General features: G+C 52.2%; 5 protein-coding genes and 1 non-coding gene across 6 annotated transcripts; 2 read left to right on the top strand and 4 right to left on the bottom strand.

Moving 5' to 3' along the window:
• Window positions 1-6317: 6317 nt before the first annotated feature.
• Window positions 6318-17648, bottom strand: SLC5A5 (solute carrier family 5 member 5). Its single transcript, XM_007195477.2, has 15 exons — window positions 17292-17648; window positions 16351-16416; window positions 15922-15973; window positions 15672-15739; window positions 14600-14754; window positions 14025-14165; window positions 13815-13944; window positions 12878-12966; window positions 12045-12157; window positions 11900-11970; window positions 11380-11466; window positions 11121-11314; window positions 8473-8597; window positions 7605-7720; window positions 6318-6482 (listed from the first exon to the last, which is right to left on the bottom strand). Exons 1-15 carry the CDS (start codon window positions 17646-17648, stop codon window positions 6318-6320), a joined length of 1929 nt encoding a protein of 642 aa, XP_007195539.2.
• Window positions 17649-23583: 5935 nt separating this feature from the next.
• RPL18A (ribosomal protein L18a) lies at window positions 23584-27093 on the bottom strand. Its single transcript, XM_007195478.2, has 5 exons — window positions 26998-27093; window positions 25468-25647; window positions 24738-24867; window positions 23947-24056; window positions 23584-23733 (listed from the first exon to the last, which is right to left on the bottom strand). The coding sequence occupies exons 1-5, from the start codon at window positions 27013-27015 to the stop codon at window positions 23641-23643; spliced, it is 531 nt and encodes a 176-aa protein (XP_007195540.1). The 5' UTR covers window positions 27016-27093; the 3' UTR covers window positions 23584-23640.
• Window positions 24134-24266, bottom strand: LOC114235690 (small nucleolar RNA SNORA68). The gene has a single exon (XR_003621806.1). It is a non-coding gene; the product is annotated as a small nucleolar RNA SNORA68 (small nucleolar RNA).
• Window positions 27094-44531: 17438 nt separating the features above from the next.
• Window positions 44532-58063, top strand: JAK3 (Janus kinase 3). The gene is made up of 23 exons (XM_057540665.1): window positions 44532-44715; window positions 45178-45301; window positions 45624-45735; window positions 45913-46058; window positions 46466-46760; window positions 47299-47421; window positions 47521-47678; window positions 48129-48240; window positions 48427-48613; window positions 49313-49440; window positions 49670-49801; window positions 50387-50471; window positions 51260-51387; window positions 52089-52221; window positions 52304-52455; window positions 52595-52745; window positions 53393-53532; window positions 53604-53793; window positions 54291-54415; window positions 54702-54874; window positions 55198-55315; window positions 55680-55790; window positions 56740-58063. The coding sequence occupies exons 1-23, from the start codon at window positions 44532-44534 to the stop codon at window positions 56845-56847; spliced, it is 3315 nt and encodes a 1104-aa protein (XP_057396648.1). The 3' UTR covers window positions 56848-58063.
• A 2353-nt stretch (window positions 58064-60416) lies between these two features.
• On the top strand, window positions 60417-61639 carry INSL3 (insulin like 3). The gene is made up of 2 exons (XM_007195480.1): window positions 60417-60606; window positions 61428-61639. The coding sequence occupies exons 1-2, from the start codon at window positions 60417-60419 to the stop codon at window positions 61637-61639; spliced, it is 402 nt and encodes a 133-aa protein (XP_007195542.1).
• Window positions 61640-65378: 3739 nt separating this feature from the next.
• On the bottom strand, window positions 65379-68106 carry B3GNT3 (UDP-GlcNAc:betaGal beta-1,3-N-acetylglucosaminyltransferase 3). The gene is given in 6 exon segments (XM_007195481.2): window positions 65379-65748; window positions 65750-65810; window positions 65813-66030; window positions 66032-66066; window positions 67539-68019; window positions 68021-68106. Coding segments are annotated over 6 exon segments (1065 nt in total). The 3' UTR covers window positions 65379-65564.
• Between the last annotated feature and the right edge of the window lie 367 nt (window positions 68107-68473).

Consider the following 68473-nt stretch of genomic DNA (forward strand, 5'->3'; position numbering starts at 1 on the left):
ATGGTAAATAGGATTGTTTTCTTAATTTCTCTTTTGGATAGTTTGTTATTAGTGTATAGAAATGCAACAGGTTTCTGTATATTAATTTTATATCCTGCAACTTTACCTAATTCATTGATTAGCTCCAGCAACTTTTTGGTTTGCATCTTTAGGATTTTCTATGTAGAGTATTATGTCATCTGCAAACAGTGACAGTTTTTGTTTCTTCCTTTCCAACTTGGATTTCTTTTATTTTTTTTCTTGTCTGATTGCTGTGGCTAGGACTTCCAATACTATGTAGAATAAAAGTAGCGAGAATGGACATACTTGTCTTGCTCTTGATCTTAGAAGAAATGCTTTCAACTTTTTACCATTGAGTATGTTGTTAGCTGTGGGCTTATCATATATGGCTTTTATTATGTTGAGGTATATTCTCTCTATACTCACTTCATGGAGAATTTTTATTATAAGTGGATGTTGAATTTTGTCAAAAGCTTTTTCTTCATCTATTGAGATGATCATATGATTTTTATTCTTCAGTTTGTTAATATGGTGTATTACATTGATTGATTTGTGGACGTTGAACCAAACTTGCATCCCTGGGATAAATCCCACTTGATCATTGTGTATGATCCTTTTAACATATCGTTGAATTTGGTTTACTAGTTTTTTGTTGAGGATTTTTGCATCTATGTTCATCAGTGATATTGGCCTGTAATTTTCTTTTTTGTGTGATATCTTAATCTGGTTGGGGTATTAGGATGATGCCAACTTCATAGAATGAGTTCAGAAGCATTCTTTCCTCTGAAATTTTTCGGAATACTTTGAGAAGGATAGGTGTTAACTCTTCTCTAAATGTTTGGTAGAATTCACCTGTGAAGGCATCTGGTCCTACACTTTTGTTTGTTGGAGTTTTTATTATTATTATTATTATTACTGATTCAATTTCATTATTGGTAATTGATCTGTTGATGTTTTCTGTTTCTTCCTTGTTCAGTCTTGGGAGATTTTACATTTCTAGGAGTTTACCCATGTCTTCCAGGTTGTCCATTTTACTGAGGTATAATTGTTTGTAGTAATCTTATGATCCTTTGTATTTCTGTGGTGTCAGTTATAACTTCTTTTTCATCTCTGATTTTATTGATTTGGGCCCTCTCCTTTTCTTCATGAGTCTGGCTAAAGTTTTATTGATTTTGCTTATATTTTCAAAACCAAGCTCTTAATTTCATTGATCTTTTCTATTGCTTTTTTGGTCTCTGTTTCATTTATTTCTGCTCTGATCTTTACAATTTCTTTCCTTCTTCTAACTTTGGTTTTGTTTGTTCTTCTTTTTCTAGTTCCTTTACATGTAAAGTTAGGTTGTTTATTTGACTTTTTCTTGTTTCCTGAGATAGGCTTTTATCTCTATAAACTCCCCTCTTAGAACTGCTTTTCCTGCATCCCATAGATTTTGGATCATTGTGTTTTCATTTTTATTTGTCAGGTATTTTTAAATTTCTTCTTTGATTTCCTCAGTGACCCATTGGTTGTTTAGTAACATATTGTTTAGCCTCCATGTGTTTGTGGTTTTTTGCAGTTCTTTTTTTTTCTTGTAGTTGCTTTCTAGTCTCACAGTGTTGTGGTCAGAAAAGATGCTTGACATGATTTCAGTTTTCTTAAATTTACTGGGACTTGTTTTGTGGCCTAACATGTAATCTATCCTGGAGAATTTTCCATGCACACTTGAAAAAAATGTGTATTCTGCTGCTTTTGGATTGAATGTTCCATATATATATATATATATATATATATATATATATATATATATATGGAGTCCTAGTGTGTGACACACATTTGATCTAATGTGTCATTTAAGGCCAGTGTTTCCTTATTAATTTTCTATCTGGATAACCTGTCCAGTGATGTAAGTGGGGTGTTAAAATCCCCTACTATTATTATGTTACTGCCAGTTTCTCTCTTTATGTCTGTTAATATTTGGTGGGAATGTAAAACAGTATTTTAAAAATTAAATAGTATTTAAAACAGGAATGTAAAACAATATTTAAAAATTTAAACCAAATTACCATATGATCCAGTTTTCCACTTCTGGGTATAATCCCAAAAGAATTGAAAGCAAATATAGAACAGATATTTTGACATCAATAGTCACAGCAGTATCATTCACAATAGCAAAAAGGTGGAAACAATCCAAAAGTCTATTGATGGATGAATGGATAAACAAATGTGGTATATACATACAGTGGAATATTAATCAGCCTCTAAATGGAAGGAAATTCTGACAGCTGCTTCAGCATGAATGAACTTTGAAGACATTGTGCTAAATGAAATAAGCCAGACACAAAAAGACAAATAATGTATGATTCACTTATATGAGCTCCATAGAATAGTCAAATTCATAGACAAAGAAAATAGAATGGTGAGGAAATTCCCTGACGGTCCAGTGGTTAGAACTCCAAGCTTCCACTGCAGGGGGCCCGGGATTGATCCCTGGTTGGGGAACTAAGGTCCTGCAAGCTTCACGGCACAGCCAAAAAATAAAATAGAATGATGGCTACCAGGGGCTGGTGGGAGAGGAGAATTGGGAATTAGTATTTATGGGTATAGAATTTCAGTGTCAGATGAGTAAAAAGTTCTGGAGATGGATGGTGGTGATTGTACAACAATGTGAATGTACTTAATGCCACTGAACTATACATTTAAAAATGGGGGCTTCCCTGGTGGCGCAGTGGTCGAGAATCTGCCTGCCAATGCAGGGGACATGGGTTCGAGCCCTGGTCTGGGAAGATCCCACATGCCGCGGAGCAACTAGGCCCGTGAGCCACAACTTCTGAGCCTGCGCGTCTGGAGCCTGTGCTCCGCAACAAGAGAGGCCGCGATAGTGAGAGGCCCGCGCACCGCGATGAAGAGTGGTCCCTGCTTGCCGCAACTAGAGAAAGCCCTCGCACAGAAACAAAGACCCAACACAGCCAAAAATAAATATAAAAATAAATTAATTAATTTAAAAGATGGTTAAAATCATGACTTTTATTTTATGTAATTTTTGCCACAAAGAGGAAAAGAAAAAATTATAACTTTTCGGAAATCAAAACTATAATTCTGATCTTTCAAAGGCAGTATTAAGCAACTAAAGAAGCAAGACACAATTTGGGAGAAAATATTGGCAATGCTTATAACCAATGAAGAACTTGTATCCAGAATACAAAAATAATTCTTGCAACAATAAGAAAATAAAGAACCCAATTAAGAACTGGGCAAAAGGTTTGAATGACACTTGGTCAAAACTATATGGATAGATAACAAGCATGTGAAAAGATGTTCAAAATCTTCAGTCATCAGAGAAATATAAATCAATACCACATTGAGATACTACCCCACACACACTAGAATGGCCAAAATTAAAAGGATGGACCATTTAAGTTCTGTCAAGGATGTTGAGCAGTTGGAACTCATATATTGTTTGTGACAATGTAAAATGAGTCAACTACTTTGGAAAACAGTTTGACAATTTCTAAAATAAACATACACCTACCATTGGATCCAGCCATTTCATTCCTAAGAATTGACCCAAGAGAAATGAAAGTTCACACAAAAACATGTACACTAATGTTTTTAGCAACTTTATTTGTAATAACCCAAAGCTGGAAATAACATGACTGTTAGTGAATGGATGAACAGACGGTGGTCCATCCATATAGTGGAGTACTACTCAGCAATAGTAAGTGATGAACTACCGATATACACGACAACATGGCTGGATCTCTAAAACAGCAGCCAGACCAGCTTGTTCTGCCTGCACTGGGGAGCCTCAGCCCTGCTCCCTGCCCCACCCCCAACTGTGCTTTGAGGAAGGACCATCAACCAGCTGAAAGTCTGGTTCCCACCTTACTCAGTCATTGATTTAAAATTTGTGATGGTAATTTTTTTTTTTTTTTGTGGCTGTGTTGGGTCTTCGTTGCTGTGAGAGGGCTTTCTCTAGTTGCGGCGAGCGGGGGCCACTCTTCGTCGCGGTGTGCGGGCCTCTCACTGTCACGGCCTCTCTTGTTGCGGAGCACAAGCTCCAGATGCGCAGGCTCAGTAGTTGTGGCTCACGGACCTAGTTGCTCCGCGGTATGTGGGATCTTCCCAGACCAGGGCTCGAACCCGTGTCCCCTGCATTGGCAGGCAGATTGTCAACCACTGTGCCACCAGGGAAGTCCTGTGATGGTCATTTTTATGTCCAAATCTAAAGGTCTCCATAAAACAGCCTGCACAGAGGGCCAGGTCTCTGAGTGGTCAAGAGAGGCCAGATCAGGAGGGGTATATTCATTTCCTGAGGCTGCCACAGCTTAACACAATAGAAATTAATTTTCTCACAGTACTGGAGGCCCGAAGTTAGAAATCAAGATGTTGGCAGGGCCGTGTTTCCTCTGAAGGCCCTAGGATAGAATCCCTCCCCTGCCTCACTTCCAGCTTCTGGTGACTCCAGCAATCCTTGGCATCCCTTGGCTTGTAGGTACATTACTCATCTCTGCCTCTTTGTTCACATGGTTTTCTCCCTGTGTGTCTGTGTCTTTTCTCCTCTTGTAATAAGGACACAGTCATTAGATTCAGGGCGCATTCTAATCAGTATGACCTAATTTTTATTTTTAATTAATTTGTTTATTTTTGGCTGCATTGGGTCTTCATTGCTGCATGCAGGCTTTCTCTAGTTGTGGCAAGCGGGGGCTACTCTTCGTTGCAGTGCGTGGGCTTCTCATTGCGGTGGCTTCTCTTTGTTATGGAGCACAGGCTCTAGGCGTGCAGGCTTCAGTAGTTGTGGCACGTGGGCTCAGTAGTTGCGGCTCATGGGCTCTAGAACGCAGGCTCAGTAGTTGTGGTGCACAGGCTTAGTTGCTCCGCGGCATGTGGGATCTTCCTGGACCAGGGATCGAACCTGTGTCCCCTGCACTGGCAGGCGGATTCTCAACCACTGTGCCACCAGGGAAGTCCCAGTATGACCTAATCTTAACTTGACCAAGCACACCTGCCAAGACCCTATTTTCAAAGAAGCTTACATTCTGAGTTTCCAGGTAGATGTGAATTTTGGGGCTACCCTATTGAACCTAGTATAAGGGCCCCAACTGCTAAGTGAGCAGGGGACGCTTCCCTGGAGGCCATGGGAGCCATGGCAGTTGTGGGCAGAGGTGGGTACAGCCAGCTCTCAGGGTCACAGAAACCCCAAGGGCTGGTGCAGGGACAGTGTACAAAGGGCAGTGAGGAGGGGATGCTTTGGGAGGGACTCAGGAGGGGAGAGAAGCTGTGTCTCTGGGAAGGCAGTGTAATGCACCCTAGCGTGGGAGTGATCACCTTGCTCTGATGCTTTAAATACTCAGGTTTATTCATCATAGGCTCGGGGATAGTGATAAAGAGATTTGCACTCAGATCTGACTGAGGAGATCTAGGGTGACAGCCAGAATGATTTTTCAGAGAAGACAGAACATCAAGAGTCCATTTACTTGATGTGCATGGATGAAGTCTCCAACCAAGGGTCAGACGCGTCTCTGGTACGTGAGCTCGCCTGTTACCAGCAACACGTCGTCAACGGAGCCTCAGCGTCACGCAGCACCCAGGTCTGTCCCTGCCCTGACCCGACTCACTGTGCGACCTCAGGCAACCTCGCTGAGCCTCAGTTTCTTCCTCTGTAAAGTGGGCTCATGGTCCTTAGTGGATGAGATGGGTAAAGTGTCCAGGCACAGAAGGAAGGCTGAAAACATTATTCCTCCTTTCTCCTCCCCTCCTCCTCACAAGATCAGAGGCCATGTGACGTCTGTCCCTCCAAAGGGAGGAAAACAGGGAAGGGATGAAGGAGGGAGAGCTGGTGTCCAACTCTCGATGAGTCTCTGGTTTGTTCTGTGACCTTGGCCAAGTCAATGCCCATTTCCAGGCCTTGGTTTCCCTACTTGTGAAGTGGGCACAAGGGGTTGGGCCTGAGGACCTCCAAAATCATTGCTAAGGTTCAGATACTTCCCAGGGAAGAACTGGGGTCTTTCTCAGACCCCAGTGTTGGGCCTGGGGATTTCCCATGTTGTCCAGAGGGGACTCCAACATCTTTCTCTTGTAGGTAGAGAAATATCTGGCCTTGTTTTGGGGGAGTGGGCAGGGGTGCAGCATCTAAGACTTGGGTCCAGCTGGAAGGAGGAGGCAAGATAAAATGACTTTCTGGAGGTGGGGCTTCACCTCTTCCCATAGGGCAGGGACGTGCAGTCCCAAGCTTATTTCCATATGATGTGGCCTAGCCAACAGGAGCCCAAGACCATCGGCTCATGGCCTGGGATTGGCTCCCCTGGGGTTCCATCCCAGGCGGTCGGTCCCTGACTGTCTCAGAGGTCTGTCTCTCGCAGGTCAAGACCTTTGTCATGTTCACTGCCTGGGGTCCTGGAGCCAGCTCCATTCATCTCCTTCTGACCCAGGAAGAGCTGATGGTCCTCGTCAGGGGGCAGGAAGTCAGGAGGCCTCTTGGCTCCGGGGGGCAATTCTTCAGCACCCTGGGGGGAAGAGAGAAGAAAGACCCTGTCATAAAGACCACTTCTGCTGTGTCAGCTCAGATATCCTCCAGTTGGGGACAGAGGGCCTGGGAGGACAGAACCTGGGCAGAGTTGCACAATATCCCCTTGTCCAGTGCATAGGTCAGTCCTGTCCCTTCTGCCTCCAAAACCTCCATCCACTTCTCTCCCCCATGCCCGTGTCACCTACAGTCCAGGCCATCAATGCTTCCATGGATGCCTGCCCACCTCCTCTCTCTGACTCTGCCTTATTGTTCTTCAAGAAAATAAATATTTTCCCACAGCAGCTGGAGGGAGCTTTAAAACACTTAAGCCAAATCCCCTCCCTCCCCAGCCCTCACCGTTGAGTCTCCTCTGGCCTCAGACCCTTTGCACCTGCTGTGCCCTCCACCAAGAATGTCCTTCCCTCAGATTTCCCTGTGGCTGTCTCCTTCTCATTCTGGACTCTATTAATGTCACCTCTTCCAAGAGGCCATCCCCATCATAGTATTCTGCTTTATTTTCTTCCTACTCTTCACCACCTGCTTAGATCCTATTCCTTTCTTGGTTTAGCTTTCTTCTGCTCCTGCCAGTACGGGTCTGGGTACATAGCAAGTGCTTAATAAACAAGGGAATGAAACAGGGAATCCAAAGCAAGAGCAGGCCTGGATCAGACCCCCCAGGGACAATGTTTCTCAAACTCAGGACATTCCAATAGCAACCACACGGCTTTGGCCAAGGTTGGTCTACTCCCTGTGGTGTTTCTTATGTAAGATTTTTCCTAAGTTGACTCACTTTTGAATTAAGCAATTATTTTATTTTCAGGAGACACTTTATATCAACACCAAAAGACAAACCAGTTTCACTTGCCATAGATTGGAAGTAATTGTAAAAACAGATACAATGAAAATGAATTCTGCTCAGTGCTTGTTAAAGGGGGTAATAGAAAGTGTTGAAGACACATTAGCTCCCAACTGAGCCTTTCCACTGGAGGTAAGGAGAAGTTGAGAAAGACAAAGATGGTGACTCACCCTGTCACTTCCCTGAGTTATGGCCACACACAGAGCACCCGAAGCCACTTCACTGCCCCTCCCCCAACTCCGGGAGCACAGCCCTGAGACTGACCTTCATCAAGCTGTCATCCAGGGTGGCCACTTCTTCCTTAGGGGCCACAGATGCCGTCTGCCGTGTGAGGTCCCACCACAGCAGACCAGGACCCAGGGCACTGCGCTTGGTGGGGCCTGAGGGGGCAGAGAGAAAATGGAATTATTTAGCGAGGGGTGGGGGGCGGGGACTGGAGACCAGGCGCTGGGGAGGGGAAGGGAGAGCTCTGATGGTTTCCAATCCGAGATCCGATAGTGACCCACTGGGGACACTGGCAAGTCTCTACCCCTCTCTGGGCTTCAGTTTTCTCATCTATACAGTGAGGGGTTGTAATAGAACAACAGTGGATGGCCAGGAGGGTCCGGCCCATGGTTCCATTCACTCCTATGTCCCTATCGTCTAGAATATTGCCCAACAGAGAAAGACTCAATAAAGGCCTGGTGAATGTAAAGTCTGAGACTCAGGAAGCGAGAACAGGTCCTATTATCACTATTGATTTCTTTTGATCTCTTTCCACTTCTCCATGGGCTTCAGAATTCCTGGAGGAGCACAGAGTTGCTAAGGCCTTGATGAGAAGATATATCAGCACCAGGGACAGCGTCTCGTGGCCCTACCCGACTTCCTCTAGCAAAGACTTAATTTTGGGGGGCGAAGAGGGAATAGAGAGGTGGATAGGGGATGCCTCTGTTTCTGCCTTTGCAAAATAGGACAAGTCCCACGAGGTGGAGGGTTGTCCTGAAGGTGACGCAGCACAAAGGGTGTAGATGCGGCTAGCACGCAGTGGCCACTTGGCTGGCAGAAGGATCCTTCCTTCCCTCCCTGTCTGGTGGGTCCTAGAGGCAGAGGGATGGTCAGGATGACCTCTAAGGATGCCACACGCCCTCCTTACCCGTCAGGCAGCTGACGAGGGCTCCACATAGCACGGTGCTCAGTGTGCCCAGGGCACCATAATAGAGATAGGAAATGGCGTAGAAGCTGTCAGCCAAGGTGTGTTGATCAGGGTCCATTTCGAGGCTGGGGGAGGGAGAGATGAGCTTGAGTCTAAAATCCACTCCCAGTCCATTTGCTTCTTCCTGTCTCCACTCCCACGACCCAGCCCAGTCCTCCGTTATCGCTCATCTGGACATGTGCCAGTTCTCCTTCCCTGCTGCTATCCCACCAGCACCCTCAGGCATTCTGTACACACAAGCAGAGGAAGCGTTACTAAAATGTAACTCAGGGCTTCCCTGGTGGCGCAGTGGTTGAGAATCTGCCTGCCAATGCAGGGGACACGGGTTTGAGCCCTGGTCTGGGAAGATCCCACATGCCGCAGAGGAACTGGGCCCGTGAGCCACAACTACTGAGCCTGCGCGTCTGGAGCCTGTGCTCCGCAACAAGAGAGGCCGCGACAGTGAGAGGCCTGCGCACCGCGATGAAGAGTGGCCCCCGCTCGCCGCAACTAGAGAAAGCCCTTGCACAGAAACGAAGACCCAACGCAGCCATAAATAAACAAAACAAAACAAAACAAAAAGAAACAGTAACTTAAGCCTCATTAAAAAAGAAAAATGTAACTCAGATTACCTCCTGCTACTGCTCATCACCCTGCATGGACCCCTATTGCCCTCAGAATCAAACCAAATTAAGCTCTAAGAAGAAAACAGCTGTGAATCTTTAGGACCTTGGATTTGGCAATAGTTTCTTAGATATGACACCAAAAGCACAAGCAACCAAAGAAAACAGAGAGGGAATTCCCTGGCGGTCCAGTGGTTAGGACTCCTTGCTTTCACTGCTGAGGGTGGGGCGGGGGGTTCAATCCCTGGTCAGGGAACTAAGATCCTAAAAACCACATAGCACAGCCAAACAAAACAAAACAAAGAAAACATAGATGAACTGGACTTCATCAAAATGGAAAACTTTTGTGTATCAAAGGATACTGTCAATAGAATGAAAGACAACACACAGAATGAGAGAAAATATTTGCACATCATACATCTGATAAGGATCTAATATCCAGAATTATAAAGATATAAAGAATATATAAATTACAACTCAACAATGAAGAGACAAATGACCCAGTTTAAAAGTGAGCAAGGGATCTGAGTAGACATTTCTCCAAAGAAGATATAAATATGGCCAGTAAGCACATGAAAAGATGGTCAACATCATTAGTCATTAGGGAAACACAAATCAAAACCACAATGACATATCACTTCATACCCAGTAGGATGGCTAGAATTTTTAAAAGGGGAAAATAACAAGTCTTGGAGAGGATGTGGAGAAATTGGAACACTCATACATTGCTGGTGGGAATGTAAAATGATGTAGTCACTGTGGAAAACAGTCTGGTGGTTCCTCAAAAAGTTAAACATAGAATTACCATATGATCCAGCAATTCCACTCCTAGGTATATATCAAGAGAAATGAAAACATATGTCTACACCAATACTTGTACACAAATGTTCATAGCAGCACTGTTCACAATCACTAAATGTCCGTCAACTGATGTATAACTGATTCACTTTGTTATAAAGCAGAAATTAACACACCATTGTAAAGCAATTATACTCCAATAAAGATGTTAAAAAAAAAGGATAAATAAAATTGATCCACCCATACAGTGAAATATTACTCAGCCATAAAAGGAATGAAGCACTGATACACACTGCAGTGTGGATGAACCTTAAGAACACGCTGAGTGAAGGAAGCCAGAGACAACAGGCCATATAGTGTACAATTTCATTCATATGAAATGTCCAGAATAGGCAAATCCATAGCGACAGAAACTGGATTAGTGGTTGCCAGGGGCTAGAGGGAGGTGGAAATGGGGAGTGACTGCTAAAGTGTACAGAGTTTTATTTTGTGGTCTATTTTTGTTTTGCTTGTTTTTGTTTTTGAGGTAATGAAAATGTTCTTCAGTTAGTGGTGATGATTGTATAACCAGGGGAATATACTAAAAACCACTTTTAAACGGCTAATTTTATGGTCTGTAAATGATATCTCAATTTAGAAAGAAAAGAATCAGATTCCTCTGGCTGGACCTCATCTCCTATCCTTACTCCTCCCATTAAATCCACCCCAACCTCACCATAGTTGGAATGCACTAAACTGAACCCTGGGGGAATTCCCTGGTGGCGCAGTGGTTAAGAATCCACCTGCCAATGCAGGAGACACGGGTTCAAGCCCTGGTCCGGGAAGATCCCACATGCCGGGGAGCAACTAAGCCCGCGTGCCACAACTGCTGAAGCCCTCGCGCCTAGAGCCCATGCTCTGCAGCAAGAGAAGCCACCGCGACGAGAAGCCCGCGCACCGCAACGAAGAGTAGCCCCCACTCGCCACAACTAGAGAAAGCTGCCCGCAGCAACGAAGACCCAAGGCAGCCAAAAAAAAAAAAAAAAAAGATTAAACTGAACCCTGGTCTCAGAGCCTTTGCACTTTCTTTCCCCTCTGCTGGGAATGCCCTTCCCTCACTTCTTCCTGCTCCCCGCTCCTCCTCTCAATCGGGACTCAGCTGAAGGATCCCTCCCTGGCCACGCCTCCCGCTCAGACCTGCTCGCTCACCTGGAGGCCCTGCTGGAGGCGTTGGCGACGAGAAGCGGGTCTAGGAGGCCAGAGGCGTTGGCCGAGGGCACAGCACAGCCGGCGGCCGATGAAGGCAGGACCCCCATGGACTGTGCGCTAGGCGGGTACAGAGTGGCACCCACGGCCACCCACAGCGACAGCGCCAAGCCCACCGCCAGCCCGGACAGGACGCCCTGATGGGGGACCCAGTGTCAGTGGAGGGTACTCCCAGCCCCTCACCTCGCTCACCCCCACTCACCAGCGTATTGCAGGCGGGGAGGAACATTCCCAGGATGAAGGCTCCTAGGAGGGGGCCGCTGATGACTCCCATGATGGTGAAGGAGCCCTGGGAGAGTGGGTTGGGGTGAGACTGAGAGCAGAGTTCTCCCACCTTTCCTGTCCTCAGTTTACCCGCTGGGAAAGGAAGACCTGGGGAATTCTACTGTGGACCTTGAGACTCCTCTGTGCCCTAAAGGGGAGGGGACTCCTTGTGCCTGCCTCTCTCCCAAAGATGCTGATTCTCTCTCTTGACAAACTTGGTTCCACCTCCAGGCCAGGAGGAGGCCCTTCTTGCCCCCAGGCCACCACTCCCCCTCCTAGCTGTCCCCCCTCCACCAGCCCCGCTTCTGGCCAGGTGGCTGCAGGAAGTATCCCGCCTGTGGCATCAGTCAGAACTCAGTTCTGCCGCTGACATGTATAACCTTCTCGGAGCCTCATTTCAACGTGGATGTTGCCTCACCTCTTGGGGAGATTAGGGCAGGGTGGGGAGCGGGGCTCACCTCGAGAACGCCGCCCCCCAGCAGGGAGGACAGAGCTGCCACAGTGAGACAGGCCGAGCCGTAGATGAGCGCTGTAGTGGATGGGGACGGCACTGTCAGCGGGGAGAGGCTGCCCTGGCCCCCCACCCAGGTCCCCCCAACTCACACAGCCCCTTGGAGATGATAACAAGTCTCCGGGGGGTCAGACTCGGCAGCCGAGGTTTGATGAGGTCCTCCACAGTGACGGCAGCCATGGCATTGATGCTGGTGGATGCAGTGCTGGCGGGTACAAGGGAGGGGGGAGGGGTGTCCTCAGGCCACATCAAGGGATTGGCCACACCCCCCCTGGGGCCTACCTGCTAGGGGAGGCCCCCAGCTGCCCACATTATCTGGCCTGCCAGGACCCCCAGCCAGCCCAGGGGCAGAGGCAGGGGCAACAGAATTCCTCAGGGGTGGAGATGCCCACATCCCCACACTACCCCATAGACCTGAGACACCCTCGCAGGAGCAAGGACACCCATGACCAAGGACACAAATGACACAGGTTCTCATTACAGAGCAATAATGGGGTGCAGAGAACAGTCACATGGAACTCTGGTCACAGCAGGAGCAGGCCAGAAGCTGCGGAAGATTTGAAACCACCAGAGTGTAAGGCCCCGGAGGGCAAGAATGGGGGACCGCTTGGCCACGGCTGCGCCCCAGCATTTAGAACAGCAGTACCTGCCACATAGGTGCTTAACAAACATTTGTTTGGGGGATGGAGGACAGAAAGAAGGGAAAGGAGTCTCGTGTGGCCCTGCCGGGCAATAAGAAGGTAACGACTCCGGAGCTGGGGTCCTTATGCCCAGGGTGTGCCCTCTGACAGAGCCCACCTGATGGGGGCTGAGCAGTAGATGACGGACATGCCCAGAACATTCCATCCCACAGGGGAGTGGCTGGTACAGACAAGGAGGACCCACGGGCTCAGATGTGGCCAAGTGAGCAAGCTGAGCCACTCACCTGAGGGTGCCACTGTAGGCACAGGCCAGAAAGAGCCCAGGGACTCCAGGCAGGTCCTCGAAGATGTCCAGCACCATCAGGGGCATGTACTGGGGGGAATCAGGGGTCAACCTCCAGGACAGCAGCACCCCAAGGGCAGGGGCTTCTGTCTGTCCTTACACTGCACGTCCCCAGCACCCTGTACAGACCAGGCTCACAGTGGGCACTTAGCGTGTGTGTGTTTGTTGATTGACTTGGTGATACCATGCAAAGAGCCCTGGGACCTGAGTGAGGCAAGGTCCTGTGTCATCCCCACTTTACTGATGGAGCCAGTGAGACCAAAGAGGTACACACCTTGCTTGAGGTTACACAGTCAGACAGTCCAGGATCTGACCCCAGAGGAGGATCTGACGGGATGGTCTTGAAGCTTCTGCCAGCTCTGAGCCTCAGGGTCAGAGATCCCGCCAGGGTGTGCAGGTCTAGGTCTTGGCCCTGGTGCTGCCCCTGACTTGCCTGTGGACCTCAGGCAATTGCTCTACCCGTGACCTCCTGCCTCAGTTTCCTCATCTGGAAGTCAAGGGCCATGGCAACCTTGGCCTCATCACGTGTTGAAAGATTTGATGGGAAATTAACTGCTTGTGAAGGGAACAGCATGAGGCACAGAGTAGACACTTGGGACATGAGAGAGGGTCATTATGGTTAATGTCATCATTTCATGATGGACCATGGTCCCATCTCCTCCTTGATAGCCTTTAGGGAGTCTGAAATGCCCCTCCCCTACTCCCTCCCATGGCTTCCCATCACCTCCCAGATCCTCCTGTGAGCTGAGCTCTTTCCTGCCTCTGGACCTTTGCACAGGCTGTCTCTACTTTTCCACTCTCACCCGCAGAGACTCATCCAGAGGTTCACAGTGGGGGTGGGTAGATAGAAGTGGCCTAGGAGCCTGGACCAGACTCACCTGGTCTGGGGCAGAGATACGCCCTGCCAGGAGAGGGTCACAGTCAAGGTAGAATGTGAACATGATGATACCACAGGCAGCAGCACTGGACACGATCAGGAACAGGCCCAGTTGGTTGATGAGCACGGCCCTGGGGGGAGAGGTGGTCTCAGAAGGGGAGGGGAGCAGCACGTCCCCGAGGTATCCGCTTTGCCCCTCCCAAATACTCACAGCTTGGCCTGTTTCTCCGTGCGACAGGCCATGTAGCGCTGCACCTGTGCTTGGTTCACACCATACATTGAGAGCCACACCAATGTGCCACCAACAACAAAAGTCCAGAATGTGTAGCGGCTCCTTGGGTCCAGGTCAAAGCTGGATGAGGGCAGGGCAAGTCAGCCATGTGGGGATGCCACACTGACTTCACCTTCCCAAAGTGCCCCAGATAGCCATTCTGGACCTTATGGGCCTTAAAGGGATATTTGGGGTAGGTTCTGAAGTGTGAATAGGAGTTTGAATCATCCATGTATGCATTCAGAAAACATTTTTTCTATGTTCAGCTGGGAGCTCAGAGAGCCTGCAGTCCCCAGTCTGGGCTAGGGGGTGGGGTGGTGCAGAAGACTGGGCCAGATGGAGGGATGGGGGCTATGGGAGTACAGAGAGGGGGAGCCAGGGTTCTGTCCATGGGGAGTCTGGAGGGGGGGAGCAAGGAGGGCTTCCTGGAGCAGGAGGCATTGGTTGGCTTCTCCCAGGGCAGACAGATGTCAGCTCCATCGTTTGGCAGTATCCCCCTTTATGTTTTCACTTACTCCATCAGGTTGATCCTGGAGTGGTTCTTGGCAAGCTCAAGTACTTGCCCAGGTCCACCCACGAGCATAGTTCCGCGAGCCAGGACAACCCAGAAACCACTCAGCATCACTAAGACCTGAAACACGTCGGTCCAGATCACAGCCTTCATGCCGCCCTGCAAGATGTGACAGAGAGGGAGACAGAGTGTCAGACAGGAATCTGTCTGGGGCCTACAGGACAGGGCAGAGGTAGGAGGGAGGAGTCAGGTGGCGGACCTGGCTGGGGCCAACCTGGCCTGGCCTCCAGCAGTGGCTGGGACCAATACCCCTCTCTGCCTCGGTTTCCTTATCTGTAAAATGGGGGTAATAACAGTACCTTCCTCAGGGTATCATTGTGAGGACTAAATTAGTTAATACAAGAAAAATATTTGGAAGAGCATCTGGCACATACAAGTGTTCAGTGAGTGATGGTTGCCACCATTATTATCATTATTACTACTACTGTTATTATTAGCTGTTGTTTTTACCCATCCAGGCTTCATGTCTTTGGCATGTTCTTCATGTTTTTGTCTTGGCAGCCCCTGGATTTTCCTTTGGAGAAGCCCCTTCCCCCCCACTCAGGTCATTTGGGTGAAGCTAACCCTGCTCCCAGCTCCAGGAATAGCCAATCAGAACATCCTAGCTACCCAAACATCTGTGAATGGCTCATCCTTCACAGAATACCAGAGCCAGCCAAACAGAGCCCTTCGGGGACTTCAGCCAGCCCATCCTGAAACTGGAACTCACTTGCTGCTGGAAGGAAGCCAAAAGGGGTGGAAGCCTGGAGCTAATGAGGTCCCTAGAGATGGGAGAGGGACCCAGAGGACTCTGTTGTAGCCCCTGGATCCAGCCATGCCTGAAGCTAGTTGTCCTTGGACTTTCAGCAATAAACTTTTCAAATCACCTTTCATAATAAAGATGAGGAAGCAGGCCCAGTTGGGACACAGGCTTCCTCCGGAGGAAGGGAAGGTAGGGAGTGGATGGGTCTGCCCACAGTCTCTCCCACTCAGTGGACATGGAGCCCCACGTCGGGTGGGGGTAGGGGGACATTCACCACAGTAGTGTAGAAGGTGCAGATGACTCCGGTAGACAGGAGCGATGCCCAGATGTCCAGCCCTGTCACTGCAAGGAGACCCTCCCATTAGGCCGCTGTGCAGGGTGTAAACTTGGCCTCCACTGTCTTGGGCCCTCTTCTCTCCAGGAGGATACTTCCCTCCCAAGTCTCTCCTAGGGCTGCCCCTTCCTTCCCCTGGTCCAGTCTCTAAGCTTTTGTCCCCTCCCCGTCACCCTCCCCCGAGTCAAACCTTGGTTCAGGATGAGCGCGGGGGCGTAGATCACGATGCCAGTGTACAGCATCTGCAGGTAGAGGGCAGAGGCAGGTGAGTAGGGGCGGGGGAATTGGGGGGCTCCTGGGTGAAGAAGGCATTAGGAGAGAGGGGGAGAAGGGTGGTTGGGGTACGTGACTGGGGGCAGATGGGCAGGGCCATGTAGGGTCGCGGCGGGCTCGGGTAGCGCATATGCGAGAGGCCTGTGGGCCAAACTTGTATTATAGATGGAGCCTCTTGGGGGCGGGGCCAGAAGGATTGTGGGCGGGGCCTAGGCAAGGCTTTGCGGGGTGGGGGCGGGACCCACGGGGCGGGGTCGTGAGGGAAGGGAGAGGGCTGTGGGCGGGACCGACCAAGATTTGACCCGAGCTGGACCCTGGGGGCGAGGGCGGGGCCGAGGCCACTCACTGTAGCCACCAGGTACTGCAGTGTCCCGCAGAGCCGCACAGCGCGGCTGAAGCGCAGCTCCAGATACTGCAAGGAGGAGCCGAGGGCTCATGGTCACTTGGACAGGCCCTACCCAGGGGCCCAAAGCGTCTGGGGTCCTTCACTGGCCCTCTTGGCTTCTGCCCGCCCTCGGGAGGGCAACTGCGCCCTCCGCACTCTTGCCCACGGGGGCTCCCGCCAGGAGCACACACTCCGACCTATCCGCACACACTTGCACACACGCGCCATCCCCGCGCCTGTGCACATGGCGTGTGCCCAGGAGGACTGAGCCATCAAGTGTGTACACATCAGCCCCACCCACTCCCACTCATGTCTGATTGTCCCCCGGGGCTGCCGCCTGAGTCAACTTTGGCAAGATACAGACAGTGCCTGTAGCTGGCTGCCTACCGTACACTGGTCAAGATTTTAATCACTTCGCCTACTGCCCTGGGGGGAGGTCCTGTAATTAGCCCAGTTTGACGTTTGGGAAACACGAGCAGAGAGGCAACCCCTTGCCGAAGGTAGGAGGAAGCGGAGATGTCGGATTTCGAATCCGGAGCCCGCCGCCCGGCGAGCACTCGGGTGTACGCAAGCTCAGGCATGTGGGTTGCAAGTGTGTGCCTGTTCGCACGTGAGTGCGCCCCTGGCCGAGCCTGGCCACGCCCTGACCGGGTTTCCACCAGAGAGAATCCGGACGCTGGCTCCTCTTCCTCCTTCCTGCCCCTGGCCCCAGTGCCTGGGGCTTCTTCCCAGAACCCTCGCCACCTGTCCGCCCGGGGGCCCCCACATTAAAGCACTAAGGAGCCCGCCTGCGGCCCCCTGCGGCCCCCTGCACAGCAGTTCAAAGCCTCAGGATCTCCCCCGCCGCGACCCTGCGTTCCCAGCCAGGCAGGTCCTGACGCTGCCGGGCCTCTGCCTGGTACCTGGTAGGTGCTGGTGAGGCCCAGGCGGTAGAAGACCGGCAGGAAGAGCAGGGCAGTGAGCAGAGAGTTGAGCAGCTGTCCCAGGCACATCCAGAGGAACTTGAGGCCGTAGCGGTAGGCCTCGGCCGGCACGCCCAGCACCTGTACCGCCGACATGAAGCTGGCGGCCAGCGAGAGGCCAACGGGCAGGGCAGTCAGGCGCCGGCCCCCGGTGAAGAAATCCTCGGCGCTGCGCTGCCCGCCCCGGGCTAGCCCGACCCATAGCCCGATGCCGGTGGACACCAGCAGCATGAGAGCGAAGACCCCGTAGTCCCAAACTCCGAACGTGGCCTGCGCCCCTGCCTCGACGGCGGCCATGAGGTGTGGGTGAGGGGACCCGGCGTGTCCTCCGCCCTTCCAGCCACCCCGCGTGTCTCGGGTAAGGGAAGTTGGCAGTGGCAGAGGAGGCAGGACTGCGCAGAGGTGGGAGGATGCTCGGCCTCGGCAGCTGCACGGCAAGCCTGTCCCCTTTGGTCCCCCGCGGGGCCGGGGCTCCCTGGGCAAGGAATCTGTGGCTCCTTGCTGCGGTCGCCTGTCTCCCTGTCCCTCCTCTTCGTCTTCGTGTCTGTCTCCACCGTCTGTCTGTCTGTCCACCTGGCCTCCCACTCGGTCCGATTGCCCGGTGCAGCTGTGCGTCCACCACCCACACGTCTGTCCCTCTCCCTGGGAGCTGTGCTCAGCGCTGACTGCAGGAGGTCTCGGTGGGGCTTAAAGGGGCAGCTCGCGGCGGCGGGCTGTGGATTTATTGGGCTCCCGGGTCAGCGAAACTCCGCCCTCAGACGTGGGGGCGGGCAGGACCCGCACCCTTTCCTCCCTGGATTCGATCGGATAAGCCGGGACAGGACACGTAGGTGGCTGCTGGGGGGGGGGGGTGGAGGCTCCCAAATGCCCACCCTTGCTTCGTGTGGCACTTTCCGCTGACCATAAGCTGTTAATGCCTCCCTTTGACAGGTGGGGAAACTGAGGTTCTGAGATGGCATGTCACTCACCCTAGGCCACACAGCCTGGAGCAGTGGCTGCACCATTCAAATCCCCACTGTGCTTTTCGTACCTTGAGCTACGGGGAGCTCACTCACCCACAGGAGTGGGGTTTACTTTCAAGGTTGCAGGGTCCCATAAGGAAAGTTTGCTCTGCTTGAACCACCGCCCCCAACTGGCACCGTGACCCACTCCCTTTCTGTAGAGCCTAGAGGGAGGGCATCACCCAACCCTGCCCTTAGGCTAAGTTGAGTGGGAGGCATTCAAGTCCTGAACGCATACATATTTGAGGAAGTCTTTGCTTCTCTCTGGGCCTCAGTTTCCCCATCTGTAAATGGGGGTAAAATAGCCCTTGCCTCAGAGGAATAAATTGAACCTGCATAACAAAAGCCTGGCACAGAGTAAGTACCTCATTCATTCATTTCTTTATCCATTCGTTGGTTCCTTCACCAAACATGAACTGAGTGTCTACGCTGTGCCAGACATTAAGTGTATAATGGAGGTCATGGGGGAGGGATTGTCTGTGGCCATGAACCTGAATAAATGGAGACAGGACTACCTGGGGAAGTAGTGTCTGGCATGTCCCTATCGCACAAATGAGACCAGAGGTACAGGGGAAGGGGAAGTCCCTTGTTTAGGGCAATGCCATCAAGAAACCCAGACACTGTCATCTGGAGGCTCTGACCTCTGGGTTCAAGTCCTAGCTTGACCTCCAAAAGCTGGGTTCCCTCCTCCATAAGCAAGAGGGATCTAAGAATTTGCCCGGTTTCATGCTAGGGCACTGGAACCCTCCCCAGCCTCTGCCGCCCCCTGGTGGCCTCTTCTGGCCTACACACGGCACCCAAGCTGGGCCCAGCGTCCCCCAGGCATCCTCACGTTTCGCTCAGGACTGTCTTCTCACTCTCTCTCCGTGCAAGGGTGCAGGGCCGGCCTGCTCTTCCCTGCATCTGCTGCCTGCTGGTGTGCACCTTTCACCTGTGCCAGGAGGATGGGGAGGACACCGAATTCCTCCTCCTTCTACTTCCCTGCTGCATCCTCCTGGAAAACCTGGTGGGAAAGGGGAAATCCAGGATCCCCACAAAGCCAAGCAAGAGAATGCAAATATATGCAAATTGATGCAAACTCAGGCAAAAACCTGTCCTATCTCCCCAGGGAGGTTCTAGGAACAGGACACTGGGGACATAACAGGTTCCAGGTGGACCCATCCCGCACAACACGGCCTCATGACTCTGACCAAGCCAGCAGATGAATACCCATTTCAGAAGCTAACAGATGACAAAAGTGAAGCAAGGTCAAAGATGGAGACGGCCTGGGCGGGGGGCCACTTAATGTGGGGTCTCAGGGAGGGGCCCTGCAGGCAGAGAATGAGCCAGGCTTCGAGAGAGCTGGGGGGAGGGCCCTGAGGTGGGAAGGAGCAGGACAGGGAGGGACACAGTGGACCTTGAGCCTTGGCAAGGGGTCTGGGTTTTATTCTGAGGGCGCTGGTCAGTGGGGGCCGGCCACACTTAGAGAGTCTGGAGCAAATGAGGGACCTAACGAGAGTTCTAGGTTCTGAAAAGCCCACCATGTCCAAGGCAGGGATTGAGGGGTGGGGAGAAATGGGTGGATTCAGGACATGTTCTGGACTTCCTGCACTGGAGGCCCAGAGTTGGAAGCCCTGCAGGGTGGGTGGTGGAGGAGAAAGTATGGAGGAGGGCAGGGAGCAGGGAGGGGAAGCAGTCACACCTTCCCTGACGGTGTGATTTGTCATGGAATGGGAGGAGGGCAGGCAGGACCCCAGGACCCCCTGTCGATGGGGGGAGAGGAGCAGGGCGATCCCTGAAGACCCAGCAGCAGCAGTCTAAGCAAAAGGGGCAGGAATGTCGGGGTGCTGGGTGGGTGTCTGCTGCCCCCACTCCTGACTGCTGCCTGGGTTCCAGCGTTCCCACGTCTCCCTGGAGACACGGCAAGGGGCGGAGATGAGAGGTCATGAGGTACTCTAGCCCCAGCATGACCTGCTGGGTATCTGTCCTTGAACATCTAACCCTGCACTCAGTAAAAGCAAACCTTTACTACCACTGGTGGCTGTCATGGTCATTATCATTGTGAGATTCTCTGATTCCAAGTCCTAAGGATTCTGATCCTATGATTCTCAGAGTCTCTGGGTGTCAGGATCTACTACAGGTCTCCTGGGCGCCCCCCCCCCCCTCGTCTTGCCCTGACACCTGCCCTTGGTCCTGACACAGGAGTGAGGTGCAGGGTGGGTCAGGGATGGGCGGCTCTTCCCCAGGGCTCCCAGCCCTGCCCAGTTGTGACAGCTGGCACCTGGACAAGCCCAGGGGTGGGACCTGGGAGTGCCTCAGCACCTGAGGAGGAGGGAGGGGTCCACCAGGCCTCTCGGGTTCCAGATTCCTGCCCATCCTTGGACTGGCTGGGTGAGCCTGGGCAAGAACCTGTTCCTGGGCCCCAGCTGACCACAGAGAGGAGTCAGTGATCCAAGTGGCCAGTCCTGCCTCACAGACCACACATGGATGGGCCCATTTCCTCCTAGCTCTGGGCCTTTGCGCTGGTTGGTCCTGGCATCTCGACTCCCACTGGCGATTGAGGGTTCAGTTCAGTGGTCCTCACCTCCAGCCAGCTTTGGATGGCTGCTGTAAGCAGGGTTTGTGGGGGAATTGCCAGGCGGGTGGCTACATGGCAGGGGGCGACAAAGTTACAAGAGGATGAGTAGATGGCAGGGTGGGTGGATGAATACGGGTGTGGGCAAACTGGGGGCTCACTCACCACTTGGTTCAAGGCCTCCTCAATGAGACTGACCCCATCCCTTAGCTGGCTGGGGCAGAGCCCTCCCAACTGGTTCCCAGGCTGTAATGTGGATGAAGCCTTGGTGGAGCTTCAAGGTAGGGATGGGGGTGCATGGGGGACATTTGCGGGTCCCTGGCTTTCCACTTTCCTGGGGGCGCATTCTCCCACCTGACACTCCTGGCCTCTCGACCTCTAGCTCATCTGAAGCCCTCACCCCCAGAACTGAGGGATCATTATTCCCACTTTACATAGGAAAAACCTAAGGCTCAGAGTGGGCCGTGACTTGCCCCAGGCACAGGCATCAGGAGTTCCAGATCATAGCCTACAAAGGTGTTTACTTCTCATGTTCTAGTCATGCAGACCCAGGGTGAAAACAGCTGCTGGAGTACCAGCCATTGTGCCTATATTCTAGCCAGATGGTAGTTCCTGGCACACATCTCTACTGCTAGTATCACATGCCCATCCCTAGGTTAAAAGGCGGGGAAACTTTTCTGGGTGGCATCTAGATATGGAGATTCCTTTTACTGAGGAAGGAGAGAAGGAATATTTAGGGCAACCAGGAATTTCTGCCAGAAAGCACAGGGTTAATGAAATCAACTAGGGAAACATAAAAGAAAAATTTGGCCTGGCCCCCCAAAATATACCTTAAACATCAGAAAGTACCCTGAGGAAAAAAAGTATTTACAACATATGTAGAGATTTTTTTCAGGCTTTCGCCCCACATACCTGAGCTTTTTTTTCGGGAGGTGGGGTGGGTACACACCACACGACTTGCAGGATCTTAGTTCCCCGACCAGGGATTGAACCCGGGCCCCAGAGGTGAAAGCGCTGAGTCCTAACCACTGGACTCCCAGGGAATTATGATACCAGAGCTTTTAAAAAGTGATTCAACTTTGTAAGACTTTTTTCTTTCATGTAAACGATTTTTTTATCAGGGCAGAATGCTTTCGCATAAGGAACAGCAAATTCAAATCCTAAGATGTGCTTTTTTTCAGCCACCGGCTTGCTAACCCAAGTTGTGGGCAAGGCTGGAGGAAAACATGACCCCCTCTTATTAAGTGCTGTTGAGAATGAATTGGAACATCCGTGGAAGACATTTTGGCAGAGTTAACATCAAAAATTTGGCCCAGCATTGCCAGACCCAGGACTTTTCCCCACGTGGTGCAGATACAGGTAGAGGGATAGTCACTGGCCATCACTACTCTTCTCATACTTAACTCCTCCTGGTGACGCAGTGACACATGTGGTCCCTGCCCTCTCAGACTCCGTCTGGTGGGGGACAGAAACCCAATGGTTCACAGTCTTCAGCGAGGCAGTGATGATCTGTGGAGAGTAGTCTAGGCACAGCGCTCAGCAAGTGCAAAGGCCAGGGAGGTGGGAAAGAGGCACCGGTGTTACAACAGGCAAAGCAGCCAGCAAGGACCCAGGGCCTCTTTCCCATGAGAATGGCTAGCTGTGCCTGAGCCCTGCCTTGGGCACCTCTCCAAGAACAGGTGGGGTTTGAAGTGAGCTGGTTTTCTGGAAACCACCCAGGATCATCCTGCCAACTAGTCCCACCGCCACAGGTGGGGAAGGGGAGACTGTGCCCCTATCCAGGACCACCCTCCAGGACTGGTTGCTCTCCCCGCCCCCCCAGCTACCTCTTTGTGCCTCAGCTTCTTCCCAACCGACGGCTCTCTGGAACACAAGGCAGGTCCTCGTTGACCTGTGTACCCACTGCCTGCAGAGCAGTGTGACTCCCTAAGGCTTGTCAACTGAGCAAATCGGGTCAGTGTCCAGACTTTCTGAAGAGGACACCAAGGTTCAAAGGGCCAGGGTTGCCCAGGGTGACACACCAAGGACAGATGTTCCCAACATCTGAGCTCTTAGCTGTGCCTCAGCCTCCTGGCTGAGGAGCTCAGGCCAGGGTGGGATTATCTTCATGCCTGGAATTCCAGGAGACAGATGCCCACTGTGAAACCTTGAGCTCCTTGGGCAGGATTAGGACAGCTTCATTCAAGAGGCCCCCAGCTGGCGAAGGGGAAACAAGCTAGCACAGCAGGCTCATGACCCTCTTGGACGCCCCCTTGTGTCTGCTGTGAGGATCTTGACCAGGGTTGTAGGCTGGGTGGGGAAGGCCACACACAGAATGAAACCAACCCCATCAACCTGATCTCCCTCAGGGTGCAGCTGTCATCTCACCACCACAGAAATGGGGGGCGGCGGGGGGACGCACAGAGCTGAGAATTGTGTCTAACAAGGCAGGTAAGAAAGATTTGGGGGCCAAACCTGTGGCCTACAGCATACCCCAAAGCTCACAGCACAGAGCTGCCTGCTGGCACTGAGAGAGCTGAGGGGGGCAGGGGCTGGCCATTCCTAGAGCTCCCCTTCTGGAGAATCCAATGTCAGGGCCCTACTCGAGGAGAGGAGGACTCCTCCCCGAGCACTCACAGCTTGGCTGCACCCTTTTGAGTTCTGCAGGGTGTGCAAAGAAAACAACTGCATCTGAGTGCCCGGTTTTCCCAACGAGTTTTATTTGGGCAGACCTGGGAACAGGGAGGCCCTGCATCTAAAAGAAGGTGTTGGGCCTCTTGGTGGTGAAGCGTGGCTTGTGCTGGCGACGGAGAACCCGGTGGGGCAGTGGGAATTTGATCTTGGAGTCCTGTAATATGAAAAGGCAGGCAAGGGTGTTGGGGGGAGGCTCTTAACCTTGTCTCCCAAGGACCACTGAGGTGTGGCCACCCCCACTGGGCTCCTGCGTCAAACCCGGTGCTTTACTGCATCTCCCAAGTCTGGAGGAGCTGCCAGGCCAGTCTGGCGTTCCAGGGCAGCCCCTTCAGCCCAGCCTGCCCAGCAGGGCCCCGAGGGCACTCACGTGGAACTGCTTGACTGCTGGTCGCCGGCACTTGCTGGCTGCGATCTCCTCCACCTTCATGATCTGGATCGAGTGGGCCCGGGCACGGTGCCGGGCGCCCATGTCTCGGTCTACAGGGATCAGAAAGGGGGGCACTTGGGGGAACGAGTGGCCACAGCATCTGGTCCCAGCAGGTACTGGCTACCAAGTGTGTAGAACCTCCAAATTCACTTTGAGGGGCATGGCTGCAGGCCCCCAAAGGCGACAAGATCCACTTGCTGTTAGCACCTCTGTTTAAACCGCTGTTACAAGAAACAGCAGTTCTTGGGTTTAGGTGCTTGGACTCTGGTCCTGGTAGGTGACCCACCCTGGGAGCACCTGGGGCTGCGAATGGCAGGTCCCAACACTGGACAGGGGCTGGACTAGGTTCTGAGCAGCAGTTGTCTCTACACAAGGGGCTGACCTCAAACCTCAAGAAGGAGGTTCCAGATGCAGTTGGTGGTGGGTGACTGAACCAGCTCAGGAATGACTCGAGGACCCTCCCTCCAATCTCCTAAGTCCACTTGCTGCCAAGGTTCCAGAAAAAGGTGTGCTTGGGGCATCCTCTCCACTCCTCCTGCCCCCAAAGCAACACCTCCTGTGCCTCCCCTGTCACCATCCCTGGGACTCCCACCTACCCCCAAGAAAGCTCTTGCGTTTGTCCTGTCTTGCGTCTTCCTGTCCAGTCTGGCAGGAAGGATGTCAGACTGAGCTACAAGCGCCTGCTCTGTGAGCCTAAAGGAGGGACCTGGTTTGGGGACCCGGCGGCTTACAGCACTGGGTGACAGCACCGGCTGTGGTCAGGTCCCGGTACTCCCGGTACATGTTGTGGGTGCCACTGCGGGAGTCATAGCGCAGCCAGATGCCGAAGTTCTTCACCCGCAGGGGAGATTTTTCGAACACCTGCCAAGGAGAGGAGACCAGCTGAGGCAAGAGCAGCAAGTGGGCTTCAATCAGACCCCCTCCATCCCTGAACCTCTGCTCCCGCCCCGCCCCGCCACTCCAAAGGACAGCCCAGCCCCCAGGCCTCTCTTGCCTATTTCCCAGTCCCCGAACCTTCAGACATCTGAGGAGAAATCTGCTGTGCAAGGGAAATTCCCATAGTAACAGCAGGGGTGCAGAGCAGACCAGGCCGAGATGCTTCCCCCATGGGGACTGACACAGCTCCAGACCACCCCTCAACACAACTCTCCTGGGACCATCTGGGCCCAAAACCACCTGCTGCCCAGTGTAGCCTCACAGTGCAGAGTCCAGCATCTCCCCCCACACTTTACAGATGAGGCCCAGCCTCAACCAAGGGGTCCCAGCAGGCCTTCCCTGGGCCTTGGGCTTTCTCATTAGGAAAAGAGCACCAAGTCACCTATTCCATCCCAACCTAGGGCCTGAAGAGCACAAGGGAACAGACCAGAGTTTGTAAAGTCCGCTAATTCTGTGGGGTGACAGCTGCCCCATGGGAGGGTGTAAATCCTCTCAGGATCCCACCCAGCCTCAGACACCCCATACCTGTCCACAGTAGACAATTTCCCCTGAAGACTTCTTCATCTTCTTCAGCTGAGATACAAAGTACCAGAAGCGGGACTTGGCAACAACATGGTTAGGTGCAAAGATCCGCATGCGATAGAGGGGCGGCGTGCGGCACTTGGGGGTCGGCAGGCAGCGCCCCACCACCTTGTATTCTCGAAGCTGAAAGAGAAATGGGGGTGAGGTGGGGCCAGCACCCAAAGCCCAGAGGTAACTGTGGAAACTCACTCTGCTCCCCTTCCCAAGCCTGTTGACAACTGGATCAGGGGACGGAGAAGGGTAAGTCCCACCCCAGGGCCTCCATGTGAAATCTGGCTGACTGTGGGTCATGCCACTGTCTGAGCCTTCCACATAAAAGGGAGTGAGAGTGGGGAGGATTGACCAAGGTGCCTGCGTGCCCTCTGCCCTGGCTCAGGAAAGCTAGGTGAGGGTCTCAACCCCTCCCTTCCTCTCCCTTTCTATGGGCTGGCCTGGAACAGTCAAGCTGTCTCCTTCCTCCAGAGCATCTCTGCAGCTCACAGTAACTTGCCAAAATCCTCTTTCATTCCAGACCCCAGAGACAGTGACCAGCCTGGGATCTCACAGCCAACTCCAGGCAGAACCAGGACAAGAATCCAGTTCCCTGCCCAGCTCTGGGCTCCCTGCACTGCTGTCATGACTTGCAGCTGCCTCAGTTTTCCCAACTGCAGTCCAAGGGGTTTGGACTCCCAAGTGTAAGCTCCCTGTTTACACAGATGCAAAAGGTGAAGATGTCTGCCAGGTCCAAATCCTGTGGTATACTAGAAAGGAGCCCCCTCCATAAGATGACCCGTCACCATTTTACTACTATCAATAGAAAATAACCCCAAACCTCACAAACTCGGTTCCTACTTCTATCTCTCAACCTGACTCATCGGCCTCCCAGACCACCCATTCAGGAAGGGATACCGATGCGGTCGGCCCCTTTTCCAGGGTGGAAACTGGGGCTGGAAAGCTGAAAATGACCCACCCATACTGTTTCTCCCCAGGGCCTACTCTTCCATCTCTGTGCTATTAACACCCTCTGATTGTGCCCAGCACTCTCCACAGCGATAAGGCTCGCACTCTCCATGTCAGCTCGGACTTACAAATTTCTTCTATTTCTCTCACAGCCATACCAGGAGAAACAGAATTCTATTGCCATCCCTCCCCTCCCCGCCCTCCCGCCACCTTGTCCACTTTGCTGACGGGGAAACTGAGGCTCGGAAGCTCGATGAGGTCCCGCGGCGCATGTTTCCACGCCGCGCAACTTGTCCCTTCCCCTGGAAAGGAGACTCGGCCTCCCCGGCCTCCGCGATCCCCGAGCCGGCCCGGGCCATGCACCGGCCTCCCCACGCGGCTCCGCAGTGGCCGCCATGTTGGCTGCAACTGGGGACGGCGGAGCGCGGGACCTAGCCGGAACAAGCACTTCCCGCGTGTCCCATGCCTCCTCCCGTGGCCCACGATTCGGTCCGCTTCGCGTTCCCACTCCCTGCCCCACCGCGCTCGTCTTACCGTGCCCGAGGCCTTCATAACGCTCTATACGCGCTCGCCGCCACCCTCGAAAAGGAAGTGACCCCCCTCGCGCAGCCGCTCAACTCGACTTCGTGGCCGGAAGTCCCTCCCATTCGAGGCCGCGAGCCCATTGGCTCGTCGGCCCCGAGCGCAATAAGATCTGCTTCTTCATTGGCTCCAGATCCACCAAACTCTCACAGCCCGGCCTCCGTTTGCGGCGAGACTACAACTCCCAAGACGTGGGGAGACTAGCCCTCCTGTTCAAACGCGACGTAAGGGAGCGTCGGCGCGCGCGCATGACGGGAGTTGTAGATAGGCTGGGAGGTCTCGGTGGCCTGTTTCGGGTTCCACTTCCCTGGCAAACTTATGTGTATAGAAGTACACCTCGGGTGGTCTAGGGGCTATGATGAGGTAGAGGCGCTTCTTCCCACTCCGGGTCTCTTTTCTCCCGGAGGTGTGTTACGGAGTTTTCGAGTTCTCTTCTGTTAAATGGGAATAATACTGGTGTTTTTCCTCCTGGAAATGTTACAATAATTAGATAAAATAGGGCTTCCCTGGTGGCGCAGTGGTTAAGAATCCACCTGCCCATGTAGGAGACACGGGTTCAAGCCCTGGTCCGGGAAGATCCCACAAGCCGCGGAGCAACTAAGCCCGTGCACCACAACTACTGAGTCTGCGCTCTAGAGCCTGCGAGCCACAACTACTGAACCAGCGAGCCACAACTACTGAAGCCCATGTGCCTAGAGCCCGTGCTCCGCAACGAGAGAAACCACCGCAATGAGAAGTCTGCGCACCTCAATGAAGAGTAGCCCCTGCTCGCCACAACTAGAGAAAGCCCGCGCTCCGAAATGAAGACCCAACACCGCCAAAAATAATAAAAAAAATTAGATAAAATAACTCGTGTAAAACGCCAGGCACAGAGCAATTAACAAGGGCTAACGTTCATTAAGAGATGGAATGGTAGTTATTATTATTATGGGGGGGTGTCTGATTTGTGTTTCATAGTAGCAGATATTCAAACCCCATCTGCTTGCTTCCAGTACAGATCCTGGGGCAGCGACGGACGGGGGTGCAGAGCGGGGCGGGGGGCGCTAGAACCGATCAAGGTGCAGCCCCACCTTTGAGGGGCTCCGGGCTTAGCAATTTGTTGGGGCAAAAAGAGGCTCTCCTGGAGGGGAGACCGAGAATGGAAAAGGAAAGAACCCACAATGTCAGGCTGTGAAGAAAAGCAAAGAGGAAAGAGGGTAAATTGGAGGGTTTATTTTAGGAGGGAGGGTTCTTGGAGGAGGTGACAAATGAGCCCAATTAGAATTTTTTTTATTAAGTAAAAAATTAATAACGGCTTAATTAAGATATAGTTCACATGCCATACAATTCACACATTTAAATTGTACAATTCAATGGTTTTTTAAATTGCATTTACAGATATATATATGTGTGTATGTATTTATAAACACACACACACAGTTGTGCAACGTCACCGTAAAATTTGGAACATTTCCATAATCCCCCAAAGAAGCCCCTTATCCTTAGCAGTCACTTTCCATTCCCTCCCCCTTCCCCAGCCCAAGGGTACTAAGAATCTACTTTCTACCTCTATGGAGTTCCCTATTCTAGACATTTTACATAATTGGAATCATATAAAGTGAGATCTTTTGTGATTGGCTTCTTTCACTTAGCATATGTTTTCAAGGTTCATTCACATTATATCATGGATCAGTACTTCATTTCTTTTTATGGCTGAATAATATTCTATTGTGTAGATATATTTTGTTCATCCATTCTTCAGTTGATGGACATTTTCGTGGTTTCCACTTTTTGGCTATTGTAAATAAGGAGATAATTACAGTTGCTTGCAAATCTTTGTGTCAATGTATGCTTTCATTTCTCTTGGGTATTGCTAGAGGTGGAATTGCTGGGTCACATGGTAATTCTGTGTTTAACTGCCAGAGTATTTTATAAAATGCCTGCATCATTTTACATTCCCATCAGTAATGTGTGAGGGCTCCAAATTCACTTCCTCACTGATGCTTTTAATTATTTGTCTTTTATTATAACCATCCTAGTGGGTGTGAAGTGGTATCTCATTGTATTTTTTATTTGCTTTTCCCGGATGACTAATGATATTGGGCATCTTTTCCTGTGCTTATTGGCCATACGTATATCTTCTTCGGAGAAATGTCTATTCAAATTCTTTGCCCATTTTTAAATTGAGTGTGTTTTTTAAAAAATAACTGAGTTGTAAGGGTTCTTCATATATTCTAGAGATTCATAGTTTCTTATCAGATATATGATTTGCAAATTTTTTTTCATTCTGTGGGTTAACGTTTCACTGTCTTGATGGAGTCCTTTGAAGCACAAAAGTTTTTAATTTTGAAGTCCAACTTATCTATTTTTTCTTTTGCTGCTTGTGCTTGTGGTGTCATGTCTAAGAAACTACTGCCTAATCCAGAGTTATGATGTTTATGTCTATGTTTTCTTCTAATACTTTTATAATTTTAGCTCTTATATTTAGGCTTTTGATCCATTTTGAGTTAATTTTATGTATGATATGAAACAACGGTCCACTTCATTCTTTCACATGTGGATATTCAGTTGTTCCAGAACCATTTGTTGAAAAGATTATTCTTTCCCCTTTGAATTGTCAAAGATAAATGTGTTTATTTCTGGCTTCTTAATTTTATTCCATTGATCTATATATCTACCTTTATGCCGGTACCACATTGTTTTGATTGCTGTAGCTTTGTAGTAAGTTTTGAATTGGGAAGTATGAATTCTACAGTTTTGATCTTGTTTTTCAAGATCAAAAAGGCTATTTGGGGTCCCTTAGATTTTCATATGAAGTTTAGGATTAACTTATCAATTTCTGCAAAGAAGCCAGCTGAGATTTTGACAGGGATTGTTTTGAATCTGTAGATCAATTGGGGGAGTGTTGTCACCTTAACAACAGTACATCTGCCATTTTACTTTTTGTTTTTCTATGTGTCCCACGTCTTTTTTGTCTTTCCTCTATTCTTCCTTTACTGCTTTCCTTTTTTCCCCCAGTTGTATTGAGATATAGTTGACATATAACACTGTATTAGTTTCAGGTGTACAATATAAGGATTTGATATACGTATATATTGTGAAATGATCACTACAATAAGTTTCGTTAACACATCCATTACCTGACATAGTTACAGTTTTTTTCCCTTGTGTTGAGAACTTTAAGATCTATTTTCTCAGCAAATTTCAAACATACAATACAGTATTGTTAACTATAGTCATCATGCTGTACATTACATCCCCAGAACTTATTTATCTTGTCACTGGAAGTTTGTACCTTTTGACTCCCTTCACCCATCTCCCCTACCCCACAGATGCAAAAGGTGAAGATGTGTTTCTGTGAGTTCATTTTTTTAGATTCCACATATAAATGGAACCTATGTGTGGTATCTACATGTAAGTGGGGATCATACAGTATTTGTTTTTCTCTGTGTGACTTATTTCACTAAGCATAATACCCTCAAGGTCCATCCATGTGGCTGGAAATAGCAAGATTTCCCTCTTTTCAATGGCTAATAGTCCCTTGTATACATATTCCACATTTTGTTTATCCAGTCATCTGTTGATGAACACATAGGTTGCTTCCATGTCCTAGCTATTGTAAATAATGCTGCAATGAAATGGGAGTGCAAATATCTTTTTGAGTGAGTGTTATTGCTTTCCTTCAGATAAATATACAGAGGTGGAATTGCTGGATCATATGGTAGTTCTAATTTTACTTTTTTTTTAGGAACCTCCATACTGTTTTCCATAGTGGCTTCGTCAATTTACATTTCTACCAACAGTGCAAGAGGGTTCCTTTTTCTCCATATTCGCACCTCCAATTGTTACCTCTTGTCTTTTTTTTTTTTGGGGGGGGGGGGCGCACCGCAGGCATGTGGTATCTTAGTTCCCCGACCATGGATCGAACCCACGCCCCCTGCAGTGGAAGCACGGAGTTTTAACCGCTGGACTGCCAGGGAAGTCCCACTCTTGTCTTTTTGATGCTAGCCATTTTAACAGGTGTGAAGTGGTATTTCACTGTGTGTGTTTTTTAAAATTAATTAATTAATTTGGCTGCGTTGGGTCTTCGTTGCTGCGCGCGGGCTTTCTCTAGTTGCGGTGAGCGGGGGCTACTCTTCGTTGAGGTGAGTGGGCTTCTCACTGCGGTGGCTTCTCTTGTTGCGGAGCACGGGCTCTAGGTGCGTGGGCTTCAGTATTTGTGGCACACGGGCTCAGTAGTTGTGGTGCATGGGCTTAGTTGCTCTGCAGCATGTGGGATCTTCCCGGACCAGGGCTCGAACCCATGTCCCCTGCATTGGCAGGTGGATTCTTAAACACTGCACCACCAGGGAAGTCCTTTTTAAAAAAAAAAAAAAAATTTATTTATTTATTTTGGCTGCACTGGCTCTTAGATATGGCAGGCGGGACCTTCGTTTTGGTGTGCAGGATCTTTAGTTGTTGCATGTGGACTCTTAGTTGCAGCATGCATGCAGGATCTCGTTCCCCGACCAGGGATTGAACCTGGGTCCTCTGCATTGGGAGCGTGGAGCCTTACCCAGTGGACCACCAGGGAAATCCCTGCCTTTTCATTTTGTTGATGGTTTCCTTTGCTGTGCAGAAGCTTTTTAGTTTGATATAGTACCACTTGTTTATTTCTTTACTGCTTTCTGTTGCATGAAGCAACTATTTTCTAATGTAACATTTTACTTCCTTTAATGATTTTTTTCACTATATTTTTTGAGTTATTTCCTTAGTGCTTGCTTTAGGGCTTACTGTATACATCTCAACTTAGAATCTTCTTGGATTTATGCTGCCTTAATTTTAAGGACATAACAGAAATGTTGCTCCTACATAGCTCATTTCCTCTTCCCCTTTTTGTCCTATTATTGTTATACATATTACATCTATATATGTTACAAAACAAACAATACATTGTTATAATGATTACTCCATGCAGTTATATGTCTGTTAAAGAATCCAAGAAAATAAAGGAGGGCAAGTATATATTTATAGAGTTGTTATATTAATTTTCTCCTTTTGAATTTCTGGTTCTCTTCCTTTGTTTTTGTCGATTAGAGTTACTGAAATGGAGCAGGACCCTATAGTCCTTCCCCCCCCATGTCCTCTGCTTGCCTTTTGTCTGTGACAAAAACTTTAGCCAAAGCATAAGTTTAATCAGAGAAGTGAGAAAAATGCATAAACAAAGGAAAACAGTCCAACAAGACTAAATAATAATAGTTTAGTCAATAAACATAGTCAAGGACCTTTAGTTCCTCTTCATGGGCTATAGATAATATTCTGAGCTATATCCTGTGAGCTGTCTTATAGGTACCAAAATCCTCACCAGGTGGAAGAAGTTAACTACATGATGACCAGACTGTAGCCATGACATAAGCTGCCACAATTCCAAGAACTGGCCTCAAGGAAATGGGAACAAACCGACCCTAGAACTGAAAATTAACTGTACTTAAAACAATCAAGATGACGCTGGTCAGACAACCGCGTGACCAATTTCAAGACGACTGCCAGAGCTGACTGTGCAATTTCTGCACGTAGCCCCCTCCCTCTGTCTATAAAAGCTCTTGCCCACTGATTGTCAGTTGGGGGGAGTTGGCTTTTGGAAGGAGTTACCCCCCTCCCCCCCGCCGCCACTCGGTTGCCGGCATCCAAAATAAAGCAAACTTTCCACCAGCTTGCCTATTATTTATTTGTTTGTTTGTTTGTTTGTTTGTTTATTTATTTTTGGCTGCGTTGGGTGTTCGTTGCTGCACGCGGGCTTTCTCTAGCTGCGGCGAGCGGGGGCTACTCTTCGTTGCAGTGTGCGGGCTTCTCATTGCGGTGGCTTCTCTTGTTGTGGAGCACGGGCTCTAGGCATGTGGGCTTCAGTAGTTGTGGCACGTGGGCTCAGTAGTTGTGGCGCATGGGCTTCGTTGCTCCGCGGCATGTGGGATCTTCCCGGTCCAGGGCTCCAACCCGTGTCCCCTGCATTGGCAGGCGGATTCTTAACCACTGCGCCACCAGGGAAGCTCTAGCTTGCCTCTTTATTGGCGTTTGAGCAGCGAGCAGCCGGACTGCACTTTCAGTAACATTACTACCTGGTGTCATTTCCTGACTTCAATACAGCTTTGTTCCTCTCATCTCCTTTGCGCTATTATTGACAAATATATTACATTTCTATATGTTATAGACCCCCAAATAAAATTAATATATATTTTTATACACCCGCTTTTTAAAATCTGATGAGACAAAAGGAGAAGAAATATGCATGTATGCTGTTTATTATAATTACAGAATTACCTTAATCTGTGGTCTTTAATTTTTTTGTATGCATTCCAATTAATGCTTTTTATATCCCCCCCCCCCCCGCATTTTGGGGTCTTTCTGTGCTGAAGAAGTCGTGATCCCAACATGGGCAGGAGATAAGTTAGTCCATGTCTTCCAGGTGGACACTTAGGTTGTGAAAATTGGGAAACTTGGCGGGAGAACATGATGGAGGAAGGGCGGTCAGGGCATCAGGCCTACACCCTCCTGGCTCTGGCCCCTTGCCTGGGCCGTCCGACAGGCGAGAGGCGACTCCACCCGAACAGCGCTGCCGCAAGTGTCCACTAGGTGGCAGCAGAGCCCTTGCCCGTCTTTGCCGGGTCGAGGCCAATAGCCGGTGACATCCGGGTGGGATACGCACAGGTTCGAATCCCACCGAGTGTTTCCGGGCGCATCACTGCTCTGGGCTTCAGTTTCCCTATCCGTAAGGTGAGGTTAATAATAGTCCCCAGCTCTTAGGATTGTTGGGAGGTTTAAATGGCGTGTAATTGTTTGGACTGGGGTGGCAGGGGCTCTGCCTTTGCTGGCTGTGCCCTTCCCACTGTGCCTGAACTCTAGGCCTCGGTTTCCCCAGGCTGCGGGGAGGGAACAGGCGGTGGAAAGAGGTCCTGGAACCTGGGGCACAAATCGAGTCCTGGGAGGGCAGGAGAGGGTCCAGAAGAGGAGAAGTAAGAAGGACAGGGGAGGAGAAGGGAAAGGGGAGGAGGATGAAGTAGAGAGGGAGGGTCACAGGCAGAGCCCTGGCCTTGGACCTGGCGCTTCTATCTCCAAAGCCTGGGTCAGGGTGACCCCTGCAGCTAGGAGGAGGAACGAACGTGTGGGGTGTGTGTGTGTGTTCTGCCTAAAAACCTTTTTTTTTTTTTTTTTTTTTTTGGCATTTTGGTTCTGCCTGACAAGTTTTGCCATGGTCTCCGCCACGCCCCGACCCACCCTCTTGCGCCTGCGCACCCCTCCCGGCTCCCCCACCTCGCGCCACGCAGGAACCCGAGCCGGATAAGCTGGTGCTGGACCGGGGATCTCAAGCCAGGCGTCCCTCCGTTTCTGTCATCACCATTCATTTAGGTGCAGCCAGGTTCCTGGTTCGAGAGGCGGCCCCTGAGCACCCGGGAACAGTTTGTTAATCCAGGCTTCTCGGGTGCACCTCGGCTTGCATCACCAAGTAGCCCCTCCTATCTTGACTGTCACCTTCGGAGCTCCCCTATCTTGCCCACCCCCTTCTCCATCTCGGCTACTGGCACCTCCATCCTTCCAGAGCTCGGCTGGCAGGAGTTCTGCTCCTGTCTTTTTGTCCCCAAAACGTCCCCAAGACATCCACTCCCTTGTACCCCAGGTGCCACCCCATCCTGGCCCTAGCCTCCTGCCCCCTCCTCTCCTGTCCCCAACTGTCCCTACTCCCAACTTCCTAGGGCTCCTCCGCCAAATTCATTCATTCACTCATTCATTCATTCATTCATCAGTGCTTACTGTGTATCGGGAACTGGGACACAGCACTGACAAGGATAACCAAAAACTCCAGCCCTGGGGGAGCTGACATACTAATGGGGGAAATGGACAAAAACAAGATAAGAAAAATCCATGCCACAGCAGAGCGTGGTGTGTGCTGGGGAGAAAAATTAAGTGAGGAAGGTGCTCTCTGTGGGCTCCGTGCAGCTATCTCCCCCCAACCCACGCCCAGGGGCCAGACCCCCATTTCCCTTTCTCAGCCTAATTTGGGGTGGGGGAGTCCTAGGGCGTTGTGAGGTGGGGGAAACAAAGCAATCTGGAGGCTCCACTTCCCCCAGCTTCAATTTTCCCATCTGTAAATGGGAATCACAGTGCACACCTCTGAGGTTGTTTTGAGGATTAAATGAGTTACTATGTGTCAAAAGCCTCAGTGGGGGGCTTCCCTGGTGGCTCAGTGGTTAAGAATCTGCTTGCCAATGCAGGGGACGTGGGTTCAGTCCCTGGTCAGGGAAGATCCCATATGCTCGGAGCAAGTGAGCCTGTGCACCACAACTACTGAAGCCCGCACGCGACAACTACTGAAGCACGCGCGCCTAGAGCCCGTGCTCCGCAACAAGAGAAGCCACCGCAATGAGAAGCCCGCGCACCGCAATGAAGAGTAGCCCCTGCTCGCCGCAGCTAGAGAAAGCCCGCGCACAGCAACAAAGACCCAACACAGACAAAAAAAGAAAAAATAAAATAAAAGCCTCAATGGGTGCCTGGTGTACTGGTGAGCGCTTGATATGTGTTTGCTGTTCTCATTATCAGTGATGGGTTTGGTTCATGGTCAAGCTCCGAACAGCAGCTCCAGGAATTCCCATTTCCCCTCGCAATCTATGTAGTTAAATATGTTTCATTTTTTTGATCAAACATTTAACTTTTAAACACTATTAACAGATACAAAATTCAACAGGCACAAAAAGGTAAACAACATAAACTGTCTCCCTCTTTCACCTATCATGGCTCCCCGGTTCTCTGCCCCAGCGGACACCATGGGAACAAGTTGTTTATGTTTCCCTGCAAAGAGAGTCTTCACCAATAGGAGGAAATCTTCATTGTCTCTTCTCTTTCTATACAAACTGAAGCTTCCTGCCCAGACTTCCTGCACCTTGCTTTTTCCCTCACAGAATATCTGGGAGGTCTTCCCACACTGTCAGCATTGGGCTACTTTATTCTTTTGCATATCTGCATAATATTCCATGCTGAGAATGGCCATAGTTTATTCAGTGAATCCCCTGTGGCTGGACATCTAGGTTGTTTTCAACTGATTGCTGTTATAAGAGTGCTTTGATGAATAAATAACAGTGCATAGGTATCATTCCTGGAAGGCTCATTTGCTAGAAGGAGACTTGCTGGGTTTCGGGGCAATTTCTTCAGCTTCGTCTGGTCCCTTCCATCGGGCTGGGTCATTTCCACTTTTTTTTTTTGGCTGTGCTGCACGACTTGTAGGATCTTAGTTCCCCAACCAGGGATCAAACCCACAGCAGTGGAAGCGAGGAGTCCTAACCACTGGACCACCAGGGAATTCCCTCATTTCCACTCTTGACAGCAGCAAATGAGAATTTGTTCCTGCAGACCCTCAAGAATACACCAAGTTCTCACACTTTTCATCTGTGATGGTCTGACAGGTGGGAAATGGCCCTTTGGTATTCCTTCCTCCCTACCACCCATCTTTTCGGCTTGACTGAAGTATAATTGGAGTCCACAAAATTGCACTTATTTAAAATGCACACTTTACATAGTTTTGATAAGTGTGTAAATCTATGAAATCATGACTTCGATTAAGATCATGAACACCGGGCTTCCCAGGTGGTGCAGTGGTTGAGAATCGGCCTGCCAATGCAGGGGACACGGGTTCGAGCCCTGGTCCGGGAAGACCCCACGTGCGCGGAGCAGCTAAGCCCGTGAGCCACAACTACTGAGCCCGCGTGCCACAACTACTAAAGCCCACGCGCCTAGAGCCCGTGCTCCACAACAAGAGGAGCCACCGCAATGAGAAACCCACGCACTGCAACGAAGAGTAGCCCCCGCTCGCTGCAACCAGAGAAAGCCCGCGCACAGCAACGAAGACCCAACAACGAAGACCCAATGCAGCCAAAAATAAATAAATAAATTTATTTAAAAAAAAAAAATCATGAACGCCATCCCCCACAGTATCCTGCACCCCTTTGCTGTGCTTTTTCTCCACTTTCATCCCCAGGCAACCCTGATCTGCTTTCTGTCACTAAGATGAGTTTGCACGGTCCAGAATTTTATATGGAAGCTTCATGCTTGTCTTCTTTCACTCAGCATGATGATTCAGAGATTGTTCCATGTTGTTGTTTGTATCAATAGTTCATTCCCTTTTATTGCTGAGTTGTATTGCACTGGATGGCTGGACCACAGCTTGTTCATTCATTCACCTGCTGATGAGCTTTTAGGTTGTTTTCCGTTTAAGACTATTACAAATAAAGCTTCGATGAACGGTGGAATACAAGGCCTTGCATGGACATCCATTTTATTTTCTCTAAATACCTAGGAGTGGAATCGCTGCGTCAGAGTGTAATTCTATGTTCAGCTTTAAGAAACTGCCAAACTCTTTTCCACAGTGGCTGCATCATTTTGCGTTCCCAACAGCAATGCATTGTCAACACTTGTTATTGTCTATCTTTTTAAATTTTTCCCATTCTAGTGGGTGTGAGATGGTATTTTCATGTGGTTTTTTTTTTAATTAATTAATTAATTAATTTATTTATTTTTGGCTGTGTTGGGTCTTCGTTTCTGTGAGGGCTTTCTCTAGTTGCGGCAAGTGGGGGCCACTCTTCATCGCGGTGCGTGGGCCTCTCACTATCGCGGCCTCTCTTGTTGCGGAGCACAGGCTCCAGACGTGCAGGCTCAGCAGTTGTGGCTCACGGGCCCAGTCGCTCCGCGGCATGTGGGATCTTCCCAGACCAGGGCTCGAACCCGTGTCCCCTGCATTGGCAGGCAGATTCTCAACCACTGCACCACCAGGGAAGCCCTTTTCATGTGGTTTTGATTTGCATTTCCCTGATGGCTAGCGATGTTGAGCATCTTTTCATGTGCTTGTTGGCCATTCATATATCCTCTTTGGTGAAGTGTCTGTTCAAATCTGTTGCCCAATTTCTTATTGAGTTGTTTGTCTTTTATTATTGAGTTGTTGGAGTTATTGATATATTCTGGATACAGGTACTTTGTTTATTTAATATATGCATTGCAAATATTTTCTCCTGATCTATGTCTTGCCTTTCTGTTTTCTCAGTGGTGTCTTTTAAAAAGATTTTTTTTTCTTTTTAAGATTTTTTTTTTTTGATGTGGACCATTTTTAAAGTCTTTATTGAATTTGTTACAGTATTGCTTCTGTTTTATGTTTTGTTGTTTTGGCCATGAGGCATGTGGGATCTTAGCTCCCCGGCCAGGGATTGAACCCACACCCCCTGCATTGGAAGGTGAGGTCTTAACCACTGGACCACCAGGGAAGTCCCTCTGTGTGTCTTTTGAAGAGCAAAATGATGAAGTCTAACTTATCAATGTTTGCTAGCTGAGACAACTTTGCCTACCACAGTTGGCAAAAATTTTTCTTCTATGTTTTTTTCTAGATGTCTTATACCTTTAGGTTATACATTCAGGTCTGTGATCCATTTTGAGTTAATTTTATGTATGATGTGAGGTAAGGGTTGATGTTAATTGTTTCCCATATGATGTCTAGTTGTTCCAGTACTGTTTGTTGAAAAAACTTTCCTTTCCTCCATTTAGTTGCCTTAGTATCTGTGTCAACAATCAACTGGCTATATTTGTATGAGTCTGTTACTCTATTCTGTTTTATTGATCTATCTGTCTATCTTTTCACCAATACCAAATTGTCTTGATTACTCTAGCTCTATAATAAGCCTAGAAGTCAGGTAGAATAAGTCCTCTGATTTTATCTTCTTCTTAAAAGTCACCTTGGCCCTTTGCAATTCTATATGAATTTTAAAGTCAGTGCCAGTTTCTATTAAAAAAATTCTGTTGAATTTAGATTGGAATTACATTGACTCTGTAGACCAATTTGGGGAGAACTGATGTTTTAATAACATTGAGTCTTCCAACCGATGAACATGGTATTTCTTTCCATTTATTTATGTATTCATGAATTTCTCTCAGCAATATCTGTAGCTTTTAGTATAACAATCTTAGACTTCTTTTGTTAGATTTATTCCTAGGTATTTTATCTTTTTGGTGCTGCTGCAAATGGCATTTAAAATTGTTTTCATTTTCAGTTGTTTCCTGCTAGTATATAAAAATTCAACTGAATTTTATACATTAATTTTTTAACCTGTGAACTTGCTAAATTCATTTATTAGTTCTAGTAGTTGTCATAGGTTCCCTTGGATTTTTTATATAAACAATCATATCATCTGCAAACAGGGACAAATTTACCTCCTCCTTTCCAATCTTTAAACCTTTTATTTATTTTTCTTGCTTCATTGCAATGGTTATGACCTCCAGAACAATGTTGAATAGAAGAGGTGAGAATGGACATCCTTGGCTTTTTCCCAATCTCGGAAGGACACAATTCAGTCTTTTACATTAAGTATAATATTACCTGTAGACTTTTTTGGTAGGTATTCCTTATCAGATTGAGGAAGTTCCCATTTGCACATGGTTTGCTAAGACTTTTTATCATGAATAGGTGTTGAATTTCATCATTTCCTCCATCCATTAAAATAATCATATAGTTTCACTATACAGTTGATCCTTGAACAACTTGGGGGGTTAGGGGTGCTGACCCCCATGCATTCAAAAATCCATGGATAACTTTATATTCAGCCCTCCATATCTGAGGGCCCACTGATTCAACCAACTGCAGAATGTGCAGTACTGTAGTACATATTTATTGAAAAAAATTTGTGTATAAGTGGACCCTCATAGTTCAACCCCACGTTATTCAAGGGTCAATCCTGCTTTTAATTTGCATTTCTCTTATTATGAGTGAGGCTGAGCATGTTTTTCTGGGTTTAACAGCTATTTGTATTTCATTTTCTGTGATTTCTGGATTCATATCCTGCTAAGTCATTGGCATTTTCTAATTGTCTTCTAGGAGTTGCTTATATTATGAAGATATTTTATCCATGACATGAGCTTACCTTTGTTTCCAGTTCCATTTGTTTATTCTTTGTATTTATGGCTTTTTGCCTGGAGAAAATTTGGGATATTTGCATCACTGAAGTTTCCAATTTATTCATTTTTTAATTATTTATTTATTTATTTATGGCTGTGTTGGGTCTTCGTTTCTGTGCGAGGGCTTTCTCTAGTTGCGGCAAGCGGGGGCCACTCTTCATCGCGGTGCGCGGGCCTCTCACTATCGCGGCGTCTCGTTGCGGAGCACAGGCTCCAGATGCGCAGGCTCAGTAGTTGTGGCTCATGGGCCTAGTTGCTCTGCAGCATGTGGGATCTTCCCAGACCAGGGCTTGAACCCGTGTCCCCTGCATTGGCAGGCCGATTCTCAACCACTGCGCCACCAGGGAAGCCCTCCAATTTATTCTTGGGCAAATTCTGGGCTCTGCTTCCTGCAATCTCCTCATGGAGACGTCACATGCCCCTATCTGGGACTGATAGTGCCACCTTTGTCCTGACTCTGTTCCCCTTCTGCTCATTCTCAACATACCACGCTGACCATAGAGTTGTCAGGGGCCTAGAGACTCACTGTCCTTCCTGGAGGGCAGGAACCTCCCTCTCAGGGCCAGGGATGGGAGTACACGTTTGCATTCTTCTCTGCTGAAGCCACCCAGGAAATGAAAGAAAAATACTATGGCTAAGCTCCCATGCAGCACTTCCTGCCACAAGCCTGCTCTGGCTCCCACTGTGCTGAGGACACAACTCATACCTCTTCCCTCCACCCACAAGGCCCCACTGATGCCTCCAAACGTCTCGGCACACCTTTTCCCTGCCACCCTGTCCTTCTCAGGAACGCTGTGACCTTGCCCAGCTTCTCAGCCTTTGCCTGGGCTGTTCCTCTGCCAGAACTCCCCACGCCTCCAGATCACTCTCTGGTTAATTCTACTTGTCCTTGGATTTCAGTATCAAAGTCACTTCCTCCACGCATCCCTCCCAGACTCAGCGTTTCTCCTAGCAGCCTGGCACCGAGGGCCACTGCAACACTGATTCGATAATAGTTTATTTATTGTCATCTCCCCCACTAGACTGTTGGCTCCACCAGGCAGAGACTGGGTCTTCTCTGTCCCCTGCTGTGTCCCCAATGCCCTGCACACAGGAAGTGCCCAAGAAGTGTCTGTGGGTGACTGAATTAAAGTCAACAAAATCGTACCAAAGCCATTTTTGTGCCAGGGCTTGTGACGGGATTACAGAGATGAAAGGGTCCTCTAAAATCTATCCCCAAAGCTCTACTTTCTGGGGTTTGTATCCTACTAAGGACACTGGCCCCGGTCTGACCTGGAGACTGCCCCACTCCTCCACTCATGACAGCCTCAGGGGTGTTAAAAAGCATCCATCAGACCCCGCTGTGATCTGGCCCCAGCTGACTGCCCTGCCATCCCCCTCCCTCCTCACTGCACCCAGCCACGCCCTTGGGGCCATAAACAGCTCGACTCACTCCCACCTCTGGGCCTTTGCGCTCGTAGTGTTCTCTGCCAGGAGCCCTCTTTGTCCCACTTCAGATTCCTGCTGGATCCATCCTGGCCTCTACACAGATCCTCCGACCCCCCCCCCCCCCCCCCCCGCACCGGAGCCCCAGCCTGTGCTTGTCCTGTTACCTTGGTTTTCTTTGTTATCCATAATGATTAATTGCCTCCCTGCCAGATCAGATAGTGAGGTGAGCCTGAGGGCAGGTCCGGGTCTGTCTGGTTTTCACAGTTTCTAAGGCTGGGCTTAGGGCACAGAGCACAGTAGGGGGCTATTATCCCTCCCAGGGTCTCATGGGAGAAATACCTTGAAGGAGAACTTGACTTTTGTCTGGTGCAACTTCCCTGCCTCCTTCCTGGGCAGATCCAGCCCAGTTCCCTTCCTTAGGCGCCGAAATTAGTTCATCTAGGTGCCCAACCCACACATGCCACAGATGGGTAAACTGAGGCTGGAGAAGCCAGGGTGTTGCCAGGGCCCCACAGAGAGTGAGTCCTGGATCCTGGTGAGACACCCCTGTGTGACCTGGGCCCTTCTCTGTGCTGTCACCCCTTCCCTTAGGTCTGGGGTCTCCAGCAGCCTGTCTGAGCAGGACGATTGCTGCAGAGGCTTCCGGAACTTTCTGCCCCTCCCCGCCCCCCTCCCACCCCCCATCGCCCACATGGCCATGACTTTCGGTAAGTGACAGCAGCTCAGGAAGCTGAGGGGCCCACACAGGAAGGAGCGAGTGGGACTTTCCTCCCGCTGTTGCTCGCCTCTGCCCTCCTGTAGCTGGCCCAGAGGTCCTCACCTCCAGGTAAGAGCTGGTGGTGCCACAGGGCCCTGGTCGGGGATGGGCGTGGGAGGAGACTGTGTGGACGGTCGCAGCTGGGGACAAAGGCAAGTTTGCCTTTCAGGCCTCTGAGGAAAGCTGCCAGATGTGAGCTGGGACAGCTGGGTGTGTGGCCTCTGGGAAAGCGCTCCCCTCTCTGGGCCTCAGTTTCATCCTGCATAGGAGGCCTCGAATTCCTAGCTTCCTGGACCTGAAAGAATCATTACGCATGTGCCCAGGGCTCCCGGTCCCTGAGGGGACAGTTCGAAGCCCCTACAATCCTAGGTCCCAGGCCGGAACACTGGGGGACCAGCCAACCTTCCCGGCATGTGGGACTTTTGGTGTTAAAACGGGGGCATTTTTCTGGGCCCCAGATAGACTTTCTTTTTTTACTTTCAATATTTTAAAAATCATGTTTCTTTTTTTTTTATAAATTTATTTATTTATTTTTGGTTGCATTGGGTCTTCATTGCTGCGAGCAGGCTTTTCTCTGGTTGCGGCGAGCGGGGGCTACTCTTCGTTGCGGTGCGCGGGCTTCTCCTTGCGGTGGCTTCTCTCGCTGCGGGGCACAGGCTCTAGGCGCGTGGGCTTCAGTAGTTGTGGCACGTGGGCTCAGCAGTTGTGGCTCACGGGCTCAGCAATTGCGGCTCGCGGGCCCAGTTGCTCCGCGACATGTGGGATTCTCCTGGACCAGGGCTCGAACCCGTGTCCCCTGCATTGGCAGGTGGATTCCTAACCACTGCGCCACCAGGGAAGCCCTAAAAATCATGTTTCTTTAAGATTTACTTTAAACACAAGACACGCTGTGTGATTCCATTTACATAAAGGTGCAAATTTGGGCAAGATCAGGACAACTGTTAGACATAAGACTGTGGGCACCTCTGTGGGGAGTGACAAGATGGGGTGGTGGCGGGGAGGGTCAGAGCTCATGGGACGGGAACGTTCCAATTTCTGGTCTGGGAGCTGGTGACAACGGACTGTCCCTTGGGGAAAGTTCTCTCTCCCCCACACCCTGCCTCCCTGATGGTAACCCCCAAATCACTGTGCTAAGGGACCTTCCTGTCTGGTTTATCTGGCATTTGTCAAGTGCTTGCTGGGCATGTCACCAAGGATTTGTGCCACTTAGTGTGGATTAAACGTGTTGACAGCTCAGGCTGGGCTCAGCAAACCACCTCACTGAAGCAGGTGGGAATCAGCACATTTCACAGCTGAGAAAGCTGCGTCCCAGCAGTGGGAGCCCTGCTGGTGTCATGAAACCAGAATGCGGTGGGGCTGGGATTTGAACCCAGAGCCTGGGGTTTTTACCTATCCCCAGTCCCAGGCTTATATTCTGGGTGTGTTAAAATCTCATTAATGCTATCAGCCCCACTCCCGCTATTATTTTGGAACATAGTTTTTATCCAACATTCTCTTTTGGTATCTTCTTCATTTGGGTCAATTTACGTGGATCTTCTCTGTCTCCCCCCTTTTCCTCATTGGGTTTGAAACCCAACTCCTCCCTTTACCCAGCCAGGGGTCCTGAGCTCTGGGTCCCCCAGGGCGACAGAGGTCTGGAAGTTGGCTGGTGTAGAACGCCTGGGAATAAGGTGGGCGGTTTCCTCCTGGGCCTATCCCAGGGAGGGCTTCCTACTATGGGGACCTAATGGTGGGAGTGATGAAAGGAACGGAGATGCAGGGAGCAGGGGAGACAGACACAGAGATCTCTGTTGACTGAGTCATCAGTCTGGATCTGCCCCCAAGGCATGCATCACACCAGCTGCAAAAGCTTCTAGCCCCAGCCTCAGAAGTGCTTGAATCCTCCAGCTTCACAGGGAGGGATGGCCACTTCTATCCCCACCCATGTGCACAGGCCAGTATCTATCTGCTTTCTGGTTAGCAAATCCCTATATCTGTGATTGATTGGTCATGCCTGTCTGGAGAAGGGTTGGGAAGGTGGTATGTGTGGAGGCTGGAGATCGACTAGAGATGTCTGCCCTGGACACCAATAGTCTGGAGAGTGAGTTCACACAAAGTTGTGTGAATGTCTTCCAGCCTCCCAGCACAGCCCTCACCTGGGGGGTTATGGTTCCTCACCCACCTTGCACACTTAGCTCCCCCTCTCTGTCTCTCTCCATCTCTGAGTTTCTCTCTGTCCCTGTCTCCTCCCTCTTTCTCCGGCTTCATCCCTACCTCACCCATCAGCATCTCTGCCCCCAACCCCACCCCAGAAGCTTTGTAGCCTTGTCCCCTGATCACAACTGAGGGGCTGCCTCTTTCTGTGTCCAGGCAGGTGGCACTCATGGCACCTCCAAGTGAGGAGACGCCCCTGATCCCTCAGCGCTCCTGCAGCCTCTCCTCTTCAGAGGCTGGTGCCCTGCACGTGCTGCTGCCCCCTCGGGGCCCTGGACCCCCGCAGTGCCTCTCCTTCTCCTTTGGGGACCACTCAGCTGAAGAGCTATGTGTTTGGGCTGCTAAGGCCAGTGGTGAGTGGGTCCCGAGAAGGCTTGGCCAGAGGGAGGGGTAGGACTGTGCGGAACACAGATTGGGAGCTGGAAGAACTGCCAAGTGGAGTCAGCATTGGAGCTGGGGTTAGAGGGATGAGTAGGGATGTGGTAAGGGAGGAGGGTGCACAGGAAATGGCACGTGCAAAGACTCAGAGGCGTGATGGTATACTAGGGGAAACAGCTGGTCATCCCTCGAGGTAAACTGTACATGGAAAGAGATGCTCTGGGGAGAGGGGCAGGGAGCCCTGAGAAGCAGAATGAGCACATGGCTTCTCTCCTAAGGGCAATGGGGAGCCCTGGAATGGGTGCGAGTAGGGGTGGGACATGGTGTCAGAGTTGAAGGTGAGAAAAAGCCTGTGGGGCTATGTGGGGATAACATGGCAGCCCTGCAGGGGACAGATGGGGAGACTTGGGAGGGAACTGATGGGGGTGTCCCCTCAGGCATCCTGCCCGTGTACCACTCCCTCTTTGCTCTGGCCTTGGAGGACCTGTCCTGTTGGTTCCCCCCGAGCCACATCTTCTCCGTGGAGGACGCGGGCACCCAGGTCCTTGTCTACAGGCTCCGGTAGGAAGTGTCCCCTGCCCACCTCCCCCCCACAGGTGTGGGTTAAATGATACCGAGAGGGCATGCCTTTGGCTGAGGGCTTTGGAAATGGGAGTTTAAAACAACAGTGACCCTTCGATCACCATCTCCACACACCTCCTGGTGGGTGCCCCAGGGAGGGCGTGATCACTGCTCATTTCACAGGTGAGGAAACTAATGCCAGAGAGGGTGGGTCACTTGTCCAAGGTCACACAGCAAGTCAGTGGCATAACCTGGGCTCTGTGAGGTCCTGGCACAGTCCCTCCATCGTATCCCCACTCCAAGGTTCTCCCCTCTCGCACAGCTTTTACTTCCCCAACTGGTTTGGGCTAGAGAAGTGCCACCGCTTTGGGCTACGAAAGGACTTAGCCAGTGCCATCCTTGACCTGCCAGTCCTGGAGCACCTCTTTGCCCAGGTAGGGGTCTGCCTGGGGCTCAGCCCAGGGGTGGGGTCAACGGGGCAATATCAGGGCTCGTGGTTGGGCAGCCTCGGCTGACCCTCCCTGTGGCAGTCCAGGGGTGGAGGTCAGCCCAGGTGTGGGGGTCTACAGAGCAACATCAGGGCTCACGGGTGGGCTGTGACCGGCCTGCAGCACCGCAATGACCTGGTCAGCGGCCGCCTCCCGATGGGCCTTAGCCTCAAGGAGCAGGGTGAGTGTCTCAGCTTGGCTGTGCTGGACCTGGCCCAGATGGCCCTCGAGCAGGGTCAGCGGCCCGAGGAGCTGCTGAAGACCATCAGGTGAGGGCTTCCAGGCTGTGGCACCCAGCCTCTACCTGGGAGTGAGCCAGCATGGCTCCACCAGAGCATTGCCAGAGTCCAGGCCCACCTTGGGGCTTCCCACCTACAAGCTGCCAGTGTGTTCATGTGACCCAGCCCACACCCCTCCTTTCAACACAGTCCCACTGAGACTCCATTGTCGGGCTTCAGGCAGCTAAAAGGACTATGTGTGTCCCTGTCTGTCTTATGGGCCCCAACGGCCCTTCCTATAGAGGCCCTACGCCCATGCCCGTCCCTGAGTGCGTCTCTGTGCCCCCTTAGTGAGGCGACACTCCAGCCCCTCAACTAAAGTCTGGGTTGATGTACGTCCCTGCCCTCCCCGCGGAGGCCCCTCTCCACATTGAGGGCCCCACTCCCCCCGCTCGCAGCTACAAGGTCTGCCTGCCCCCCGGCCTGCGCGACCTGATCCAGGGCCTGAGCTTCGTGACGCGGAGGCGTATCCGAAGGACAGTGCGTCGGGCCTTGCGCCGCTTGGCCGCCTGCCAGGCTGATAAGCACTCGCTCATGGCCAAGTACATCATGGACCTCGAGCGGCTGGACCCAGACAGGGCCACCGAGACCTTCTGCGTGGGCCTCCCCGGAGCTGCTGGTGGTCAGGATGCGCCGGGGCTGCTCCGCGTGGCTGGCGGCAGTGGCATCGCCTGGAGCCCGGGAGAACACAAGGTGCTAGGTCGGGTGGGCTGGGGCTCTGGGCAGGGCCAACGGCGGGGGCGGGGCAATGAAGTGGGAGGGGCTTTGAGGGGCGGGGCCGAAGAGAGGCGGGACTGTGAGAGGGCTTGTGGGGGAGGGCACCCGGCTGAGTGAGGTGTAGGGCTGAGCGAGGAGGCGGGATTGAAATGGGCGGGGCGTAGAGGGAGGGGCTAGTTGGGTGGGCGGGGCTCAGAGTGGGGCTAACTGCAGGTTGAGGGAAGAGGCAGGACTGAGGGTGGGTGGGGCTCCCGACTGTACTAAGAGACACCGCGAGATAAAGTGGAGCTAAGTGAGGGAGGGGCTCGGGGTGAGGTGGGCTGGGGGACCTGCCGAGAGAAGGAGGCGGGGTTTGGCACTGGTGGGGTGGGAGAGGGATGTGACTGGGTGAGGCTGAGAGGGGCGGGTCTCATGAGTATGGGTTGTATGGGTTGGTGGGGTCCAGGCTTCCAAAAGGGACTGGGGGCTTGGAGGGGGAGGGACCCCCAGCTTCAGTCCTCCCCCTTCTTCCCAGGTCCTCCAGCCCTTCTGCGACTTTCCAGAAATCGTGGATATCAGCATCAAGCAGGCCCCGCGCATTGGCCCCGCCGGGGAGCACCGCCTGGTCACCATCACCAGGACAGACAACCAGATCCTGGTGGGTGCTGGATCCCGTTCCCCTCCTGCCTTACCCGAGGGCAGGGACGCGGGACTGTCACCCTCGGGCCGCAGCGTGCGCTGACGCGGATCCTCACAGGAGGCCGAGTTCCCGGGGCTGCCCGCAGCGTTGTCCTTCGTGGCGCTCGTGGATGGCTACTTCCGGCTGACCACTGACTCCGGGCACTACTTCTGCAAGGAGGTGGCGCCGCCGCGGCTGCTGGAGCAGGTGGCTGAGCAGTGCCATGGCCCCATCACGTAAGGACCCGCCCCCATGTGGCCAGGCTCACCGGGACCGAATCTCGGTCACTCCCCTTCTTGGAGCCTCTGTGTCCTCGCCTTTCAGGAGCCCTGGACAAGGGATCAAGTGCTTGAACAGCGCCAGGTGCATAGTTGGCGCTAAACGAGGCTGGGGTCTCCTTTCTGCTTCCAGGGCAGCCGCTTCCCTCCTCGAGGCCCCAGAGCCATTTTCTGGGGATGCTCGCGGTGCCCGGCTTCACCTGCAGCCTCCTCTTTAATCCCTGAGGCAGAAGCCCAACTTCTGGCTCAATTTATAAATGGGAGGGAGTGAGGGAATGTTACCTGGTGACCTTCCCAGGGCTTCAGAGAAACCAGAATTAGAACTCAGGTTTAGTTTGGTTTCTCTGCCTCTATCTCTCTGTTTCTCTCCATCTTCGAATCTCAGTTCCCTTCCACCTTACCCCACAGCTTGGATTTTGCCATCAACAAACTCAAGACTGGGGGTTCACTTCCCGGCTCCTTCGTTCTCCGCCGCAGTCCCCAGGATTTCGACAGCTACCTCCTAACTGTCTGTGTCCCGGTCAGTCTACCATAGGGGCCAGGAGGGCAAGGAGGGCTTCCTGGAGGAGATGATATTTGAGCATTACTTCCTGAAGAAGGGGAGGGAAAAGGCATTCCCAGTGGAGGGAACAGCATAGGCAAAGGCTTGGAGATTTGAGGGGGAGGGTGCCGCCCACTCCCACTCAGGGACCACTCCTCTTCGCAGACCCCCCTGGGCCCTGATTACAAGGGCTGCCTCATCCGGTGCGACCCCACAGGAACCTTCTCCCTGGCTGGCCTTGGCCGTCCGCACAGCAGTCTTCGAGAGCTCCTGGCAGCCTGTTGGGATGGTGGGTTGCACGTGGATGGGGTTGAGCTGAACCTCACCTTCTGCTGCAGCCCCAGACCCAAAGGTGAGCCTGCCTTCTCCCCTGAGCTGAGTGATCAATCTGGGTCCCTGCCTTTCTGTGTCTGTTCCAGCTCTTGTATGGCAAGTGGCAGAGACTGCAGGTCAAGGTAGTTTAGGAGGGAAAAAACGGTGATTCGGGACTCGTGGGATAGAGACTGCTTTCAGGCGTGGTTAGATCCCGGCACAGCTGGATCTGAGTGATGTCACTAGCACTTAGCCTCTGTCCATCTCTTGCATCTTCCTGTGGGTGAATTTTGCTCTCAGACAACCCCCTTCGATGGGACAACTTTGAGGTGTGAGTTCTCCAGAGTCTCCCAGAATCCCTAGCAGGACTGATGAGTTCTCCAGAGTCTCCCAGAATCCCTAGCAGGACTGATGAGTTCTCCAGAGTCTCCCAGAATCCCTAGCAGGACTGATGAGTTCTCCAGAGTCTCCCAGAATCCCTAGCAGGACTGAGATCAGGCTGCCCACAGCATCACCTGCTCATTAGCACCCCCTGCAGGGTTCCTTCCCTCTCTGTCTCACTCTCCCGCCCCTCACTGGGACTTCCTGGAGTCTCCTTTCAAATAAACCATGTGCCCTGGAGTCCTCCTCTTAGTATTGGCTTCTGAAGAAGACCCCACACTGAGACAGGGAGTGAGCAAACCTTTGAGGACCTTTCACCTCTGACCTCTGGTTTTCTTCCTCCATCCACTCCCCATAGAAAAGTCCAATCTGATTGTGGTCCGGAGAGATTGCAACCCACCCACATCATCCCCTGTTCAGCCCCAATCCCAATGCCAGCTGAGTCAGATGACATTTCACAAGATCCCTGCTGACAGCCTGGAGTGGGTAAGGGGCCCCAGGAAATGGGGGGGATACCTCAGTTGAGATCCATAGAGACCAGGTCTACATCCATCTCTTCTGTGTGGCCTCAGGCATGTGATGTAACCTCCCTATGCCTCTGTTTCATCATCTGTAAAATGAGTCCATTACCTGTGCCTTGCTTGGACCAGGGCTAGGGGATTGGATCCATGGGAGCCCCCTTACTGGCCTCTCATGTTGCCCCCTCACTCTCCAGCATGAGAACCTGGGTCACGGGTCCTTTACCAAGATTTACCGGGGCTGTCGCCATGAGGTTGTGGATGGGGAGGCCCGAGAGACAGAGGTGCTGCTCAAAGTGATGGATGCCAAGCACAAGAACTGCATGGAGGTGAGCAGGGTGGGACCAGGCCTCCTGGATCAGGGCCTGGGTGGAGAGAGGGTCATGGATTCAGAGAAATTTGAAACACACAGGGTCTTAAAACAGCAGAAATGTAGCCACAGCATCTCCATGAAATATAGAAGGGTCGGGGAAGTTAGATGCAAACAGAAAGAGTACGCCAGACAGAGGGAACAGCCAGTGCAAAGGTCCTGAGGCAGGGCCAAGCCTGGCATGTTTAAGGAACAGCAAGGAGGCCAGTGGGTCAGAGAGGAACGAGCAAAGGAGAAGAGAGGAATGATGCGGATGGAGGCATCAGCAGGGGCTGGGCAACACAGAGGAAGGTTTGAGCCCTTCTCAACCCCCAAATCTCCCACTTGTGTGAGAGATTCAAGGTAGAATACAGTGGGGACTTCCTGCCTCCATCAGAAAATCATGATACAGAGTGCTGTGTGCACTAATGGTGGACTCCAGGGCCAAAGGAGGCTGGCGGCCAGGTCTCCTAAGGCAGGTGTGAGAGCAGCAAGTTGGGGGTCCTTGGTCTGACCCTGAAGTGGAAGAAACCCACGCATCTTCTCTCCCTTCTTTCCTCCCCAGTCATTCCTGGAAGCAGCGACCTTGATGAGCCAAGTGTCGTACCAGCATCTCGTGTTGCTCCATGGCGTGTGCATGGCTGGAGACGGTGAGAGACATTCCCCGCCCCACCCCTGCCCTGCCTCATTGAGCCAATCTAGAGCAGCAATAGCCGTACACATCCAGAGCCTGCCCTGGCTGGGGCTCCGTTCCACCAGGGTCTATCACCCTCCCCCTCAAATCTCCAAGCCTGTACCCATCTCCCTGAATCCTCACTCCTTGCGCAAGCAACTCCAGGCTCCCACCAATACCAGCCCCTCAAAATTATCTCAAGTCAGGCAGACCTGGGTTCCAATCTCACTCTGTTGCAGCTTTGCAAGGTCCATGCTACCTCTCCAAGCCTCGGTTCCATCAGTTCAGCTCAGCAGCTATTTATTGGGAGCCCAGTATGTGCCAGGAGCTGGGTGCCTAGCATAGAACACGATAAGCTGAGCAGGATGATAAACGATTTAGTGTGATGGGGGCAGCTCAGGGCATTGTGGGTGATCAGAGGCAGCTAACCCAGCTGGGAGGTCAAGCAGTGATTCTGGGTAGGCAAGGATAAATAGGCATTAGGGAAGTGAAGGAAGAGGGATGTTCCAGGCAGAAACACAGAACATGCAAAGGGCTGGAAGTGAGTCATGGAGAGAGCTTGGCACCTTCCAGGCATTTCAGACAAATGGTTCTGAGATGGGAAATGGGGAGGAAGAGAGGTGAGTAGGGTAAGGATGGAGGAATAGGGGAGGGAAAAGTCAGAGCTGAGAGTTCAAGGGACCCTTGAAGGTGGAGCTGGGGCAGAGCCTGTTGAACACAAATGCAGTCCTACCTCCCAACCGTGCCCCTCCCTACTGCCACCAGGCATAATGGTGCAGGAATTTGTATACCTGGGAGCGCTGGACACGTATCTGCGCAAGTGTGGCCAGCTGGTGCCGGCCAGCTGGAAGCTACAGGTGATCAAACAGCTGGCTTATGCCCTCAACTATCTGGTGAGTGCTCCTCTGATGCTCCAGCCTCCATTCGCAGGGTGTACGGGGCTTTGAGAGTGGGCTCTGTCGTGTGGACGGGAGTTTGGCAAGGGTACAAGGGGAGGGCATTTTAGACTGAGGGAACAGCATATAAACAGGTTCAGAGGTGTAAAAGCAGAAGGGAACAGCTTGTAATTCATGGAAATTGAGGGGAGTAGTGAGCAATGAGGCTGGCCAGGGGGGCAGGCTTCCCAGAAGAAAGAACATTAGAGTTGGGACCTTGAAGATTAAGTAGAAGTTCATTAAGAGGAGAAAGGAAGGAGGGCATGTCAGGCTGAGGGAACAGCCTGGGCAAAGGCTGCAGCTTAGAAGGTGTGTTGCCTGTCCTGGGGTGCACCAGGCAGGTTGCCTGGCAGGAGAACAGGGTGGAGATGTGGGAGAGAGAAGCTCATGGGAAGAGTGAACAAGAGCTGGATCTCAAAGGGCCTTGAGTGCCGGGCTGAGGACTTTGACTTTATCCTGAAGGGAGTGGGGAGCCATGGGATGGGGGAGCAACGTTTGAGAAGAGGGTGGGACACGGGGGGTGGACTGCCAATAGTCTAGGGAAGGTGCTGAAGAATGGCCTGAGCAGTACCAGGTGGGCTTTGAAGGATGTGCAGGAGTTCGCCAGCCAGAATATTCATTCATCATTCTTGGCATTTTCCTATGCTTGGTCCACTTAGGAAGACAAAGGTCTCCCTCACGGCAATGTCTCAGCCCGGAAGGTGCTCCTGGCTCGGGAGGGGGCTGACGGGAACCTGCCTTTCATCAAGCTGAGTGACCCCGGTGTCAGCCCCACTGTGCTAAGCCTGGAGAGTAAGTGCTGAGGGGTGGAGGAGGGAGGGGCCTAGTGAGGCAAGGAAGCAGATCCCTGACCCCATCCTTGCCCCTCCACCAGTGCTCACTGACAGGATCCCCTGGGTGGCCCCTGAGTGTCTCCAGGAGGCCCGAACACTTGGCTTGGAAGCTGACAAGTGGGGCTTTGGTGCCACAGTCTGGGAGGTGTTCAGCGGTGTCACAATGCCCATCAGCACCCTGGATCCTGCCAAGGTCAGAGCACGAGTATTGGCCGCTAGAGCTCTCATTTGACAGAAGGGTAGACTGAAGTCCAGCTTGGGGAGGATGGGGGTGTCTGGGGGTGCCTTCTGAGGGTGCACTGGGGCTGACCAGCCCCTCCTCCTGCCCTCAGAAGCTCCAGTTTTACCAGGAACGGCAGCAACTGCCTGCACCCAAGTGGATGGAGCTGGCCCTGCTGATCCAACAGTGCATGGCCTATGAGCCAGGCCAGAGGCCCTCTTTCCGCGCTGTCATCCGTGACCTGAACAGCCTCATCACTTCAGGTGCCCATTGGGCCAGGCAGGGTGGGCAGGGCCGGCATGTCATATTGGGCCCAGTAGGAGAGCGAGGTTTGCATGTAGAGCCTGCCCTGTGTGCCTGGCAAGGTTGGAATGGTTGGTGACTGTGACAGTCAGCACGAGTTTCACCAGCTGCTGTAACAAACAGGCCCCTCAATTCAAGGTTGAACATTATGGATGTTTAGTTCTCATTCAATGAGGGTGTCCAGGTCAACAAGAAGCTCTCCCTTTGTGGTTCCCCCCATCCCATGGCCTCAGGCCCCTGCTGGATCCTCTGAAAACAAGAGAGAGAGTGTAGAAGGTCCCACCTAGGTTTCCATGGGCCGGGCCTAAGGGGGCATTCAGCATGTCTCTGTCCCATATCAGCCTGAGTTCAGTCATTTGACCATACCCCATGGCAGTGGAGTCTGGGAAATGCCCTTCTGTCTGTGTACAGCATGTGCACTGCATAAGAGGGCTGCCTTTGCCCAAGAGCACCTTTTTCCAGCCCCACAAAGTACCTCTTGGCTTGCAGAGGCCCTGCCATAATGCACAGAGAGGCTAAGCATTCAGATGGAGGTCACACAGCAAGTCAGTTAGGAGTGGGGGCTTAGGGCCCAATGCACTGCTCACTCACTGCCTGTGCCCCGCAGATTATGAGCTCCTCTCAGACCCCACACCTGGTGCCCTGGCGCCCCGTGATGGGCTTTGGAATGGTGCCCAGCTCTATGCCTGCCAGGACCCTACCATCTTTGAGGAGAGACACCTCAAGTACATCTCACAGCTGGGCAAGGTGAGGAGGGTTAGGCTGGGGTGGGTGAGGTAGCACCCATGCACGTGGACACCAGCCCTGCTGTCCCCCAGGGCAACTTTGGCAGCGTGGAACTGTGCCGCTATGACCCGCTGGGCGACAACACAGGTGCCCTGGTGGCCGTGAAGCAGTTGCAGCACAGCGGGCCAGAACAGCAGAGGGACTTCCAGCGGGAGATCCAGATCCTCAAAGCCCTCCACAGTGACTTCATTGTCAAGTACCGGGGTGTCAGCTATGGCCCAGGTGAACCACCTCCCAAGTGGATGCTCTTAAAATCACACATCCTCATCCTTCTGCAGTACCATTTTAGGGTGGTCTGAGAACGCCAGTGCGGGTGCTACTGACTGGTCTCTTTTTTTTTTTCTTTTAATTAATTTTTATCGGAGTATAGTTGCTTTACAATGTTGTGTTAGTTTCTGTTGTACAGCAAAGTGAATCAGCTATACATATACATATATCCCCCTGACTGGTCTTGTTTATCCAGATCTAGACTGCCTTGGGATCGACAATTTCCCCACCGGAAAAAATGGGTCATTATGAAGTTTAAAAGAATCAATGAATATTGTAGAAAGTACTCAAAAAGACATTAGCGATAAGCGGCACTGTTGCCGTTCCCATTTTGCAGAAAGCAATACTGAGGCCGGGAGGGACACGAGGTCCCACTCTGAACCGGGAAGGAGGAGCAGTTGACAAAGTTAGACCCTGTGGTGACTCCTCCCTGCCTCCCCCGCCTCCCCTAGGCCGCCTGAGCCTGCGGCTGGTCATGGAGTACCTGCCCAGCGGCTGCCTGCGCGACTTCCTGCAGCGGCACCGCGCGCGCCTTGACGCCGGCCGCCTGCTCCTCTACGCCTCGCAAATCTGCAAGGTGCGGGTCGGAAGAGGGCGGGGCGCCCGGCAGACCTGCGGGAACTGACCTGGCTCGACCTGGGGAAGGTCTGCGTGGATTCGCCAGGAAGGCTGAGGGTTGAAGTTTGGGGTCCAGGTCAGGTTGGAAGTGGGGTTGAGTTAGGGCTAAGGTCAGGACTGGAGTGCAGGATGGGTCAGGGGTAGGGTTAGGCTTGGGGTCTGGATTGGGGCTGTTGTTGGATTCCATGCCAGACTGGGGCCCCTGCGGAGTCATCCTGGGGTCCATATTCCATGCCCTCCCGCAGGGCATGGAGTACCTGGGCTCCCGCCGCTGCGTGCACCGCGACCTGGCAGCCCGTAACATCCTGGTGGAGAGCGAGACGCATGTCAAAATCGCCGACTTCGGCCTCGCCAAGCTGCTGCCGCTCGACAAAGACTACTACGTGGTCCGCGAGCCAGGCCAGAGCCCCATCTTCTGGTAGAGACCTCGCCCCTGCCCCACCCTTCCTCCCCACTACCCAGGCCGCTCCCCTGCTCCCCCCTTCCTGGCCCCGCCCCTCCGCCCCAGGGTCTGGGGCCCGCCCCGGCCACGCCCCCACGGCCGCGGCCCCTTCCCGACCACGCTCCTTTTCTTGTTCTGGCTTCGCCCTGACCCCGCCCAGGCTCCGCCCTGGGGCACCACAGGGTTGGAGACTTTCTCGTAACTCCCACCTACCGTGACGAGCTACCCCAGTCCGAGGCTGCGCCCTTTCCCGTCCTCTGCCTTACTGTCGCCACCAAGGCCTCCCTGTTCCCCTCCAGGTACGCCCCAGAGTCCCTCTCGGACAACATCTTCTCGCGTCAGTCGGACGTCTGGAGCTTCGGGGTCGTCCTGTACGAGCTCTTCACCTACAGTGACAAGAGCTGTAGCCCCTCAGCCGTGAGTCGGCACCCCTGGATCCCCAATACCCTCCTCCCCCCCAATCCCTTCCTGGCCAACCCCCGTCCTGTTTATGCCCGCGTCCCTCGCTTGCTCAGGGTCCCCTGGTCCCAGCATTAGAGGCTCCAGTAGGACCACTTTTCACTATGGCTGGCCCCCACCTCCCACACCACCACAGGCAGCCCCTCCCCCATGCATCACAGACAATTCCTCCTCCTCCATTAAGGAGGGCCCCTTCCCCCACCACGGGTGAGTAATTCCCTTCCTCCCTTCACTATGGCTGACCCCCACATCACGGGCGGCCACTCCCCCTTCCATCCTGGATGGCTCCTCCCCCACCTCGGGCCCTCCCCCTTGGCTCCAGGAGTTCCTGCGGATGATGGGATGCGAGAGAGATGCGCCAGCCCTCTGCCGCCTCTTGGAGCTGCTGGCCGAGGGCCAGAGGCTGCCCGCACCTCCTGCCTGTCCTGGTGAGGTGAGCACTGGAGGGCCTGCCTCAGTTTCCCACTTTGTAGATTCACCAGGGGGCCTGGGCAAGCCTGCTGGTCCCTCTGGGTCTCTCCACCACAGATATCTCTTGATTGAGAGCAGGGACCAGAGCATGAGGCTGAAGGGGATTTCTGGCTCTACTTTGCTGCTCTCTCACTGTATGGCAAGTCACAAACACTTTCAGAGCCTCAGTTTACCTGTCTCCAAAATGGGAATAACAATGCCTTATAGGGTGGGAGAGTATCAGATTAGCTAACATCTCTCCATTGCTCAGCTCTGAGCCTGGCATACAGTTGGTGCTCAATAAATGATGGTGACTTTTACAGTTTCTCATCACAGCTTTTGTGGAAGTGTCTGACATGTGGTTGGTTATTCACAAATTAATTTGTTCAGGCCACTAACATTTATTGAGTGCTGACTGTGTGCTGGCTCTGTGCTGGGTGATGGGGACCCAGCAGGGGACAGAAGAGATACTACCCCTCCTCCCTGTAACCAGCAGAAGCTAACAAGAACATTCTGGTGGTGATCAATGTCTGGAAAGAGATAGGGGGGTGTGGTCAGGGATGGCCTCTTAGAGGGGGTGATGCCTGAAGGAGGAAGAGGATCTCACCCATGGGGAAAGCTGGGAGAGGGCATTCTCAGTGGAGCACACAGCAAGTGCAAAGGCCCTGAGGTGGGAATGAGTCTGGTGTATTTACAAAATGAGATGGGGGCAGATGTGGCTGCATGGAACAAGAGAGGAGGTGATGGAGGTGATGGTAGAGGGAAGGAGGCAGGGGAGGAGATGAAATTTTGTTCTAAGATCCATAGGGAGCCATGGGAGGCTTTGGAGCAAGGGAGGGATGGAGTCTAATTTATATTTTAAAACTGTGAACAGGAGTCATGTCCTTCCTACCACTCACATGTGACCCTGTTGTCTCTTCCCACCACCTCAGGTTCATGAGCTCATGAAGCTGTGCTGGGCCCCTAGCCCACAAGACCGGCCACCATTCAGCGCCCTGGGCCCCCAGCTGGATGCACTGTGGAGTGGAAGCCAGGGATAGTGTCCAGAGGCATGAGACCCTCACCTGCCCTGCTCGTCTAGAGGGAGAACCCCATTCTCTGTCTTTTTTATATCTCCTGCACACAGACCTCTGGGTTCTGGTCTCCACTGACTGGCTGTGTGACCTTGAGCAGGGACCTACCCCTCTCTGGGCCTCCTGCTTCAGAGACCCCCTCATGGGGCAAATGATATGGCACTTGGGGGAGCGCCCCTGGCTTGTAGAGCAACAGCAGCCTCGTAGCGTTGGGAACTTGTAAAGATTCAAGACAGATGCAATGGTGGGGTCTACTGAGCCCCCCCACCCCAGAATCGAGGGACCAGAGTTAAGTCCCCCCATCTTCCCAACCTCTCAGGGCCTGGCCTGGAGCTTCCTGTCTCATTTCCAGAGGAGACATTATATAGCTTTAAATATGTGATCTCAGGCTTCTATTCCCCCCTCCCTCTTTAGCTGGAAGAAGCCAAGGACAAGAGAGCTGCCCTGGCTGAAAATTCACTTTTTGGGGGGAGCCTGTGTGACTGTTCAGAATTGTGTAAGAGACCAGGAGAAGCTGAGGTCCCAGTCCACCCTAACTGCACCTGAGTGTCCCAGGGCTTCAGTTTTCCTGCCTGTACACTGGGGCCCTTTCTGTTCAGACCAGAGGATCACACAACTGATGACAATGGACCCTAACAGGAGCTTTTCAGCGGGTGAAGGAAGGAAAGGCATTCTTGGCAGAGGGAACAGCATGGTGAAAGGAGGAGGCTCAGAGTACAGAGGTTAAGCGCGCAGGTGTTGGAGCCCACGGTACTGCCACTTATTTGCTGTGTGATGGTGGGAGAGTTGCTTCCTCTCTCTGGGCCTCAGTTCCATCCTCTGTATAATGGGCAATAGTGTTGGCCCTTTGGCTATACAGAGTCAACTTCTGGAGGCTTGTGAGAAGGCATCTTGTGCAGGTTAATCTTACCCCACCATTCCTTCACACCAGCCTGCAAGGTTTTTCTGCCACTTTTTGCCTCCCTGGAAAACTCTTATTCATCTCTCAGAACCCCAGCTATCACCTCCTTGCAGCGTTCCCTAGGGTTCTCCCACCACTCCCAGTCAGCCCTGTACTTCTGACCCTAGGGCTGGGGTGGTGTCTGCGTCCAGCTCTGTCTCTTCTGACGTGGAGGCTCCTTGGGGGCTGGGCTGGGCACAGAGGGGACTCTGGGAGTGTTTGTTGAATGAATAAAGAAGTTCAGTGAAAAGGATGGTTTGTTGCTGCACTTGGGCAATGGGGATCCTTGGGGATGTGTGAGCCGGGGAGGAATGTGCTTAGGGCTGGGGGATAGAGACCCCTGGGGGCCACAATGGGAGCCTCAGGGCAGGCTGGGGGAGGAGGGACAGGGGGATGGGGCCCTCGAGGACAGAAGCCCTCCCCCCCAGCCCCAGCTGCTGGCCTTGGCACTGTCCTGGGGAGCTGATTACAGGCTCTTGGTGGGTGGAGGGAACAGGCTGCTCTAGTGGGGGCCAGAGGGCAAGGCCTGGTTGGGAGGGTTAGGCTATGGGGAGGGGTCCAACATTAGCGGGGGCCAAACCAGTCCCTCGTTTGCTCCTCAGGACTGCTGGAAAGATTTGGAGAGTGACAGAGACAGAGAGAGAAAGGCCAAGAGAGACTCAGAGAGAGACAGAGGGAGCAGGGGAGAGACAGGGACAGAGATCTCTGTGCCTACTGTCGTAGCCTGCTTTGGTGAAAAGGGGGGAGGGGCTGCAAGACAGGGTTTTCAGCTCAGGGTCTCACCCGCATTGGGTTGAGTAACCTCCCTCTCTGCCTTAGTTTCCCTCCTTGGTAAAACTGGCACCCAGACTGGCACCCGGTAGAGGCCCTCCATCCCCTGCCCAACCCAAGGAGACCCTGATGTGGGAGAGGCAGAACTGACCAAGACTCGCAGCCCCAGGGCCCAGCCTCTTGTGACCTTGTGCAAGTGTGGGGTCTCCTCTCTGAGCCTCAGTTTCCTTATTTGTCCAGTAATAAGGACAACAAGATTCTGAATGGACCTGGTCTCAGTTGGCTGGATGCCCACCGCCACCATCCCATGGAATTATTATTTCTCAGTTTATCTATTTCTCCTCTTTAAAATGGTTAAAAAATAAAGACTCCTCAACCAGTGGTCCCCCTGGGAGAGATATGCCCAAGGCCCTGGCCCAGGGAGAGAGACCATGGATCTCGGCCTATCAATAATCAGTAATCAATGTTGGGCTTCCCTGGTGGCACAGTGGTTAAGAATCCGCCTGCCAATGCAGGGGACACGGGTTCGAGCCCTGGTCCGGGAAGATCCCACATGCCGCGGAGCAACTAAGCCCGAGCGCCACAACTACTGAGCCTGCCCTCTAGAGCCCGCGAGCCACAACTACTGAGCCCACGCGCCACAACTACTGAAACCCGCGCGCCTAGAGCCCGTGCTCTGCAACAAGAGAATCCACCGCAATGAGAAGCCCGCGCTCTGCAATGAAGAGAAAGCCGCCGCTCACCGTAACTAGAGAAAGCCCACGCACAGCAACGGAGACCCAACGCAGCCAAAAAATAAAATAAAATAAAAATTAATTAATTAATTAATTTAAAAAAAATCACTGTTGTGGCTGGACCGGCCCTTGAGTTCTTTTTTTTTTTTTTTTTTAAAGATTTTATTTATTTATTTATTTATTGATTAATTGATTGATTGATTGATTGCTATGTTGGGTCTTCGTTTCTGTGCTAGGGCTTTCTCCAGTTGTGGCAAGCGGGGGCCACTCTTCATCACGGTGCGCGGGCCTCTCACTACCGCGGCCTCTCCCGTTGCGGAGCACAGGCTCCAGACGCGCATGCTCAGTAATTGTGGCTCACGGGCCCAGCCGCTCCGCGGCATGTGGGATCTTCCCAGACCAGGGCTCGAACCCGTGTCCCCTGCATTAGCAGGCAGACTCTCAACCACTGCGCCACCAGGGAAACCCCTTGAGTTCTTATTATGACTGAAAGATGCCATTCAGCAACAACCATCAGGAAACTTTGAGAAAATAAAGGTTTATTACTTATAAATTACACGGCACACCTGGAAATTACACAGCACTCCTGGGGTCACAGAGCAAGGTCCTGGGTACAGAGAGCAGTGTGGGCCTGGGGTCCTGCTTTTATTGGGGTCAAGGGTGGGAGCCTAAGAGTTGTGGGCTCACTCTTTATTGGTGAATTTAACATAGGTTGGAATTTAAAGCATAAGAAGAAAAAACAAAACAAGCAACCAAGTGGCCCAAGTGGTAAGCAACTGAAATCAGCCGAGATGTGTAAAACAAAGATGCCTCAGTGGGAGGAGGTGGCCTGGCCCTTTACCTAGTCACATTTATTGGGGAGCCATCTATGAAGCCGATGCCTCGGCAATCAAAGGTTGTCAGGCACTCATATCATAAAAAAAAGGAAACCCAACTATCAGGGGTTCCAGTATGCTTGCCCTGACCCTGCCCTTGACCTTCTCCCTGGACCGTCCTGCAGGAATGCTCTGTCCCCCCTCCAAGGCTCCCAGCTGGGGCGGGCAAGCGCCTATAAGGGGGATCCTCGCTGGGGCCCGGTGCCTCCTGCCGCCATGGACCCCCTTCGGCTCACCTGGGCGCTGGTGCTGCTGGGCCCGGCCCTGGCGCTCGCCCTAGGCCCTGCCCCCGCCCAGGAAGCGCCAGAGAAGCTGTGCGGCCACCACTTCGTGCGCGCGCTGGTGCGGCTGTGCGGGGGCCCGCGCTGGTCCCCCGAGGATGGGCGACCTGTGGCTGGCGGTGACCGTGAGTAGGGGCGGGCGAGGACTGTGCTGTGGGGTCTCTGGGGCCGGGCGTGGGGCAGGTGCATGCAGAAGGGTTTGCATGCATGTTCTGGGGTCCACCTGCCGGCTGCGCGGGTGTGTGCAAGTCCGCGGGGGATGTGCCCCCTGCCAGGCGCGGGAATCAGTGCGCGGAGAGCGACGCGAGCGAGTCTGAACAAGTGCGTAGCCAGATCAGATCCTGTCTTTATTTACAGTTTCAATATTTTGATCTTCAGGAATTTCTGCATTCATTTTAATTTTAAAATATTCCGTTACAATATGTTTGATCTTGGTTGTTGAGGTTTTTTGGCGCCCCCTTAAAATTGTGCGCTGCAGGCCCGCGCATGGCTCTCTTCACCCTAGTCCCGGCCCTGGTGCAGGGAGTATCAAACAGCTTTGTGTACAACGTCTGTCACATGCATGTGTGTCCTGTGTGTGTGAGACGGGTACAGATGGGTGTGCAGAGGTGCGCAGGGAAGTGGGAGGGGCTATGAGGGTGTGCGCCTGCGTCTGTGTGTACATGTATACGTCGTATGTCACTCCTTCTGTCATCTGCTCTGTGAAGTGTCTGTGCCTTCTTACCATAGGTGACACGTGGGAGTGTGCATAACTGGGGACTTGAGTGTGGTGTGGGTCAAGACTGCACACGTCCGGATGGGGGATTCAATCTGTGCCTGGTAAACACTGGGCACTCAATAAATGCTTACTTTCTGTTTCTGTGCATGATGAGTGGAGGCTGTGTGTGCAGTGTGAGTGGGGTCCTCTGGGGTCCCCCCTCTATGCTGAATTCCTCCCTGTCCCCAGGTGAGCTGCTACAGTGGCTGGAAGGACAACATCTCCTCCATGGGCTGATGGCCAGTGGGGACCCCATGCTGGTACTCGCCCCACAGCCCCTGCCCCAGGCCTCTCGCCATCACCACCACCGCCACCGCCGGGCAGCTGCCACCAACCCTGTCCGTCACTGCTGCCTCAGTGGCTGCACCCGGCAAGACCTGCTGACCCTCTGTCCCCACTGACCCTCCTGGGGTGTGGCCTTGGGGGAGCCCGAGACCCACAGGGGTCTGGTCTGGTGAACTCCTGATGCCACACAGCACCATGAAGCCCCATGTCTGGGGAGGACTTCGTTGATTACCTCCTAGGACAAGGCACTCACCACCTCACCCAGGCCACCTCTCCTCTGGGGGGCCAACTGGGGAAAACACTAGATCCCAAACCTTGGAGTTTCCTTGGAGGAAACTTGGTTTCCTCCAAAACCTTGGAGGATCCTTGGTTTTGTGGAGATGCCAGACACCTGTTCTCAAATGTTCTCACCTCAGAGGAGCCCCAGTTACCCCGCTCCCTGCATTTGACACCCCTCTTGCTGTCTTATCAATAGTAAATAAATAAGATGTCTGCAGAATCTGAAGAAACTTTTTGCATTTTCTCAAGAAAAAGGCACAAGCCTGGGTCAGCCTTTGTGTGGAATTGTCCTCTGGCAGCCATGGACCCACCAACACTTCCAGAAACTTAATAACAATTGGAGAATCATCACAATACAAAGTGGGGAAACTGAGGCCAAGGGAGCTGGCTCTTTGCCAAGGTCAGACAGGGAGGGAATGGCCAAGTTCAGGATTCGAATCCAGGTCTCTGTCATGGCTCATGGGGGGCCTTAACCTCACTTAACGTCCACTTATCAGTGGACACAACACATGAATGTCTGAATGAGTCACAGTGGATTTTTTTTTTTTTTTTTTTGGCGGCGCCATGGGGCTTGTGGAACCTTAGTTCCCTGACCGGGGATTGAACCCGTGCCACCTGCAATGGAAGCGTGGAGTCCTAACCACTGGACCGCCAGGGAATTCCCCTCACAGTGGATATTTAGTGATCCAACTCTCACCATTCTTTTCACTTGCATCCTCCTTTCATCCTGAGATAGGAATTGTATGATTTGACCCTCTTGAAAAAAATGCTCGGGCATTTGACTATGTGATCTGTTCACATGTGTATTAGTTTCCTAAGGCTGCTGGAACAGCCACAGACTGGGTGGCTTAAAACAGTAGAAACTTATTCCCTCCCAGTTTTAGAGGCCAGAAGTCAGAAATCAAGGTGTTGGCAGGGTTGATTCTTTTTGAAGGGCTCTGAGGAAGATTCTGTCCCCCTGCCTCTCTCAACTCTGGGGGGCTGCTGGCAATTCTTGGCTTGTAGGTGCGTCACTCCAAGCTCTGCCCCCATTTTCACATCGTCTTCTTTTTTTTTTTTTTTTAAATATTTATTTATTTATTTATTTATTTATGGCTGTGTTGGGTCTTCGTTTCTGTGCGAGGGCTTTCTCCAGTTGCGGCAAGCGGGGGCCACTCTTCATCGCGGTGCGCGGGCCTCTCACTATCACCGCCTCTCTTGTTGCGGAGCACAGGCTCCAGACGCGCAGGCTCAGCAATTGTGGCTCACGGGCTTAGTCGCTCCGCGGCATCACATCGTCTTCTTTTCCATGTCTCTCTGTGTGTTCATTACTGTCTCTTCTAAAAGCACTCTCATTGGATTCAGAGCCCACCCTAATCCAGGATGATCTTATCTTGATCCTTACCTTAATTACATCTGCAAAGACTCTATTTCCAAATAAGGCCATATTCTGAGGTGCCAGGTGGATGGGAACTTTTGTGACACACTATTCAATCCGGTGCAGCAGGGGACATGGGTTTGAGCCCTGGTCCGGGAAGATCTCACATGCCGTGGAGCAACAAAGCCCGTGCGCCACACCTACTGAGCTCGCGTGCCACAACTACTGAAGCCCACACGGCTAGAGCCCGTGCTCTGCAGCAAGAGAAGCTACCACAATGAGAAGCCCGCGCACCGCAACCAAGAGTAACCCCCGCTCACCGCAACTAGAGAAAGCCCGCGTGCAGCAATGAAGACCCAACGCAGCCAAAAATAAATAAATAAATAAATAAATAATAAATAAATAAAATTAATCCTGTCATTTCCTTGCTCCAAAGATGCTGTAACCCTCAAAATAACACCCTCTCTCCTCACCCCAACCCACAAGGCCCCACGTGACTAGTCCCTGTGATCTCCTGTCCCCTCTCCCTCCATCTCCTCCTTACCCATCTCCAGTCACAGCTTCCTGGCTGCAATTTAAATGCTCTCAGATCGTCTCACCTCAGGGCCTTTGCATACGCTGTATCCTCTGCCTGGAACATCCTCCTTCCAATTCTCCCCAAGGCCATAACCTCCTCCTTCAGGCCCCATCTCTGCAGTCCCAACCCCCTGACTTCCTGGCTAGCTCTCGTCCCCATCCCTGTGTGTCCAATTACCTCATTTTAATTCTCCTCAAAGTTCTTACCACTTCTGGTAACTTCCTGTTTCATTGTTCACAGGTTTGTGTCCTCACTATAAGGTGGGTCAGTGCCCACTGACCTTTCCCATGGGGCTGGGAGGAGGAGTACAGGGCAAGGTGTGTAGCACACTGTAGGTGCACAATAAATACTTAAAGAAGGGACACAAGGAGTAGGACAGAGGACAGTAGAGCTGTAGTCCCAGTGAGAGGAGGTGAGCCGGGGGAAGAGAGGGGAGGCTGCGTGGTGGCGGGGCAGGATTCAGAAGCAGCCGTGCCAGAAGCAGGTGGGTCCAGCGTCCCATGCAGCTAGGAGTAGTATCACCCCTGTGCCTCTCTCTCCGGAGCCTGCCATCAAGCTGGCAGTGAGAATCAGTCTGCAGGGGGAAATATAAGCTGAGGGCAATAGGGAGCCATGGAGGGTGTGGGGGGGGGTGCAGGGGAGGATGATGTGAGATCTGCCTGATAGAAGCTTCCATAGCCTCTACTTCATCCTTGCCCTGTTTTACTGTTGTATATTTTCTTCTGGAAGTGAGATTTTAAGGATGAATGTAGACTGATCTGAGTTAAAACTTGTAAATCACTTTAAAAAACAAAAAAAAAGACCTCTAAGTCTTTGCAAAACATTTTATTCCCTGAGGACCTCGTCTCCAGTCCTCACTCTGCTGTGTGAGGTCCCCTTTACCACTGCCCTGTGAAACCTGTCTCAGACACCTGTCCGAGGGTGGCAGGGCTGGGGGGTCACCAGTTCACTTGGATCTCCCCAGTCTGAGAGACACACAGGGGCGGGGGCCAGTCCTGGGTCCCGAGAACTTAGGGTTCCCCAAGGACCTGAATATCCCCCTTCTCTGGGCAGTAAGGTGTATGTGCTGGCCTTGGGCCCAGTGAAGACCCCTCTTGCCCCAGTACTCTTTCCTGTATTGTCGGGGAGCACCGGTGTGGGGCTGGGTCCTGTCAGGGACTCCAGAAACTCTGAGCTCCGATAGCCTGAGACAGATAGCTCCCTCCCTCCTCTGCCCAATGTTTCCACCATAAGAGCGCTTGAAGCCACAAGCAGGGAGGGGGTGGTCCCATTCCCAGACTCTCTGGCCCCTCCCACCATCTGAGGGGTCCAAGATCCAGGGAGGGGTGGAGAACAGAAACCCTCTCTTCCCAGCTGAAAACTCCTTCTTGCTTCAGCTGCGTGTGGACCCAGGTGTCCTCAATTGGCCTTGAACCATTGCAGGAATTCACCCACCATTGCAGGTTCACAACCAAGGAGAGGCTGGTCACTGCTTAGGCTTTAGCCCATGATCAAGGTCAGGGCTAGGAAGTGGGACATGGAAAAGGTATGGATGCAGCAGCAGCAGCTGGGACCCTAGCAGAAGTGCTTCTGCCATTAGCTGACATGGAAAGAGATGGTCCTTCCAGCTGAGAGTCTAGGGAGGATGATGGAACACGGTCTAGGCAGTACTAGGTGAGTTTTGAAGGATGTGTAGGAATTCACCGGTCAGACTCCTCCAACCTCCCTGGTACTCTCCTAGGTCCTGCCCACTTAGGAGGACAAAGGTCTCAGCTTCCGGGGAGGAAGCTGCTGCCCTTTCTATGGGGATGGAGACAGTAGCCTCGAGGCTGGGGGCCCTGACTCCACCTCAGTAGATCTGTGTCCGCTTGTCACAGGTGAGGTTGGGCTGGTTCAGCACGTCCCACATGAGCAGCATCTCGTAGGGCAGGAAGCGGTGCACCAGCGGCAGCTCTCGGTAGAAGCAGGGGTCAAAGGAGGACAGGCAGCTGGAGGGGGCCTGAACACCGGCTGTGAGGATACCACTGTGTGAGGCCCTCCTGCTTTTGGCACATGCCCAGGAAGACATCAACAATGGGGAAGAGGTCCAGGGCGGGGGGGAGTGGCGCAGGGCAGTGGCTGTGAAGCGGGACAGTAGGAAGCCACCACCCCCGCAGTAGGGCGGGTAGTGTTCCTCCTCTGTCACCACCTTCGGCACATAGTACTTGCTCCAGGGAAGGGGGACGGGGCACACACTGAGGGTCAACTTCCCCACAGAGAGGTGGTGGTCAGGGTGGGCAAAGACGTCATCATCCCAGTTGAGCATAAAACTGGCATGTGCACCGTGTCTTCTGCCACTGTAGGAAGAGCACCTGCAAGGGGGAGTGGACAGGGCACACGGGCTTGATGTCTGGGGCCATCAGCTTTGGGTCCCTGTCAGCCACCCCAGCCCAGCGAGGCCAGGCAAGGATGTGTTTTCCATTCAGGCTATTCTGGGTTAAAGGAGTCATTCTGTGGTCCTTTGCAACCAACTGCCCCTCTCTGTGCCTCAGTTTCCAACTTCCCAGACAGGACGCATCATGGGACCTGCCTCCAGGAGTGTTGGGGATCTACAGAGATGATGCTCTGTAAAGCACCAAGGAGTGCTTGAAAATTGTCACATTTACATTTATTGCTATTCCTTCTGACTCTGCCTTGCCAAGCACTACCATTAAATAATTACTTGTATGATTGTTATATAACATCTACCTCCCCCACCAGACTCTGGGGTCCCCCTGGGTGGGAGCTGTGTCTCTCCTATGTGCCATCTCTTCAGCACCCATTATGGGGTCAATACTTTGTAGGCACTGGATTCATGTTTGTCAAGTTGACGTTTATCACATGCTTTTGTGTTCTGCGTTAAGAGCGTGGCACGTTAAGAGGTTCTGGGCACTCTACCCGCCTTGGCTTCAGTTACCTCCATAATAACTTTGGCTGCATGCTAGGCACCGTACTCAGTGCCTGCCCTACCTTGAATCCTTAGTACAATTTTAAGAGGCAGGTGTTGTCTTCAATCTCATTTACAGATGAGGAAATAGAGGCTCTCCAGAGAAAGTGCCTTGAGCAAGGTCATACAACAGAGAAGGTCTGTTGTTCAAAGTCTTGAACCCAGACCTGTCTGTACTTACTATGAGCAGGAACCTGCACTGGGCCCCTTTCAACTTGTGTCTCTACTCAGCTTACTCCATCCCCACCCCCCCGCATCCTGGGTGGGTCCTTGGAGCCTTCAATTCCTCCTCTGAGCATGGGCAAGATTCTTTCTACCCCTCATGGTTTCTTTTCCATCAGAAAGGTCTTTGTGGAGTATCTAACACACAGACCTGGGCCTCATGGGGAGACAGAACCAGAACAAAGAAATAAGATGTGTTCTGTCCAGCCCTCCCCATGCGCCATTGCCAATGTTATCTGAGCACCTGGCACTGGTCCAGGTGCCTTATGAATATCATCTCATGTAATCCTCACAGCAGCCCTCAGAGGTGGGTGAGTTCAATTAATATCCCATTTCCCTGATGAGGAAACTGACGCACAGAGAGGTGAATGATCATCCATGGCAAACAGCAGATAAGAAGCGGAGTCTGGATTTGAGCCCAGGTCATCAAGGCTTGGAGAGCCAGGCTTGTAAGTCCTTTCTCCCTGCCTCCCTTGGACAAAGAAGACTTCGGATCACCATGAGGACAGTAGATGGGGTGGGGCGAGGTTGATGGGAGTTTCTGGTCCCCAGAGCTCCTCAGAGGAGGTGGTAGCAACTTTGGGCTGGAAGGAGAGGTGGCCCCAATCAGGTGACACCCTCCCTGCCCCAGCCCACCTGTTTGAGCGTGAGGTTGAAGAATGAGTCGTAGAAATACCACTGCAGGATGTCACCATGCATCCGCACCTCCATGGCCTACAGCCGGTTGACCTTGCGCGCCTCCAGCGAGTTGGGGTCCGTGCCCACCAGGAAGAGGCGGCGCAGCTGGACACCATGCACCTGGCGCTCACGGCCCCACCTGTGCCGCACCAGCTCCCGGTGCTCATAATTGCTGGGCGAGGACTTGATCACCAGCAGCAGAAAGACTGGCTGCACGCACTTGTCAGGCGGCACGTCCTGGAGCAGCACGAAGTCGCGGCAGTGTTTGTACAGCAGGAAGTTGCGGATGTGCTGCAGCTGCCTGGCGAAGTCCGACAGGGCGGCCATGGAGATGTTGGCCAGGCAGGGGGCGGGCGGTGGGCGGGAGGGCGGCGAGGGCCAGACCAGAGCCACGAGGATGCCCGGCGGCTCCTTCAGGCCTGGGCAGGTGGGTGGTGACGTGCAGATTGAAGAGGAGGAGGAGGGTGAAGGTGCCCAGAGCCACAGCCAGGCCCACCTCTGTCCGCAGGGGCCGAGAACACCTCATTCTGGTCCGCCTGAGTTTGGGATTGGTCCGAAGAGACCCCTGGTCAGTTTCTGCAGACAATAACACTCACTGAAGATGCCTGAAGATGCCAGATGGGCCAAGCACTTTTCCAGAGCTACCTGTGGACCCCAACACCTGGTTGCAGCCCTATAGCTGCTCAAGTTGGAAAAATACTGAAATTCACCCCCAGAGATTCCCCCGGCTCCCACCTCCTCCAGTACCCCATGTTGGCTCTGACTGTTGCCCAGGCCCTATCAGGGATCAATATTTACAGAGAAAACAGGCATGGAGATGCCAAGGTGAGCCTCCCAGATTCAGTGTGCCCAGAATCCCACCCCCCACCCCCCGCATCCAAGCTGGTCCTCTT

Source organism: Balaenoptera acutorostrata, chromosome 2, assembly GCF_949987535.1.
Source record: "Balaenoptera acutorostrata chromosome 2, mBalAcu1.1, whole genome shotgun sequence".
Taxonomy (NCBI): domain Eukaryota; kingdom Metazoa; phylum Chordata; class Mammalia; order Artiodactyla; family Balaenopteridae; genus Balaenoptera; species Balaenoptera acutorostrata.

What these genes read in the sequence shown, in the direction of transcription:
- SLC5A5 (XM_007195477.2), bottom strand. Translation starts at nt 17,648, where the DNA reads ATGGCCGCCGTCGAGGCAGGGGCGCAGGCCACGTTCGGAGTTTGGGAC. An exon ending in GCACCTTCTACACTACTGTG is followed by an intron (nt 14,755 to 15,671) that starts GTGAATGTCCCC and finishes CACATCTTGCAG; the next exon opens with GGCGGCATGAAGGCTGTGAT. An exon ending in GCCTCCAGCAGGGCCTCCAG is followed by an intron (nt 8,598 to 11,120) that starts GTGAGCGAGCAG and finishes TCCCTCCCCCAG; the next exon opens with CCTCGAAATGGACCCTGATC.
- RPL18A (XM_007195478.2), bottom strand. An exon ending in AAATTGTCTACTGTGGACAG is followed by an intron (nt 24,868 to 25,467) that starts GTATGGGGTGTC and finishes TCTCCTTGGCAG; the next exon opens with GTGTTCGAAAAATCTCCCCT. An exon ending in CAGCAGTCAAGCAGTTCCAC is followed by an intron (nt 23,734 to 23,946) that starts GTGAGTGCCCTC and finishes TTCATATTACAG; the next exon opens with GACTCCAAGATCAAATTCCC.
- JAK3 (XM_057540665.1), top strand. Translation starts at nt 44,532, where the DNA reads ATGGCACCTCCAAGTGAGGAGACGCCCCTGATCCCTCAGCGCTCCTGC. An exon ending in GAGCTGCTGAAGACCATCAG is followed by an intron (nt 46,059 to 46,465) that starts GTGAGGGCTTCC and finishes CCCCGCTCGCAG; the next exon opens with CTACAAGGTCTGCCTGCCCC. An exon ending in CTGCAGCCCCAGACCCAAAG is followed by an intron (nt 48,614 to 49,312) that starts GTGAGCCTGCCT and finishes CACTCCCCATAG; the next exon opens with AAAAGTCCAATCTGATTGTG.
- INSL3 (XM_007195480.1), top strand. Translation starts at nt 60,417, where the DNA reads ATGGACCCCCTTCGGCTCACCTGGGCGCTGGTGCTGCTGGGCCCGGCC. An exon ending in ACCTGTGGCTGGCGGTGACC is followed by an intron (nt 60,607 to 61,427) that starts GTGAGTAGGGGC and finishes CCCTGTCCCCAG; the next exon opens with GTGAGCTGCTACAGTGGCTG.